The sequence below is a fragment of the Anomaloglossus baeobatrachus genome, chromosome 6 (genome assembly GCF_048569485.1).
Source record: "Anomaloglossus baeobatrachus isolate aAnoBae1 chromosome 6, aAnoBae1.hap1, whole genome shotgun sequence".
Taxonomy (NCBI): domain Eukaryota; kingdom Metazoa; phylum Chordata; class Amphibia; order Anura; family Aromobatidae; genus Anomaloglossus; species Anomaloglossus baeobatrachus.
The window spans coordinates 237535026-237607114 of NC_134358.1; the positions used below are offsets into that span (position 1 = coordinate 237535026).

The 72089-nt window shown below is 47.1% G+C and overlaps 1 protein-coding gene across 1 annotated transcript; it reads right to left on the reverse strand.

Moving 5' to 3' along the window:
• Positions 1-26256: 26256 nt before the first annotated feature.
• On the reverse strand, positions 26257-47125 carry SMIM13 (small integral membrane protein 13). The gene is made up of 3 exons (XM_075314758.1): positions 47036-47125; positions 39686-39775; positions 26257-31304 (listed from the first exon to the last, which is right to left on the reverse strand). Exons 2-3 carry the CDS (start codon positions 39759-39761, stop codon positions 31096-31098), a joined length of 285 nt encoding a protein of 94 aa, XP_075170873.1. The 5' UTR covers positions 39762-39775; positions 47036-47125; the 3' UTR covers positions 26257-31095.
• Positions 47126-72089: the final 24964 nt, after the last annotated feature.

Sequence of the window (72089 nt, forward strand, 5' to 3'; positions counted from 1 at the left end):
TGTGACTTCCACCTGAAGTGCTGAAAAACTGTTTTCAGACTGAACCCCTGAAGAAGCTATAAACCATAATGAGGCAGACAGTCATTTTGGGCTATATCTTTATAGGCAGGCTCAAATACTTTTGTGGCTGCCTTAAAAATACAGGGCAGAAACAGGGATTCACCTTCAATGGCGGCAGACCACGTGGCCATTATGGGCGTGTGAGTCGGGGGGCCCAGTGCCAGCATCAACACCAGCCCCTTCCCACCCAGCATTGCATATTCAACTGTATTGGCATCGCAGCATGATGTAACTTCATCGCGCCCACTGTGCAGAGCAGTGAAGACAACTTCAGAACGCTCACTTCCGAGACTAGAGCAGCAGGGGAACGAGGAGAGATAACAATTATTTTTTTTAGATCTGTAAGTACACTGTGGCCACCATAATATTGTATGGAGGACTTTGGGGTGCATTATGCTACACGGAGGACTATAGGGTGGATTATACAATATGGAGGACTATGGAGAGTGCATGATACTGTTTAGAGGACTATGGTGTGCATTGTACTATATGAAGAACTATAGAGGTGTATTATACTGCATGGAGGACTATAGGGTGCATGATACTATATTGAGGACTATGGGGGGTGCATTATATTATATTGAGGACTGTGGGGTGTGCATTATACTATATGGAGGATTATAGGGTGCAATACACTATATACAAGACTACGGGGGCGGGGGGCATTATACATTACGAATGACTATGGGGTGCATTATACTATATTTAGGCTTTTGGGATGGCAAGTGCATTATACTATAAATAGGACCATAGGGGGTGCATTAAACTGTATGGAGGACTATGGGGTGCAGTATACTATATGGAGAACTATGGGGTGCATAATACTATATGGAAAGCTATTTGGTACCCAGAATACTATATGGAAGGTAATGTGGGGGCCATAATAATATTTGGAGGGCTTTGTGTGAACCTTTATACTATCTGGAGATCTATGTGGGGGCCAATTATACTTTGTGCAAGTAGTTATACAGTGTGAAGGTTTGTGTGGGGTCCATCATACTGTGTGGAGGACATTATACTGTATGTAGGCCCACTATACTGCATGGAGGTCTGCACCGTTGAGGGATTGTAATGTGACGAGGAGTTGCGAGGGTTACCTTAGGGTCATTGTACTTTGCGTGTAGAAGGTACTGTGGAGGAATATACTGTGAGGGTATCATACATTATTTGTTAAGCTCTTTTGTTGGCAACATACTTTATGGCTACAATTACAGGGGAATCTAGAGGCTTCCAAGGAAGGAAAATTACTTTGTAAAGGCTGCAAAGTTGTTGCTCTTCTGTGACCCCACTGAATATTATTAATATTATTATAATTTATTTTTATTTAGGTAAAGGGGCAATTGGAATTTCTTCTATGGGGCCCAATAATTTCTATATACACCCCTGGTCGGAAATGTAATATGAGCATAGCCTTAAGGCCCTGTTACCCGCTACGATTTATCTGACGATATGTTGTCGGAGTCACGGTTTTTGTGACACACGTCCATCGTCGTTAGCGACGTTGTAGTATGTGACACCTACGAGCGACTCCAAACGATCTTAAAAATAGCGAAAATCGTTGATCGTTGACACATCATTCAGTTTCAAAATATTGTTCGTCATTTAGAACGCAACAGACATATTGCTACATTTGACACCCTGCCAACAGCGAACAACATCGTTAGTGCGTCCGTCATCAGCGACGCAGGCGTGTCTTTACAAGCAATGCTCCATGCCTCCTCCGCTCTGATTGGTGGTACCAACTGCGTTCTGATTTGGCAGGTATGGTTGATAAGGCGGACACAATTATACACCTCTGTCATTGCCGGAATCGTTGGGAGGATTGCTGTGTGATGGGGTCCACACAACCGCCTTGGACAAATAATATATCGCTGAACAATGTTGCGTCGTTTGTAAGATGGGTACGTGTGACCGCTACAAAATGACCTATGAGCAATCTCAGCAAATCGTAGCAACGATCTGGGCATGTTACATTGATAACGAGATCGCTAGTGATATCGTTGCGTGTAAAGCGGCCTTTAGATATCAATATGTACCAATAAAATCTTACATGCTGTAGTACACAAATACTAACAGTGTGTAATAAACACACTGCCAGGATTCAGCTTCTCTTTCTGTTTCTCTCAGTGAAGCAGGCATGGCAGCATCTGACACTGTTCACATTGCAGAATTTGACTCTCTACACTATGCGTCCTTTGGTGCTTCTGAGTTGCAGGCTCGGGCATCGAGCAGCTGTATTCTCATTAGTGATCTGGCTTGCAGGAGTTAATTTCTGCTAGACCGCTGGTTACCTCTTGGATCACATTGTGAGAGACCTATCACAGTCATTCCCCGCCTTTTTAAGATGGTGGAGCCTGTCTTACCATTCTTACTAAAGCCGTTGATGCAGAAGAAAGCAAAAAATCTGGACATGTTCAGCTAATTTGTGCCACAGGGGAAAAATTCCTTCTTGACCCTGAGAAAGGGCAATCAGTTCAAAAACCCTGGACCAAGGCTATACTACAACTAACTGAAATATAAGCAAATACATAAAATTGGCAACCGATTAATCCACATGATTATTCACAATTCATATTATATCCTAATCATTTTTATAACAATAGATTTGTGGATATCAAAGGACAGTCTGAGGACAATCGTGATTGTACAAGAAAAGAAAAGAGAAAAAGACGATCAAAGTCCTACTGAGTGCAAACATTATTTTTTATTGATAAGGTCAGGAGGATGGACACCACAATTTGTAATTTAATAAATAGTACAGTTATATCATATCAGATACCTTATGTGACATTCCTAAACTGGGCAACAGAAGAACTGGAATTAGGCTGGTGGCAGTATAGGACTTGTTTAGGCCTGTTGTTTGAAGACCAGAAAAAGCATTCACTCTTGCCCCAGACTAGGACAGATTTTGTACCCCATCACCTTTCAGATCATGGCATCTTGTTTAACCCCTTAACGACCGCGGGCCATAAAATTACGTCCTAGCGGTCATAATGTTACTGCCCACGGTCTGCTGGCGGCAGCATGCCGCGATCGGCACACATCTCAGCTGATTTTCACAGCTGAGATGTGTGCCTGCTAGGCACGAGCAGAATCGTTATCTGCTCGTGCCATTTCACCCCTTAAATGGCGCTGTCAATATGTGACAGCGCCATTATAAGCGCGATCGCAGTAAACTTTTACTTACCGCCCGATACCGGAAGTCACGTGACGCGATCACGTGACTTCCGTTAGTTGTCATGGTACCACAGGGTCATGTGATGACTCCTGTACTACACATGAATTGCTTTCACTTTTGCTGTGCCAGCGGCACAGCAAAAGAGAAAGAGAGCGTATCTGCTGTTTACAGCTGTATAGCTGTGATCAGCAAATAGTGCAGAGCGATCGGAATGCTGATCGCAATAGCCCCCTAGGGGGACTAGTAAAATAAAAAAAAAAAAAGTTATAAAAAAAGTTTTAAAAAATTCGCCCCATTGAAAATTAAAGGGTTAAAAAAATAAAAAATATACACACATTTGGTATCGCCGCATTCAGAAACGCCCGATCTATCAAAATATAAAATCAAGTAATCTGATCAGTATACGGCGTAGTGGCAAAAAAAATTCCAAACGCCAAAACGACGTTTTTTTGTCGCCACAACTTTTGCGCAAAATGCTATAAGAGGCGATCAAAACGTAGCATCTGCACAAAAATGGTACCGTCAGCTCGAGACGCAAAAAATAAGCCATCACTGAGCTATAGATCCCGAAAAATGAGAACGCTACGGGTCACGGAATATGGCGTAAAATGTGCGCCACTTTTTTTGGTCAAACTTCCGATTTTTTTTTAACCCCTTATATAAAAGTAAACCTATACATGTTTGGTGTCTACAAACTTGCACTGACCTGAGGCATCACACCCACACATCAGTTTTACCAGATAGTGAACACAGTGAATAAAGTATCTCAAAAACAATAAAGCTATCGCACTTTTTTTTGCAATTTTTCTGCATTTGGAATTTTTTTGCCGTTTTCCAGTACACTATATGGTAAAACGTATGGTTTCATTTAAAAGTACAGCTCGTTCCGCAAAAAATGAGCCCTCACATGACCATATTGACTGAAAAATAAAAAAGGTACGTCTCTCAGAAAAAGAATGGCGAAAAAAAAAAAACGGAAAGCGAAAAATCGACCGGTCGTGAAGGGGTTAAAGAGCCCATAGAAACCATCAACTTGTATGTAAACCAATCAAGGTCCAGGTTCTATAGGTGGAATGCCCGGATGCCAGAATTAAACATACTGCTCATCATGCAGATGGATAAGGATTCTTTATACATGTGACATCATATCACATATCAACTTTCCGTACAGGAAAACAGAGAAATGTAACAGAATGCCATAAAATAGATTCAAGATTTTGATCTTCATAATCAGTGTGTAATGAAACATAAGGCATCTAATATAATATACCGATAATCTTAGAATCTAACACTAAACTATATCATGGCTTTTTCTAGATGCTTTAGTCTTCTTTTCTGGATACAGATATACTACCTGCAGTGCTTTTTTTGCGGTGGTACACGTCGGTACGGCGTACCGTAAAATCTGAAGAACGCCTCTGCCTCTGTCCACATGGCTAATTTGTAAACTATACAAATTAGCCATGTGGAGCGAAGGCACAAGCCAGAGGCGTCTCCAGGGGGCGCTGTCGGGCTGCCTGATAAGGGGTGATGCATGGGGACAGAGAGGATGTGGAGCGAACTGGAAAGAAATTTTGAGGACACAGAATAAAGAGTGACATGGTATGAGGAGCAATTGGGCAGGATGGGGAGTGAGGTGGAAAAGTATATGGACACACAGGAGGTAGTGAGGAGACAGAAAGGGATGAGAAGAATGTGAGGGGCACAGAATAAAGACTGGGTAATGGAGGGGCTGGTATGGAGAGGGGGCAGAATGGGAGGACAGTGTGAGGTTATAGGAAGGAGGGGGGGTGCAGTATAAGGGGACACAGTGTAAAGGACATTGTAAACAGTAAGCTCAGTTTGGAAAGAGGGAATATGGAGGGCATGTACCATAAGAGGGACAGTGTGGGTCATATTTTGTGCAGAGAATACTGGGGCCATTATTTATTCTGGGGCACAGTGTAGGGCAGATATTTTTAAGTAGAAGTATTATAATCATTCTGCTATTTTAGGGGCATCGTGTCGGGATGTGTTACAGAAGACAGGAGAAGATGGAAATCTGCAGAGACGAGATGTGAATGTGAAAAGTCATCATGGTGTCAGGACAAGATGAAGAGTAGAAAGAAATGACTAGAGACAACATCATCTATAAGGTACCTGAATGTAAATGTTTATTTGTGATACTGACTATGTCATATCATTAGGCCTTGGTCCCACTTGCGCATTGCTTCTGATGCGAGCGCAATGGGACCCCCACTGATGAGCTGATTATGGTGCAGGTGTCCAGAAATGCTTATTTCTGGATCTGCTCCGTCCTCTGATGGTGTCCGCGGCCGGGTACTGCACATCCGCCTCATTAATTTTAATAGGAGACTGCTGCCACTATCAGAAGACGGAGCAGATCCAGAACTGAGCACTTCCAGCCACCTGCCACCACCGGCACCTAGAGTAGGGAATTGGCGGGGTTGCCAGGTGCCGGACCCTGACCAGTCAGACATTGGTGACCTATCCTAAGGAAAGGTCATTAATGTTAAAGTAGTGGACAATCTCTTGTGCCGTCTGACAAATTAAGGGTTACTATGTTTTTATTTCTGTTGTTAGGAGCATTAAAGGGGTTGTCCACATTTGTGATGAATCTGCAGTCACACTATGTGTCACTCTGTGACTGCAGCCTTCTGAATTCTCATAGTGTGCACACTGCACGCTGTCAGGATTCTCTGGTGCCGGCGGTGGGAGTGGGAGGTTATGAAGCTGCAAGTATGCGATTTACATAGATGTGGTCACGTGCTGAACAGACATGCTCAATGAAAATGAATTGACTGAGGCTGGACACATCAAATCAGAATGTGGCCAGAAGTGTACAAATCTCATACTTGTGCTCATATGATCGTCCACTCTCTCCACTGGCACCGGCACACTGCGCCGCAGCCCCGCTACTCAATGTCGGCTGGCAGCGCGCCTCACAGAACCCCCCCCCCCTTGCTCCTCGCCTCAGAAATGCGTACCAGCAAATATTTTTTTTACAAAAAAAGCACTGACTACCTGGAAAGAAAAAATAGTAAGTGTCAGGCAAAGGCCTAGGGATCTGACTACTAATGTAAAAATGGAAGATGGACTTCAATTGGTTGTGTTTGTATGTGATCTGAGGTTCTTTAAAAGGACAAAGCCAGTTTTGTACTTAATGCCCAGGCCATTTTTTGTAATTTTGACCAGTGTCACTTTATAAGATTATAACTCTGGAACACTTCAATGGATCCCGATAATTCTCAGAATGTTTTTTCGTGACATATTGGGCTTCATGTTAGAGGTAAATTTAGGATGATATTTTTTTATTTTATTTGTGAAAAAATCTGAAATTTGACAAAAAAAATTTAAATTTTGCAATTTTCAAACTTTTAATTTTTATGTCCATAAACCAGAGAGTTATGTCACACAAAATAGTTAATAAATAACATTTCCCACTTGTCTACTTTACATTAGCGCAATTTTTGAAACAACATTTTTTGGGGTTAGGAAGTTAGAAGGGTTCAAAGTTCATCAGCAATTTGACATTTTTTCAACAAAATTTAGAAAACCATTTTTTTAGGGACCACATCACATTTGAAGTGACTTTGAGAGGCCCAGGTGACAGAAAATACCCAAAAGTGACACCATTCTAAAATCTGCACCCCACAAGGTACTCAAAGTCACATCAAAGACGTTTATTAACCCTTCACGTGCTTCACAGGAACTAAAGTAATGTGGAATGAAAAAAAGTAAAAATTAACATTTTATCCTAAAAATGTTGCTTTAGCACTAATTTTCTTACTTTTTCAAGAGGTAACACCAAAAATTGGACCTCACACTTTGTTACCCACTTTCTTATGAGCGCGCCGATACCCCACATGTGGTCAGAAACCTTTGTTTGGGCAAATGGGAGGGCTTCGAACGAAAGGAGCAATATTTGAATTTTGGAAAGCAAATTTGGCTGAAACAGTTTGCGGGCACCATGTTGCATTTACAGATCCCCTAAGGTACCTAAACAGCAGAAACCCTCCTCAAGTGACCCCATTTTGGAAACTAGACCCCTTAAGGCTTCTATCTAGGGGTAGAGTGAGCACTTTGGACCCACAGGTACTTTACAGATTTTAATAACGTTCCGTTGTCATATTGAAAATTGACTTTTTTTCTCAAAAATGTTGCTTTAGCATCAATTTTCTCACTTTTTCAAGAGGTAATTCTAAAAATTTGACCCAAATGTTTGTTACCCACTTTTTTATGAGCGCGGTGATACCTCACATGTGGTCTGAAACCTTTGTTTGGACAACTGGAACGGCTTGGAATGGAAGGAGCAATATTTGAATTTTGGAAAGGAAATTTGGCTGAAAAAGATTGCGGGCACCATGTCGCATTTGGAGCACCCCTAAGGTACATAAACAGCAAAAAACCACCACAAGTAACCCCATATTGGAAACTAGGCCTCTCAAGGAATTTATCTAGATGTTTGGTGAGTACCCTGAACCCCCAGGTGCTTCACAGAAGTTTATAACGTTGAGCCATGAAAATAAAAAAATAAAATTTTACCACAAAATTGTTACTTGAACCAGGTAGCTTTTTTTTCACAAGGTTAACAGAAAAAAAATTACCATGAAATTTATTGTGCAATTTCTCCTGAGTTTGCTGATATCTTATATGTGGTGGAAATCAACTATTTGGGCACACGGCAGGGCTCGGAAGGGAAGGAGTGCAATTTGACTGCAAAATTGGCTGGAATCAATAGCGGACGCCATGTTGCATTAGGAGAGCCCCTGAGGTGCCTAAACAGTAGAGGTCCCCCACAACTGACCCCATTCTAGAAAATAGACCCCTCAAGTAATTGATCTAGATGTTTGGTGAGTACCCTGAACCCCCAGGTGCTTCACAGAAGTTTATAATGTTGAGCTGTGAAAATAAAAAAAATACATTTTTACCACAAAATTGTTACTTCAACCAGATAGCTTTTTTTTTTAACAAGAGTAAATGGAAAAAAATCAGCATACATTTTTTTGTGCAATTTCTCCTGAGTATGCTGATGCCTTATGTGTGGTGGAAATCAACTATTTGGGTGCACAGCAGGGCTCGTAAGGGAAAAAGTGCCATTTGACTGAACAATTGGCTGGAATATTTAGTGGACGCTATGTCGCATTTGGAAAGCCCCTAAGGTGCCTAAACAGTGGAGGTCCCCCACAAGTGACCCCATTCTGGAAACAAGACACCTCAAGGCTTTTATCTAGGTGTATATTGAGCATTTTGAATCCACGAATACTTCACAGAATTTGATAAGCTTAGGTTGCCATATTGAAAATTTTCATTTTTCTCCACAAAAATGTTGATTTAGCATCACATTTCTCACTTTTTCAAGAGGCAACAACAAAACATGGACCCCACAGGTTGTTATCCAATTTCTTGTGAGCGCAGGGATACCTCACATGTGGCCAAAAAACCTCTGTTTGGATAAAAGGGAGGGCTTGGAACGGAAGGAGCACCATTTGAATTTTGGAAAAGTTGAAATAAATTGTGCGCCCCATGTCACATTAGCAGGGTCTCTTGGGTACCTATACATCAGAAATTCCCCACAAGTGACCCCATTTTGGAAACTGGACCCCTCAAGGATTTTATTCAGGAGTATAGTATGCATTTTGAATCCACAGGTACTTCACAAAAATGTTGCTGTAGCAACAATATTCTCACTATTAGGCTATGTGGCCATGATCCAGCAACACGGCGTCTAGTACACCGTGTCAGCCTTCCTGCAGAGATGTGAGTGTTGTCCATGGGAGAACGCAGCTGCCCATGCCCATGATTTGGGTTCAGGCTGCTGTGGACTTTAGCTCTATTCTACCTGCAGAGAACACTACTGTCTTCGCAGCATAAATTGACATGCTGAGGCTCGGGAAGCTGCACCACAGGTCGGTTTATGCTGTAGAGAAAAGAAGGACAACGGGTACGGGATTTCTAAAAATCTTTCCACTGTGCTTCTACTGCACAACGCAGCGTTATGGATGCAGGGAAAACACTCTGCGCCCAAAACGCTGCAAACCCTGATTGTGGGCACATAGCCTAAAATGCTACAATGGATGAATGGATAGATGTCAAACATATATAATGTCCCACCCCCCTGCATATTCTAAGCTGGCACCCTTTAGTGCCTTTCATGTGGCACTAAAGGGGGCCTAGCCTTGTATTTAGCCCAAAAAGAAAAAAAAAATAATTAAAATAAATGACGTGGGGTCCCCCCTATTTTTGATAGCCAGCTAAGGTAAAGCAGACTGCTGTAGCCTGCAAACCACAGCTGACAGCTTTTTCTTGGCTGGTGATCAATTTGGAGGGCTCCCCAAGCTGGTTTTTTTTTAATTATTTATAAATAAATAGTTAAAAAAAACAAACGTGGGGTCCCCCCAAATTGGATCACCAGCCAAGGTGAAGATGACAGCTGGGGTCTGGTATTCTCAGGGTGGGAAGAGCCATGGTTATTGGACTCTTCCTAGCCTAAAAATAGCAGGCCGCAGCCGCCCCAGAAGTGGCGCATCCATTAGATGTGCCAATCCTGGCGCTTCGCCCCAACTCATCCCGTTGCCCTGGTGCGGTGGCAAACAGGATAATAAATGGGGTTGATACCAGATGTGTAATGTCACCTGGCATCCAGCCCAGCAATTAGTGATGTCACGGCGTCTATTTGATACCAAACATAACTAATTGACAGTAATAAAAAAAAATTGAAAAAAAAAAATGTATTTGAAAAAACACTCCCCAAAACATTCCCTCTTTCACCAATTTATTGAAAAGAAAAAAAAATTGGGTCCCCTGTAATCCATTTTGGAGGTCCCACGACGATTCTGGACCTTCTAGATTATGGGGGCACGTTCAGGGAATGTATCCCCCATTTTCTAGGAGTGCAGACCCTCCATTTGAGGAGAGTGGGTGCAAAGAATCTGCACCCACACTCCGCGGGTCACAGCTGCAGTATCCGTGCAGCAGCCAGCATCTCTGAACACAGGAAGCTGAGCTGTGAGCTGTCACATGCGACAGAAACCAGAGGAAAAGGGTAAATGCGGCCGGCACGCTGCTGTGTGCGCCGGTGTGCGCGCAGCCATCTTGGATTTTTGGGAGGGGGGGAGTCTGGGGGGACACTTTGGCGACACCAGGGGACTGGAGGGGAGTGGGGAGGAGATATATCTCCCATCTGACATGTTTGTTTATGTTAGTAGTTTTTCGTTTGTGAACCCACCCCACTCACACCTATTGCCAATCCACATGATACGCATATATAGCCTGGGTCTCATCTTCCCATACACGGTAAGTTTTTTAACTGCATGAGAGGACACACACAAGCTAGGGACCCCAACGTAGAGAAATACTTTGGCGTAGTGATGGGGCTCTATTGCATTGATCAATTCAGAAGCTAAATTTCTCTTTATTCATATATTTATGGCAGTAATGCAGGTTCCATTTTTCACATTTCATTCTTACATATAGCTATTGAATTTTTCATGTCAGTATTCACACAGCAGTTTCTGCTATTACATGTATTCCCCTTGCGTAGTCACTGGTGTGCATACCTTATCTCCATATAGTGATGCTTTTTTAGCTTTTTGCACCCAGTTCAGACATAGAATGGAGTTCCAAACGTTATTCCTTATTTGTATACACAATAGAGGCTCCTGTTGTGAGCTGTATACACAATAGAGGCTGCTGCTGGCTATATACACAATAGAGGCTGCTGCTGGCTGTATTCAGAATAAAAGCTGCTGCTCTCTATATACATAATAGAGGCTGCTGTTGTCTAGATATATAATAGAGGCTACTAAATTTATATACAATAGAGGCTCCTGCTGTGAGCTGTATACACAATAGAGGCTGATGCTGGCTATATACACAATAGAGACTGCTGCTGGCTGTATACAGAATAGAGGCTGCTGCTGGTTGTATGCACAATAGAGGCTGTTGCTGTGTTCTGTATACACAATAGAGGCTGTTGCAGCTATCTGTATACAAAAGAGGCTGCTGCTGCTGGGTGTATACATAATAGAGACTGTTGCTGTGGGCTGTATACATTATAGAGGCTGCTGCAGACTGTATATTGAATAGAGGCTGCTATCTGTATATAAAATGAAGGCTAGAGAAAGCAGCACGTGAAACGTGTGTTGGGGACCCTGAGACCCCAGGTTGTCTTTTTGCTAACCATCCTGTTTCCTATTCCAAGATTTCTCTGACATTGCTTTATTAATGGCTTTATGTTTTTGTGCCCTCATGATGTTGCTTCTCATATCCTGCAGCTATTCTTTTGCATACAATAATAATATTTATTTATTTATATTGGGTTATTAATTCCATAGCGCATTGGCAACACTTTCCCCATTGGGGCTCACAATCTATAGTCCCTATCTGTATCTTTTTGTAGTGTGGGAGGAAACTTACCTTCACATTTTTAGATGTTTCCTTGTGTAAAGACCACACTCACTTCTTATTTTATGTTTAATCTCTTTTTATTAAAGCTTTTCATGAGAATACAGAAGATAAATCACAGTATGAATAATCAACTGATAACACCTTAAATCGAATATATGGTTACATTCAGAAACCAAATACAAAGTTAATGAAATGACATATAGTGAATGATTCCCTGAGAAGGTAATAGGTCTCTGCAAGTACAGGATAAATCAACTGTGGCTTTATTGTTTGAGTGGTCTAAAAGAAACCAGAAGAAGAGATAGAGCAAGGAGCCTAAGGAGAGAGATAGAGAAGCAGCTATCTAAAGAGGATGGAACGAGAGGAAAGGAGAGAGAGAGCAAAGAAATAGGGGAAAGAAAACGATCAGGGTGTTCTGAAGAGAAATTGCTCTATGCTGATTTCAGTGCTTGCGTGGGGGAGCAGACAAAGGGTCCAGCCTAGGATTTGCTTTCATCCCTCCTCTCCCAATGAACAAGATGGTGGGATAATTAATGTCACAGTCTCGAATAAAGACCTGAAGGAGGGGGAGTCCAAGAACAACATCCAAGGGCTCCAGACTCGAACAAATTTTTCCGTTGAGCCATTTAATTCTGCGGTCAGATCTTCCATTTTACAAATGTTAGTCATCTCTGTGAACCAGTCTGTCATACTCGGGACTCCCGGGGATCTCCAGTGCCTGGGGATTAGAGTTCATGCTGCTGCAAGGCAGAAGCGGAGTAGGTTTGATTTCTGCGCTTTAATGGACCCGGGTAGGATCGACAATAGGGCAACCTCTGGGGACGCAAGTAAATTGTCGCCGCTTATCTTGTTGTAAACTGAGAAGACTGAGAACAAAAATTTCCTGATAGCTTTGCAGCTCCCCATATATGTAACATAGTGCCCCTTTCTTTACCACAATGCCACCACCTGTCTGATACAGACGGGAAGATGGAATGAAGGGTGTCTGGGCATCGGTACCACTGCGACAAGATTTTGTAGTTTTTTTCCTGTGAGGTACAAGCAATAGAAAATTTGAGGGTAAATATAAAGGCTTTTCTCCAATCCTCCTCTGATACAGTCAGATTTAAATCTCTTTGCCACTTCTCGAGGAATTGAAGCCCCTGGCTATTACTCCTTCGGGGTAAGGAGTTTATAAATTAATGAGAGGGTATGTCCGGGGAGATCTTGATGGAGAAAACGTTTTTCAAAAGGCGTGGGCATAGATGAGTAAGCCTTGTTTCTGTGTTGGTCTTTTAAAAAGGACTGGAGTTGTTGATATTCTAGCCATGTGGATGAGGTTCTTTGCTCTAGGGTAATCAAGTCAGAGAGAGGGAGGAGCTCTGAGCAGCTGAATATATAAAAAAATTGGGCATCTTGACTCCTCCTCAAACTAAGATATTTCTCAACATTCTAACCCGGAGGGAAATCCGGGTTAGCGAACAAGGGTGAGATGGGGCCCCGGCCCCGTGACATTACCCCCCCTTCCGAGTCCCAAAACCTTAAGGCCACCCTCATTAGTTCTGCTTCCAACTTTATAAACCCCCTGTGATCTGGTCTGATCCAGGGAAGGAACCTCAATGGAAACTCCGAGCACTCCTGCTCCAGGCTTACCCATTGTTTGGATGAGCTATGGAATTGCCAATCTAAAAGGCGCGTTAAAACTGTTGCTCTGTGGTAAAGTTTGAAATTAGGCAATCCCACACCTTCGTCTTCTTTAGCTCTGTAAAGTGTGTTAATTCCAATTCTGGGTCTACCACCCCCCCATACAAATTTGTTAAGAGCCGACAGAAGTTTAGAGAAAAAAACGTTGGGGAAATTATGGGGACTGTCTGGAAGAGGTATAGGAAGCGCGGTAAGATGTCCATTTTTAAGACATTGATTCGCCCAAACCAGGAGAGCTTCTTTTATCATAACTTTTTAAATCTTTAAGGGTCTTGTCTAAGAGAGGTAAATAATTGAGTTGAAATAGTTTGGACCTATCAGCTGGAACCGCAACCCCTAAGTAGGTTAGTGCCGAGGCCTGCCATTTGAAGGGAAAGTTTTCTTTCAAGTGTGATACTTCTCTGGTGGGCAGATTGACATTGAGAGCTTCCGTTTTAGTGTTGTTTACTTTAAAATTACTGAGGTGACCGAATTTCTCGAACTCTTTAATTAGGGAAGGGAAGGAGATACGGGGCTGGGTGACATAAAGGAGATCATCCGCGAATAAAGCTGTCTTACATTGCCCTCCTCCGCCAGAAATCCCATGGATGCTTGGATTGTTTCTAATGGCTGTTGCTAGATGCTCCATTATTAGGACGTAAATGAGAGGAGATAGGGGGCAGCCCTGTTGGGTACCATTTTTGATTGTAAATGGGGAGGAGAGGAACCCATTGACGCTGACCCTAGCCGTTAGGGACCTATATAAGGCTAAGACTCTCTCAATAAACCGGTTCCCCAGCCCCACCTGGCGCAAAGAGGCCGACATGAAATTCCAGCTGAACCGGTCAAAGGCCTTTTCAGCGCCAATAGATAGTAGGCACATAGGGTGAGCCTTGGCCTTCGCCCAAGCCAGCAAAAGAAAAGTCTTGTTGGTGTTGTCCCTAGCCTCTCGGCCCGCCGCAAAGCCTACTTGGTCCGTGTGAATTACCCCTGGAAGCAAGGGAGCTAATCTGTTGGCTAAGGCCTTAGAGAAGAGTTTAACATCAGCGTTGATCAAGGAGATGGGACGATAGTTGGCCACCTTTGAGTGGTTCTTTCCCGGTTTCGGTAAGACACTTATGTATGCCTCAAGGGACTGAGTTGCAAAGGGGGAATCTTCGGATACTCTGTTAAAAACCTTAGAAAGGGGACCAGCTGAGTTCCAAAGGTTTTATAAAACGTGGAAGGGAAGCCGTCAGGGCCCGGACTTTTGCTACGGGGGATTCTTTAATAATTGATAAAATTTCGTCTGCAGAGAAGTCAGAGTCTAGGGTTTCTGCAGAGTCTGAGGGGATGGTTGGGAGGGCGTTCTGAAGGATATAGTCATTAATTTTCATAGCCAGGGAGTCGGGGGGCATGTCACTGAACTGGCCTTTGATGTTATATAGGTCTTGATAAAAGGCACAAAAGGCTTCTATTATTTTAACTGGGTCCTGGAAGAAGCCACCAGAATTATTTCTAACCCTGGGGACTTGGTTCGGTACATTTCTTGGGTGTAAGTATCTAGCTAGGGCCCAACCACATTTATCTGAGTGCTCATAGAGATATCACCTAAAGCAGGCTTTACACACTGCGATATCGGTACCGATATCGCTAGTGTGGGTACCCGCCCCCATCTGTTGCGCGACATGGGCAAATCGCTGCCCGTGCCGCACAACATCGCCCAGACCCGTCACACATACTTACCTGCCTGGCGATGTCGCTGTGACCGGCGAACCGCCTCCTTTCTAAGGGGGCGGTCCGTGCGGTGTCACAGCGACGTCACTGAGCGGCCGCCCAATAGCAGCGGAGGGGCGGAGCTGAGCGGGACGTAACATCCCGCCCACCTCCTTCCTTCTGCATAGCGGCCGGGAGGCAGGTAAGGAGAGCTTCCTCGTTCCTGCGGTGTCACATGGAGCGATGTGTGCTGCCGCAGGAACGAGGAACAACCTCGTTACTGCTGCAGTAACTATTTTTGAGAATGGACCCCCATGTCACCGATGATCGATTTTGCACGTTTTTGCAACGATGCAAAATCGCTCATCGGTGTCACACGCAACGGCATCGCTAATGCGGCCGGATGTGCGTCACCAATTCCGTGACCCCAACGAGTTCGCATTAACGATGTCATAGCGTGTAAAGCCCCCTTGAGGGAGACAAAGATTGCTTGTGGGCGTGGTCTAAGGCGGGCTTTACACGTCACGACATCGCTACGGATATATCGTCAGGGTCACGTCGTTAGTGACGCACATCTGGCGCCGGTAGCGACATCGCAATGTGTAAATCCTAGGTGCAACAATGAACGAGCGCAAAAGCGTAAAAAATCGCTGATCTGTGTCACGTCGTTCATTTCCATAATGTCGTTACTGCTGCAGATTCGATGTTGTTTGTGTGTGAAACTGCTGGAACGACAAACATCTCCTTACCTGCGTCCACTGGCAATGCGGAAGGAAGAAGGTGGGCGGGATGTTATGTCCCGCTCATCTCCGCCCCTCCGCTTCTATTGGCCGGCCGCTTAGTGACATCGCGGTGATGTCGCTATGACGCCGAACGCACCTCCCCCTTGAAGGAGGGATTGTTCGGCGGTCACAGCGACGTCGCCGACCAGGTATGTGCGTGTGAAGCTGCCGTAGCGATAATTTTCACTACGGCAGCAAGCACCAGATATCGCATGTACGACGGGGGCGGGTGCTATCGCAATTGCTAGTAGTGTCGCAGTGTGTAAAGCCTGCCTAAGTCTTCTACACGCTGTAACAGTGAGGTGATTAATGGCTGTCTCTCCCTTTTAAGCCTAGACCCGTGTTTGATCAGAAGCCCCCTGAGGACGCATTTAAGAGCCTACCACTGAACTGGCAAGGGGATCTGATCTGAGGTGTGGACCTCTAAGAATTCGGAGATTGTGTCCTTAATATCTGTGCAACATGTAGAATCTCTAAGTAGATTATCGTTGAGACGCCACGTCCAAGGGCGCTGGGAGCTGTTTGGTGGGGTAAGGTGAACAAAACCGGGGCATGGTCGGACCAAGTCATTTGGCCGATAGAGGCCTGGGCCTGCCAGGTAAGTGCGAATTGGCTAATCAGGAGCATATCAATACGACTGTATGAAGAGTGTGAAGGGGAGTAGTACGAGTAGTCCCTATCAGTAGGATGAAGAACTCGCCATACATCTACTAGCTGTAGCTGTTGGAGGTTTCATTTTAGAGCTTTGATTCGTTTTAAGGACAGGAAGTGGCGTCCTGAGGATGTATCAAGTCCCGGGTCAAGGGTAAGATTAAAGTCTCCCCCCGCAATCAGGACTCCCTCAGAGAAGTCTGCAAGAAGATTCAGGAAGTTGGAGGCAAGCCAAGGACGGGTTTTTGTTGGGCAGGTACCAGTTCGCTATGGTATATATGGTGGAACCCATGCTGATCTTCAGGAAGATATATCTGCCCTCTGGATCTGCTCTCACGTCTAGAACCGAGTGTATCAGAGATTTGTGTAAGGCAATGGAGAACCCCCTAGATCTGGCGTCCGGGTTTGGGCTGTAGAACCAAGAGATAAAATTTCTGTCTCTTAATGTAGTGGGTCTCCTGCAGCAACAAGATGTGAATTTTTTTCTTATGCATTTCTTGAAGAATCTGTGACCTTTTTTGTGGGGTATTAAAACCCTGTGCATTAAGAGATCCAATGTTAACCTGAGCCATTGTCTGCTATCCCAATGGAGCTCGAGCGAAGAGTGGAGGAAGGATAAAGAAAATTAGATAGCCGGGAGATAATGAAAGGAGAAGCGAAAGAGAAAAGAAGAGAAGGAGAGAGGAAGAGAATGGAAAAAAGGAAGGGGCGAAAGGAGAGAAAAAGAAGCGAAGCGAAGTTGTAAACGTAGGATCAAAAGGTGATCCACCTAGATTCAGATGTTTCAAGTGGGAAAATTAGTTAAGGCGCCTCTCACAAAGAAATGCCTATTCCAAGTTGGAGGTGAGCATTTCACGGGGAGGCTCCCCAAGCTGCCCCAGTCAAAAAAGAGGGTGATCCTGGGAAGGGATAAACAGCCCCAAAATTTAAAACATCAATTAATGTCTATAGTATCTTAACCAAGCAAAAACCTTTTTTTTTTTCAACAACTTTAAACAAGTCATGTCAATATTAAACGCTCTATGGATATATGAGAAGGATAACATCTCAGAAGGTAATGGGGACAAGTGAAGAGGGATAAGGAGCATGGGGGGGAGAGGGTGGGGAGAGAGAAGAAAAGAGGTTTCTCTTTTTCTTTCCTTTTCTCCTCCCTTCCTCTCCCCCTGTATATGTAGGAGCAAGAGAGGGGGGAGAGGGGGAAGACAAAGGTGGATGCTTGTGGAGGACAAGGGAGTGTGAGGAAAGGAGGGTAGTTGTAGGGGGGGAAGGAGGGAAGGGGGAAAAGACCCGAAAGAAAGGACCATGCACATATTTGTATATCATATGAGCATAATGTCTTACTGGTACCTCAGAGCTCCCCAGGACTCAACACATCACTGGATTAAGTCCCGTTATTGTCGCTGTGAGTGACTGATGCCTTCATTCTTCCATCTCTCTGTGGAGGAGAGCAGCCCTCCTTCCGGAATCTTATCTCGTGTCTGCCACCCTCCGGAAAGCGCCATGGTAGGCTTTGTATAGGCCTCATTGGGATGGAGGGCCAATCCAGGATCTCGACCCTGGGCAGGTGAAAGGCCTCAGTGAGGGACCCTATGTCTTGGTGCGAATGGACCATGAGTAGGTGACCCCCATGTCTCACTTGTAGGCGAAATGGAAATCCCCAGCTGTATAGGATATTGTGAGATTTGAGAAGGTCCAACAACGGTTTTAAGGCCCTTCTTCTCTGTAGAGTGAGGCGAGAAACATCTGGCATAATTTGGAGCGAGGTCTTGTTGTATGATGCAGGTGTCCCCTCTCTTAGTTTCAACAGGATCACCTCTTTCTGTAAGTAGTGATGAACACATCAAATTACATCGCATGGACGGTCCGAGTCTGGAGGTCGGGGCCCCAAGGCCCTGTGGGCTCTATCTAGCTCCAGCTCGCTGTCCTGGAATACCCCCAAAATTTTATTAAAGATATGTTGGAGGACATTAGGGAAGTCTTTAGGGCTGATCTCTTCTGGCAGGCCCCGTGCCCTGAGATTATTACGACGGTCTCGGTTTTCTGCCTCATCTGTGGCTTCAATTAGGTAGTGCATTTGTTGAGAATGAGTCTCTAATACAGCTTGTTGGGATCGGAATTTGGTATCCTTAGACTGAAGTTTGTTTTCATGAACATGAACTTGTGTTTCAATTGTCTGGACATTGGAGCGGGGGGGTGATAGTTCCGTTTTGTATGCGTTTTCCAGCCTGGCTATATAGGCTTCCATATCTTCTCTGGATGGAATGGTGCTGATTCTGGTCCACAACTTCAACTCTGCCAGGACCCCCGTGTCTGGCGTGGCCAGGACTGGTGAAGCTGTTGGGTCAACACAGCAGGACGAGCCCCCTGTCATGTTAGATTTGTATGAGGCATCCCCAAAGGAAGGCTGATCTGCCAGAGGGGTCTCATATGTGGAACAAGGTGGGCCCATGGGGCTAGCCCCACGGTCAGGGGGGCCCCATGGTGATGTTGAGGGAAGGAGCTCAGTCTGGGAGCCTGGTGATGGGCTATGTGGCTCAGAAACTGCAGAGGTTGTTATATAAGGAGTCTCGGGGAGCCCCTCCACTTGCCCCTCGTTATGATGGAGGACAGGACTTTCCCCTGCATGACTCCGACATACCGATCAGGAGCAGGAGCTCCAGCTGCAAGTGAGCCCGCACTCCCCACCTGTTCCTGGAGCAGTCCCAGTCGGATGGATCCTCTAATAACGACTCCCGGGCCCCGTGCTGCAGGTGAGTCGGTGTGGGTGAGGAGAGAGGCCCGCTCCCTTGAGACGTCGGTAGTCGCTTCATCTCGCGCCACCACTGCTGCGTAGCTGGAAGTGCCGGCGGCCATCTTCTCTGCAGGCCTGGGAACAGGGGCTGCAGCTTTCCCGCCAAAGAAGCACTGAATAGCACCAGATGGTGCAGGAGTGACGCGGGTAATCTGCTTCTTGTTGTTCCTCCTTCTGCTGGTGCTCATAATCCGGTGTTTGGGGCTGAATATTGTGTTGTAAGTTGGCTGGTAGCTGAGGCAGCCAAGGAGATATGCGTCTTCACAGCCCCATGACCAGGCCATGCCCCCCTAACGTCTTATTTTGATGAACATCTTCAATTCTTGACTTATCACTATTTCTTGCAAAATTGTGCTGTTCTGGCATGCGTTTATGCAGATATATAACAAATGTTTTTTCTCCTTTTCTGGATTGATAGTTTTTTAGAAATCTTTGAAACATATCGCCATCTTGTGGACACTGAAGGACACCAACGTTCCATTTCACTTTATCATTTATTTTGACATAAGGGATTGTCCATGCAACTTTTTGACAAATTTTATGCTTTTCTTCCAGGTTATCCTGGCAATCTTTTTGGTGTTACACTATGTTTTGGAGCTATTTCCCTGCATATAAATTACTTATCTATTTTTCTAGCATGAGTTCATGCAGATATAATAAATGTTTTTCTCTTTTTTGAATAATTCTTATAAGCATATTGTCATCCAGTGGACACCGTACAATATCAATGCCCTACCTTTAATATATTAATAGTTTGGATACAGTGATTGCATAGTGTATACAATTTTTGATACTAATGTCTTTTTTGCTTCTTGACAACCTTTTGGTTAAGTGACCTCCTCTTCTTTAATTAAATTTTAATAAACTGCAATAAAGAATTTTCTTTTACATAAAATTGCTTGTTTTGGCCCCTATACTCACATCTTCTATAGATTTATCTACTTATGAGTAGAGCCGCTATTTATTTAGGCCCTCTATAAGATATCTACATATAGTATATAAAGACACACTGAAATACAGGATATAGTGTGGACCTGTATATACTGTGTATGAGCCGGGAATAGGAGCCAGAAGACAGACACACAGAGTCAAAGATGCTACTCACCAACCGCTGGCAGCTACGCAAAGCTCAAATTTTGGCGCACTCTGAGGTGCCTTCTGATTTGTACTGCAACTGCACGTGGTAGCCTATTTAGCACATGCGCAGTACAAGCTTCACAAATCTCAGAGGGAAGACCGCCAGCGTCTGACGTCACTGAAGATGTCAAACTCAGCTGGCCCCCTCTGCGTCGTGCAACCACGGCGGGAGTGGGGCCTGGTGAAGAGGTGGCAAGAGGAGCTCAGGGGTGGAGTGGGGCCCGGTTAAGACATGGGGAGTGGGGTGGGGCCCAGGGGCTTAATATAATAAAGCATAAAGTACTTACCCCACAGCCCAGGACCCCCTCTTTCTCGAGCCCCATAAAGCAGTAAGGGATTTAGTGCCCTAGTGGTGGCCATGTGTACATTCAATATATACATATCAAAAATTGTCTATAAAGGATAATGCTATGCAAAAAAAGAGCTGTGGTATACACATGAGCAAGAAAATCATTGGAAGGCAATGGGTTTGTTGATAAACATGCATTCACGTGAGATGAGAGCATCGCCATGTCTCAAACAGGTAGATGCATGATAGCAGCAGAGCACTATGAAGACAAGGTAAACAGAAATGAGATGAACATACCTAGGTAAATGGGGATACAATGCAAATATATATTCATAGAATGACTAGAAAAACTGGATTGCCTAAGTGGGATCGATGTTTCAAACAGAAGAAAAAGTAACCAACATCAGACCAGAGTACCATAGTATGATGAACAGAGAAAGGACACTTGTCAGAAAAATCGAGAGGGAGAAGCGAGAATGAAAAAGAAAGGGGAGGAAAAGAGGGAGAGAAAACAAGCATGTGTCGTATTAGATAGTATATGTAAATTTCTGATTTCAACTGTACCTCCTAGGCTTTTTTTTTTAACAAGGAAAAAGACAAGAAACAACGTGAACATGGACAGATGTCACACACTACCCAGGAGCAGTTAAGGTGCCAGATTAGGAGGAATCATTTCTCCAGAATTATCTCCTCTGGAGGCTGTGGATTTGTCCATTTTCCTGGCACAATCCACCTTCCCGCCACTGTTTCTGATGCAGTTAACTCTTCCTGCTGGAGGCTCTGGCTCGCTCGGGGCACACTCTGTGGTGCAGTCATACGGCCGGGTCACAATGGGATGCCTTTCCAGGAATCAATCAGAAGTGGATTCACCGCTTCCAGCACTGCTGTTGTCACTGGCACACTCATCATCAGGTTGGACCTGCTTACCGACATATCCAACGCATGCACAGACCCAGGACAACGTGATGGCTGGCCGACACACAACATGTTGCCGCCTGTGCCTGCACGCCAGCCACTCCCCTGTGGAACTGCTGTGGCACTTCCAAGACATCCACTCCACCTGCAGCAGACGCAATGCTGCTACTCAGGCACCCAACACAGGCCTGGATAAGCACAAAATCTCGTTGGCTTCTTTCCTCTGGACAACTCCAGTCTGTAGGTTCCCCCTCCTCAAGGACAGGAAACCAACGATGCGTCTTCACCCTTTTATTCTGTAGGCTTTCTGTCCATTAAGGGTGGATCCACTTTCTCCAAGGTACTGTCCTGGATGATATGATAAGACCTTTTCTCTATTTCACTAGCAAGTTGATTATACAGTGTGTCCACCCATATCCTGTTCACCGCCATTAACTTGAGAATGACAGCACCTATAGGCATAGAAGTGATGTCTAGGTATAGTAAAGTAGCCATGCGCTACGCAATGAAATCACCTATATCGCCACCTGGCAGAAAACAACGGAGTTAGCATTTTTATCTCGAAAACGGAAAGAAATAGAGAAAAAAAGTGAAGTACAAACTTGTAGGGCATCATCAATTAAATACAAATCGACACCTTGAACTTGCTCCAGTTTAAGGGGTGCTTCACACACAGCGAGCTCGCTGCCGAGATCGCTGCTGAGTCACGCTTTTTGTGAGGCAGCAGTGACCTCATTAGCGATCTCGCTGTGTGTGACACTGAGCAGCGATCTGGCCCCTGCTGCAAGATCGCTGCTCGTTACACACAGCCCTGGTTCATTTCCTTCAAAGGCACTCTCCCGCTGTGACACACAGATCGCTGTGTGTGACAGCGAGAGAGCGACAAATGAAGCGAGCAGGGGAGCAGGAGCCGGCGTCTGGCAGCTGCGGTAAGCTGTAACCAAGATAAACATCGGGTAACCAAGGTGGTTACCCGATATTTGCCTTAGTTACCAGCCTCCGCCACTCTCACGCTGCCTGTGCTGCCGGCTCCGGCTCTCTGCACATGTAGCTGCTGTACACATCGGGTTAATTAACCCGATGTGTACTGTAGCTAGGAGAGCAAGGAGCCAGCGCTCAGTGTGCGCAGCTCCCTGCACTCACAGCTAAGCGGTGTGCGCTGGTAACTAATGTAAACATCGGGTAACCATACCCAATGTTTACCTTAGTTACCAGTGTCCGCAGCTTCCAGACGCCGGCTCCGTGCAAGCGCAGCGTTGCTTGCACGTCGCTGCTGGCTGGTAACTGGTGAGATCTGCCTGTTTGACAGCTCACCAGCGACCATGTAGCGATGCAGCAGCGATCCTGACCAGGTCAGATCGCTGGTCGGATCGCTGCTGCATCGCTAAAGTGTGAAGGTAGCCTAAGGCTATGTGCGCACGTTGCGTAATTCCATGCAGTTACGCTGCGCTTTGTAGCGCAGCGTAACTGCATGCGTCCTGCGTCCCCTGCATAATCTATGAAGATTATGCAGGAGCTGTGCGCACGTGGCATATTAAAGCACAACGCTTCGGCTGCTGCCCGAAGCGCGCGTTCTAAGAAGTGACATGTCACTTCTTTTGTGCGTATTGGTTGTAATGTCGGTCGGTCGGTCTGTCTGTCTCTGTGTCTCCCTGTCAGTCGGTCTATCCCTCTCCCCCCGTCTCTCATACTCACCGATCAGCTACACGGTTGTCACTGCTCCGGCGGCTTCTCCTGCTTTTGAAAATGCCGGCCGCCGATTATTCAATCTCGTATTCCCTGCTTTCCCCGCCCACCGGTGCCTATGATTGGTTGCAGTCAGACACACCCCCATGCTGAGTGACAGCTGTCTCTCTGCAACCAATCACAGCCGCCAGTGGGCGGGTCTATGTAATGCAGTAAAATAATTTAAAAAAAAAAAAAACCACAGCGTGCGTGCCCCCCCCCCCCCCCCCCCCCCATTTTGATACCAGCCAGGGTAAAGCCACACAGCTGAAGCCTGGTATTCTCAGGATGGGGTGCCCCCTAGCCTAAAAATATCAGCCAACAGCCGTCCGGAATTGCCGCATGGATTAGATGCGACAGTCCCGGGACTGTACCCAGCTCATCCAGAACTGCCCTGGTGTGGTGGCAATCTGGGTAATAAGGCGTTAGTGGCAGCTATGGGCTGCTGCCATTAAGTCCTAGTTAATCGTTACAGGCGTCTAGGAGACACCCCCAATGATTAACCTGGTGAAAGTAAATAAAACACATACACCCGAAAAATCCTTTATTTGAAATAAAAGACAAAAACCACCCTCTTTTACCACTTTATTAAAATCCCCAAATACCCCTCCAGGTCCGGCATAATCCACGAGGTCCCTCGACACATCCAGCTCTGCTACATGAAGCTGACCGGAGCGGCAGTACAACACCGCCGCTCCTGTCCGCTCCATGCAGCAACTAAAGGGAGTCGCGCTGGCAGCGGGAACGTCACTGAGGTAATGCCTGTGTGTGTGCGGGGATGATGAGGGCTGTAGGGTCGGGATGTGTGCGGGGATGATGAGGGCTGTAGTGGCGGAGATGTGGGCAGGGACGTCACTCAGGTTACCCGCGGCCACAGGTCTCGGGTGGAGGACTCGAGCTGGCCGCAGGTAACCTGAGTGACGGCACCGGTGATCACATGGCTCACTTCAGTCACTCAGATTTGCGGTCACAGGTGAGTCCTTCACCTGTGACCGCAAATCAAGCCGCGGCACACAAACAGCTGCGCGATCACAATGAAGTCGGGTGAAGTTCATTCTGATCGCGCGGCTATCTCCCGCAGCCAGCCATGTGCTCTTTTTGACATTACGGTCCCAGTCGGCTCTGCTGCAAGTCTATAGGGATGCAGCAGAGCCGAGTGGGACCGCACTGTCAGTGCGCTCTGGATGCTTTCCCATTTGAGACTAACTGCTGGTATGTGTTACTGTCTTTCCCATATGTTCAATGCCGACATGAAACCTAAATCCTTTATGTATATGTTTTCTGTATATATGTTGATATTGTATCATAATGTAAAATATTGATTATTGTTTCTTCACCTCTCTCTAGTGTAATTTGGCGTGAAGAAGGCCTACATTTGGGCCAAAACATCCCCTTTCACTCAGTCTGTCTACTAATAAAATATAAAAAAATATTTTTGGCAAAAAAAACAAATATGTTGATATTTTTTCCTATCCTATTTCTATGAGAGTGCAGTGTCTTGTATATACTGTAGTCTGGACCTTGGTCCCCTCACTAGCACCTCAATCCCTCTACTCTGGCAGAGTGCACACCATATACTCTAAACTCATTCTCAAGTTAATGGCGGTGGACAGGATATGGGTGGACACACTGTATACGGCATTCATACAGTAGTCTATGAACAAGGTAGCTGCCTTCATAGCCTGCCATGTAAATATCCAGTCCAGTATGGAAGTGATGATGAGGAACTGGGGATGAAATCAGAATGCTACACTAAGCATTACCCAGTGGATGGGTGTTTTTTTTTTTTTTTTTTAATAAAAGGAACATCACTACAGTTACGGTATTAGAAAAACAAATTCAAACTGGAATCTATGCAAATTGGATACAAATGAAATCATTGCATAAAATTGGGAGAAGAAAAACCTCACAGACCACTGACTGGTCATACAAGATTAAGAATTCCTGTACAGAAGAGTAAAGGGTGCTTTACACGCTGCAACATCGCTAGCGATCTCGTTAGCGATGTGACACGCCAGATCGCAGATGCAATCACGCCAGATCGCAGATGCAATCTGCTGAGATCACACATAGGTCGTTTTTATAGCACCGGTCACATCTGCGATCTGGCGTGTCACATCGCTAACGAGAATGCTAGCGATGTCGCAGCGTTAAAGCATCCTTAACCCTGTCAAATGAAAGAATGTAAATATATGTCAGCAAAATGTAGAGTCTGCTCAAGAACTAAGCTCACTCCACACGTGATGGATGGCATCTGTCTCTAAAGCCCCCCTTCACGTCAGTGATTCCAGTACATATGACAGTTTTCATACGTACCAAAATCATGCACATACGCAGAACCATTAAAATCAAATGGGTCTGCGCACACATCAGTGTTTTCACAAGGACAGTGTCCGTATGGAGCATACACGTATCCGTGTGTTTCACTCAGAGACAAGTCAGTTTTTCTCCGGCAGCACAGATTTCACACATCCGTGTGACACATACAGGAGAAAACATGTGTCTTTGAAATAAACCACTTGCATCAGGGCCCGCTCACTATATAGTCACTGCACAGAGGATCCAAAGCAGCAACACCGGGGACAGGTGAGTAAAAAAGTTCCTGATCTCCATGTGCTATCACGGGAAGGACACAGGTGACAAAATCACGGTACACATGGGACCATACGCACCTTCAACGAGTCCATGAAAAACACATGTGTTTTCCACAGACGTGATAGAGGCCTTACAGCCACAATCGGAGCTTCACTCTGGCTGGTGCTGTCAATCACCTTGTTTGCCGCTCCCCTCCCCCCCCCCCCCCCCCAAAAAAAAAAAACACAAGTTCTCACCTATCAGCTTTAGAGGCGAGAAGTGTTACATTGGTTTGGGCCCTACCACTGAGACCCATGTTTTACTGAACAGTTGTATAAAATATGAGCAAAGAAAAGCACCACACAAAAAAGGGGGGAAAGAAGAAGAAGAGGGTGCAAGTTACTTTTAATGAATGCAACATAAATAAATTTGAAGTTTCAGTAAAACACACAAGGCTTCAATTACTGTCTTTTCTATAAGGTACATTACCTTTAATAATGGTTTATAACACTGAAGAGGCATATTCTAAAACAAGACATTCCTCAGCGAGCCTTAATAAAATGCCCTATGAGACAACAAAGACCCACATGGTGTAAACATGACGCAGCAGGTAAAAGTGTGCATAATTCTGCTGCCAGATGCCATTACTTGTGATGAAGGATCTACCGGCATCATTTCTTTAGGATAATTATACTCAACTAAAGAAATAGCAGCCGTCACATCCAGGCAAAAAGCACACATCACACTGTCCGCACGTATGTGCAATCACTTAACGTACAACTTCATTTCTTCAACGCTAGTGGTACAGAGTATAAAGTGCGTTTGGTGAGGCACAGACAAACAAGTAATTGACGAGATTATACAAGATTATTAACGTGACACCATGAGAACATAGTATAAACTGTATTCCTAAGGCAAAGTTCCTGTACCCTAACAGGGTGTTTAGCTTACCCCACTTAAAAGAATACATCCAAGTCTAAAATTCCCTTATACAAGATCTTGTCTAAAAACCTACGTATAATAATTTTTATATTATTCTCATTATAGTTAAAGGAACGCCATCATCAGAAAATGACATTGAACAAAATCAGGTTTTTGTGTTACATGAATTAAAAAAAAAAAAAAGTGTTTTAGATAAATATAAAAAAAAAAAAAACGTTTCCCATTTTTGTACTATTTTATCCGGCACTTGTATATAACTCCACACATACTGGAGTTTGCTTAGCAGTTTAGGCAAGATTAGGCTATGTTCACATGCCTTTTTTTTGTAGCAATTATGCAAATTAAAAATCGGCTTTATACAGTGCAAACAAAAGCTATGAGATTTCTGAAAACTCTTACAATCCCGACAATTAAAGAACTGCAGCATTTCGATTCTTAAAGCGTGCTTGCGACTTTTTTCCCCCCTCACCAATAAGTGGAATAAAAGCAAACCACACAAAATCCACATGAAAACATAGCCGAACAATGACAATTAACACCTCTGCACACAGTGGCTAAAGGTGGTGTCACACAAAGCGACAACGACACCGCTGCTAAGTCACCATTTTCTGTGACGTAGCAGCGACATCCCGTCGCTGTCGCTGTGTGTGACATCCAGCAACGACCTGGCCCATGCTGTGAGCTCGCCAGTAGTTGCTGAATGTCCTGCTTCATTTTTTGGATGTTGCTCTCCCGCTGTGAAGCACACATCGCTGTGTGTGACAGCAAGAGAGTGACGAACTGAAGAGAGCAGGGAGCCGGCTTCTGGCAGCCTGCGGTAAGCTGTAACCAAGGTAAACATCGGGTAACCAAGCGAAGTGCTTCGCTTGTTACCCGATATTTACCTTGGTTACCAGCAGCCGCCGCTCTCACGCTGCCAGTGCCGGCTCCCTGCACTCCTAGCAAGACTACACATCGGGTAAATAAGCAAGGGTTTGCTTATTAACCTGATGTGTGCTGTGGCTAGGAGTGCAGGGAACCAGCACTAAGTGGTGTGCGCTGGTAACCAAGGTAAATATCGGGTAACCAGCGAAGCATTTTGCTTGGTTACCCGATATTTACCTTAGTTACCAAGCGCAGCATCACTTCCACGCGTCGCTGGTGGCTGGTGAGATCTACCTGTTTGACAGCTCACCAGGGACCATGTAACGATGCAGCAGCGATCCTGATAAGGGAGGTAGTCGTGATCGCTGCTGCGTCGCTACGTATGACCCTAGCTTTATGCAGGATCCACCATTTACAATAGATGTCACAGCTGACCCTGCTCCTCTTCCCTTCACTACAACCTTTGCACAGGCTGATTAAACACTTCAATACAAAAGAAAAAAGGTCAGTCTGACTAGAAGGCCGGCGTCACCCTTGCAATTGAAAAATAAGTCCGATTCTCATGCCTGAGAGTAGGATGAGCTCTGTCTGAGTGTTGATCCACGTGCAATGAGAGTCTGTGATTTTTCTCCTAATAGTCCGTGAGCAATCCGTATGTGATCCGTTTTTTTTCTCAGCAGCTATTAGTCATTACAGTCATGTACAGGAGCATGTACAGTGTTCTGTGCTACATGATAGAATTGTGTTTAGAAAAACGGATGTCACAAGGATGGTCCGTGTGACATCAGTTTTTCTCTCACACCCATAGACTTTCATTAGAGAGACTCGCACGAGAAACTCTAGAAATCGCAGCATGCTGTGTTTTTTTCCGCAGTCTGAATTGGCCAAAAAAAAAAAAAAATATACACAATCGGAGTTCCCTTGTTGATTAACATTGGTCCGAGTGCAATGCGAGATTCTCACATTGCACTCGTGCGAGTCAATCGCAAGCGTGACGTCGGCCTAATGGCTATGCATGAGTTTCCTGAAAAAGAAGAAAAAAAATATATGTTAGTCTAAAATACCCCTGCAGCCAATGTGAAAAGTTCAATTTCTTTGCCTTTAAATGGCATATGTAAGAAAAAAGAAACATAAAAGAACAAACAAAACCTGATTTAATCAATAGGTCATGTTATGATGATGGCTTCCATTTAATTAAAAAACCACCAAACAAAAATAAAAATCAATTTGGATAAGAAGTCTGTTGCCACTGATCTAGTGAGTTGGAAAAATGCAATGGAGGCTAAATAATGAACATTTAATAGAGGTGAACCCTATCAACTTATTGTTGATAACCACTGTAATTTAGACCTCACAGCAATTAGTGTTGGATCTTAACCGCAAAGTGTTTAATTCACCTGCATCGCAACCACAGGGAAAGCAAAGCATTATACAGTCCCTATTAAATCCAATGGTCAGCATCTGTAATGCATGTCAGTCAGGTCTTCCCGAGCTAAAGACCCTCATGTCATCCACGCTCCGCTCCGACTAAGGCCGGTTTCGCACCTGTATTTCGCATTCTTATGCACAGACCAGGCCTGGGTCTCCTGAGAATTTATGATTTTTTTTTGACCCCTTCATCGTTCCAAAACAAATTCCCCAAGAAAAAAAACAAAACAAAAAAAACAAAAAACAAAAACTATGATGCTCTCAAACTAGAGATAACCAATGGTTGGGCCTCTCTAGAAGGATATGGCCACCATATTTATACAAAGAACCTCAATAGAGCCATTGGCAAAGTTCTTTAGGGGCTGTGTATTACAGTTACATTTGCATACAGATATATATATATATATATATATATATATATATATATATATCTTTTTTTTTTAGATGATCTGAGATTATAAAATGGTAAATTGAGCATTTTTCAAACAGGCAAATGCATTCAGTACCTATTCTCCACCTATAGTATGCTGACGTCTAAAGAAAAATCAATGATATTCCGGAAACTGATTTTAAAACAAAAACATACATTTTAAAAAAAACGCTTCACTGACTCTCTAGTACACAGAACTATTTGCATTGAGGTTTTTCTGATTAATCAGCAATTGATTATCTCTACCAATTCATCCCTCACCTAGGCCTTTTACGTACAGTACATACGCATGTCAGCATGATTATACACTTGTTAGTATAGATAGTAATGTTAGCTTATTATATATTGGACCTTTATCTGCCACGTCAACAAAAATACTACATCCGAACTTACTACTTCATAAAGCAACATCTGATCTTCCCATATTTTGGGAAACCATTGCTTAAAATTAATTTTCTCTGTAAATACATGCACAATCCGCCAAGTGTATCTGTAATATTACAGGTACGTGAACCATTACAGTACTTAAAAAGTCAAACAAATCCATAAACCGTAGACCTCTATGGTTACTGAAAGTATGGCCTGAGGGTAAGGGACTTGCCTTTACGTGACCATGAGTTGATATGACGATTTATAAAGCGTTCATATCGCCAATATGCATGTCTAACTAGGAGATATGACCGCTCTGAAATCTGCATGGAAAAAGGGTAACATTATGTAATGTAAACATAAGAATGGAAAAATTACAATTTCATTGTCACTGGTGGATGAAAATTTCACAGTAAAAAGGAATTATATTGCATCAGTACCACCGACAAACAAGCCACCATTTGTCTTGACAATGGCCATGTGAATGCCCATTATGATGCCACATCCAGTGTGAAATTAGAGGAAAAAAGTCCAGGATCAAGAAGTAGCAAGAATACTTCTTGAGGCTGATCGGGGGTGACAATGGTATGCTGTGTCAAACAGAATAATAGAGGGGTTTGTTCCATATTTAGCAGGTGACGTTTTGCAGCTATGACGTTGATAATCCTGATGTTCCCACAGTGCTTTGCTCTTGCTGGGGAAAAAGAAAAAAAAAAAAGCAAGACAAATGATATCAGAACAAGGCAGAAATAGCAGCGAGGCAAACCGTAAACCAGTATGGTGGAGGCTGCCGTCCGTCACGACATCATGGCTCTCGAAGCGATCAATGATTTCATTACAAGGCGTCTTAGGCTGGTGTTTGGTAATCCAGAAGGTACTAATTGAGGCGTATACTGACCGCTCTGACATACTAAATTATCCAGCATTTGTAGGTACAGAGCAGATAACGCTCAACCAGCCAAGTTCATATCGAAGCTAGTTAAGAGAATGGCTGCAGTTTTACAAAGTAGGTTATGATTCCATGGCTAAGGTCATGCGATGAATGATTTCTACCCATTGACAACTCTTCGGTATGTATTTCTAACACAGAGGTTTGATGATCAATGCGATATAAGCTTGGATTTATTACCAAAGTCCTAGTGTTGCCTCCTACAGTGCATATGCCAACGTCAGATTCCCAATGATCAAAGATCGTTAAGTTGCTTCGTCTGTTGGGACTTTCCTCTGTCGCGCAGTCTTTGGTCTGGTTCTTTGTGGAGTGGATGAAGGTTCTGACTCTGCTACTGATGATGAGGACGACGATGATGACGACTCGCTATCTCCTTGTAGTGATCCACTGTCACAAACAAGTTCTCTGAGAAACTTGAATTTAGACAAGAACAGATGCCACACGACGTACCAGCCTAAAGAACAAGAGAAAAAAAGGTTACAAAACACATATTGGAAGTAACATAACTATCCCAACATGGCAAAGACGTTTCAAAGGTAAAAACGAGCACGATGTGGATAGTCAAAAACTTCATATTTATTAAAGGGCAACAGATGCCACCGCTTATGATATCTGTTTAAAAGGGAATCTGACAGCAAATTCATGCTGCCCAACTCACAGGCGGCAAGACTTAGACACCTACTGAGTTATTGATGCCAAGTCTGTTCTACTCTGAAATGCCAAGGGCTGTGAGTTTTAGATGATTGGACCAAGGCAGAAGCAGGTCTACAGCGGCTTCTCCTGCCCTGTAACCCTAGACTAAAAGGTCTCTTCCACTGTCTGTTTAGGAAGAGGCATTTCAGGCCTATGGTAGCAGAGCAGGGAGAAGCCACTGGGACCTGCCCGAGGGCCAGTCATCCAAGTTCTGGCCTGACTTTCCAAAATAGATCCTCTCTAAAACATTGAAGCATGTCAGAGTAAGACACACATAGCCAACACAATACAGCTGGAGTCTAAGGCCCCGTGCACACACTGAGTATTTGACCTTAGTATTTGTAATCCAAAATCAGAAAGGGTTTTTTTTAAAAAAAAAAAAAAAAAAAAAAAAAAAAAAAAAAAAAAAAGCAGCAGAGGTGGTACATGTGTTACTATTCTTCTTCTCTGATGTTCCACTCCTGGTTTTCGCTTACACATACGAAGATAAAAAAAAAAAAAAAAAAAAATTGAAGGGTGCTGGCAGAGATAGTGAGACCCTTTAGTGTGAATTGGGGTGTCTGTCCAATGGGGTTCACTTATATAAATGCTGGACAACTCGCCTGATGTAAATCATATGGGCACCATCAATAAGCAAGACACCGCATCACAGACTGGTGCCCTATGCAAGCCTAATCTGCACACGTTCAACACTAGAAGTCCCAGGAATTTCGAGCTCCATAGGGTTCCAATGGTAGAAATGTTAAATGACCCCTCTCTGGGACTGCTAGTGTTAATACTAGGCAGCCACCTCCATGAATTAGTAGGTGTCTGAGTGGTTGTTTTGTCAGTATCTTGAACCTGTGCTGCTCCTGCCCTTATCCTGGGGGTGGTCTGTTGTATTCTGCCAGTGCATTTGTAAGGCCATTTCTTTTTATGTACGATTTTTCTAATGAATGTCCTATGTGAGCTGTTTTTGAATTTAGTGTAGAGACAATAAAAACCAGCGACTGAAATATAAAGTGACTGAGCTGAAAAAAAAAAAAGAAAAAAAAAAAAGTTATATAATATTAGATAGATCTATCACACCACAAACCCCAATTATTTTATTTTTTTTTTTTAAACCCCTTCCTGACCAGGCAAATTTTGTGCTTTATTTTTTCCCTCCCCTTCGTCCAAGAACCATAACTTTTTTTTATTTTCTGTTGACGTATGAGGTCTTGTCCTGTTTTAAAAAAAACAAAAGAAAAAAAAACAAACAAAACAAGTTTTACCTCTTAATGACACCAGTCATTTTGTGATGTACTGAAATATGTGTGTGTGTGTGTGTGTGTGTGTGTGTGTGTGTGTGTGTGTGTGTGTAAGTGTGGCAAACTACCATTTTTTTCTTCTTTATGGGATTGTTTTGACAGCATTCATTATATAGTAAAACTTACCTTGAATTACTAGGTGAATATAAGAACAGTGATACCAAACATGTTTCTATGGTAAGAACCTTTGTTTTGCTTGTGTCGCCATTTTGCTAGACCCATATGAGGCCTCCTGATGAACCAGTATCAAGGATGGGGAAAAATGTCGAGGTGGCGGGGAACTGGTAGCTATATGGGGGGGGGGGGGGGGGTGTCTTCTCTCGTTAAACTATCAGGAGCAGAGCAAAACACTGGGATAATTATATAGGGGTGATCTACCATAAGCTGCATTTACTGCTACAGGATTACTGCATTAACGTGATCACCTAATATTTATCTGTGATCCTTACTTCTTTATCTACCTTAAAAAGGGGTGGTTCACCCATTTTTTTATTTTCTCTATGAGTGTACTTTACCATTATAGGCGTTTTCGGCATTGGCTTCTATTTGCAGTTCTGGCTCTGAGCGGCGCTATCCTGCACACTCAGTGCCGTTCACATGACCCCCTGGTGCTGTGGCTGCTAGTATCCTCTTACGTCCCGTCAAGTTCCAGGCTCTCAAACATGACGGTTACGTCAGAGGATGCTGGGGCCACTCACATTGATTGACAGGGCTGTGACAGGGCTGTGGGTGGCGACTATTGCACGTCACAGCCCAGCATCGAGGGGAGGATCCGGATGATGGTACGGGACGTCAGTGTGGAGCGGTGAAGTGGGCTGAGTGTCAGGCAGATTGGTGGGGCGCCAGTGTAGTCCGGGGGGGGGGGGGGGGCGGGGGTTGGTGTTTCTTCAGCTGAAATCCCCCCTGTGACGCAAGTATGTAATCACACTATCTGCCCGCTGTGCTCAGCGGTCAGGAGAGCCTGCGGTGTCGGCAGTGTGGTCATGTGCTCCTACCAGCAGCACAGGTGACCGGATGCTGCATGGGACCAATTTTCTCCACTGTCACCTGCACAACAAGTCCCAGAGTGGAGACAGTTTGTGACATGCTCTGCTCTCACACAGTGTGCTATATGTCACTATCTTGCTCCACTCTGGGACTTGTTGTGCAGGTGACCGGATGATAAATGTCACTAACTTGCTCCACTCTGGTAACTTCTGCTGCATAGTAACAACTTTCTCCACTCTCACCTGCACAACAAGTCCCAGAGTGGAGAGAGTGACATGCTCTGCTCCAACAGTGTGCTATATGTCACTATCTTGCTCCACTCTGGGAGTTGTTGTGCAAGTAAAAGTGGAGAAAGTGGGTCCTATGCAGCAGAAGTCAGAGTGGAGCAAGTTAGTGACATGCAGCACACACTGTCAGAGCAGAGAATGTCACCACTCTGCTCTGTCACCTGTCCTGCTGCATGGGACCAACTGTCTGCAGTCTGTCACCTGCACAATAGTACAGAAATCTCTCGATCGTGGAGGGGTGAGCGAGAGTAATAAACAGAGTCCCTAATGTGTGTGCATTTATTTCTAATAAAGTATTTTTCTCTGTGATTTTTTTTTTTTTTTTTAAACCATTTCATGAAATTTATGAAATAAAAAAAAAAAAAAAAAAAAAAAAAAAATAGCGCTTCCCTATATTTTTGGTTCCAAGCTGGGTACAAAAAGGCAGCTGGGTGTTGGGAGCATCCCGTACCTGCCTTCTGTACCTGGCTAGCGTACAAAAAAAAAAAAAAAAAAAAAAAAAAAAAAATATTGTGAAGCCCACGTCTTTTTTAAAAAAAAAAAAAATGTTTAGGCAAAAACCTTTAATAAGAAAAATTAATAAAATCGACATGGGCTTTGCCCATCGAGCACCAGAGCATTTTACTGCTCACTCCTGACCACAGCGCCAGCAGAACAAGTAATCAGATGACTCCAGTGTCGGCTGATTACTTGTTCTGTGTCCCCCTGTATCCATCGCAGCGTGTGTGGGCTGTGAGGTCACCCAAGTTCAGTCCAGAACTGGAGTCAGTTGATCTGAACTCAGCTGAACTCCAGCCCGCACATGTTGCGATGGATGCAGGGGGACACAGAACAAGTAAGGCCTAAGCCACATGGCAAGAAACACGGTGCGAGTGGAGTGCGATAAAAACACCGCATTCCATTCGGACCAATATTAGCCTGTGTATCAGCGCACATGAGCAATTTTCTCGGCCCTAATCGGACCGAGAAAACAATCGCAGCATGCTACAACTGTAATGCAAGACTCTCTCTTTTACCCATTCAAGTGTATGGGGTGAGAAAAACCACACTGCACTTGCGGTACATCGGTGTACCGCGAGTGCAGAGTGAGAATCGCAATAGCCGACTACGGAGGAGAGAGGGAGAGAAATCCCTCCCACCCCTCCTCAGTGCCGGCCCGCCTGCCCCTCCACAGCGCTGGCCCGGCCCTCCTGAGTGCTGGACCGCCCCCGCAGCTGAGGCCCACTCGCACAGTCGGACCTCAGTCGCAGGGACACACGCATGACACTCAGCTCTGCTGTACTGCCAGCGTGAGCCGAGTGTCATGCGAAGGGATCGCAGTAATCCCAGTGTGGCCCTAGCCTCATCGGCCGACACTGGAGTCATCTGACTTGAGCTCAGCTGAACTGACCACACAGCCTGCACACTATCACACGTGATCGGCAGCAGGCAGTGACTGCTGTTAACCTGCAGCCATTGCAGCGCGTGCGGGCTGTGAGATCAGGAGTCAGCTGACTCCAGTGCCGACCGATAAATTCTGTGTCCTGCTGCAGAAGGATCCGGTAAAATAACAGTTGCATGCACTGCACATTTAATCCACAGGATCCGGTCATAAAAAACAAAAAAAAACCGCTGATGTGAAAGTAGCCTGCAAAAATGCATGCCACACGGATGATAGGGACGACACACAGACTAGGCAAGAGGGGAAAAAAAAAAAAAAAAAAAAAGCAATCTCATGACCCCATCTTTTTTTTTTTCACATGTTGCGCTGGCTAATAATCATAATTTCTGTACACACAGACGAACTATGTGAGAACAAGCAGACGCTTCTTCCCCTGGTTGTGCCGAGCTGGGAGCTTCGGCTGTCTCTGCTGTGATTGCTCTCAGTGCATCCACACTGGAAAGAGGTAGGGAGGAGTCTTTGGGTGGAGAGGAGAGCTGAGTGGGTGTGTTAGATACAGTGGGTGTGTTAGATACAGCCCTAGAGCCACAAAGAATTATGGGAGTTGTAGGAACTGAACCCAGGAAGTCAGAAGAGAGATTAACCCCATCAGAGCTGGAGCCAGCAATGAGGATGTGCTGCTAGAGCACGATAAAAGGTAATATTGCTGAAAAAAAACATAATAGATGTGTGGAGAGGCACATATTAGCAAGATTTATCAGAAAAAAAAAAAAATCATCAGTTTTGGTAACTGGACAACTTCTTTAAGTTGCAAGTACCTTAAGGCTATGTGCGCACTATGACGTTTTTGCACTTCTCAAAAACGCTGCGTTTTTGGCCGCGTAAATGCACAAAACGCTCCCGTGGCATAGACGCATGCGTTTTTGATCACTGCGTTTTGTTGCGCTTTACCAATGCATTGCATGGGTGAAAACCGCAGTAAAGAATTGACACGTCCATTTTTTTTTAGCTCAAAAATAAAAAAAAAAAAAAGCTGTGTGCGGACAGGAAAAATGAAAAAAGTCAGACTTTGCTGGGGATGCAGTTTTGAGCCCAAAACCGTACCCCAAAAACGTGCAAAAACGCTCAGTACGCGCATAGCCTTATACGGAAAATGTATTAACACTAATATCACTTGATGCTTTATCTGTAAACAGTTAATATGTGATCATCTATTCAGAGCAAAAACATTACAAGGTTGGCATCAAACAATCATACGAAGTTGAACAATCGTATTGCTGGGTAATTTTTAAAAGAAAAGGCTATGGCTCTTAGAAGAAAGGAAGAAAAAAAAAAAAAAACACTTAGAGGTGGTAAAGTGAAAATTGGCTGTGACAGGAAGAGGTTAAAGTGAACTTGTCAGGTGCAATATGCACCGAGAACCACGAGCAGTTCTGAGTACATATTGCTAATCCTGCCTAACCGTCCCTGTATCTGGTAGCATAGATAGAGATTTTTAGAAAAAGTATTTCCAAAGATCTTTTATTGTATGGTAATGAGCGAGGGGACTAGTCCCCTGGGCATTAGTTCCCCTTGCTACTCGGCTTTATTAGCATGTATGTACGTCCCTGTGGGTGTGCCAACATGCTAATGAATACACAGCGTCAGAGGATCTCACTCACCTCTACGCCGCCATCACGTCCAACAGTGGATTTCGGCTCAGTGCGCATGACACCAGAGTTTGGGTCATGTGCACTGAGCCGAAATCCATCGTCCGACGTGATGCCGGGGGAGAGGTGAGCGAGATCATCCTCTGACGCTGCACATTCATTAGCATGTTAGTACGTCCCTGTGGGAATACTAACATGCAAACTGGCCAGGCAAACTAACGCCCAGGGGACTAGTCCATCGCTCATTAGCATACGATAAAAGATCATTAGAAATACTTTCTCTACAGATCTCTTTTATCTATGCTAGTGTATACAGGGACGGTTAGGCAGGGATTAGCAATATGCACCCAGAACTGCTCGTGAGTCTGGGTGCATATTGGACCCGACAGGTTCCCTTTAACCCTTTCACGACCGGCCGATTTTTCGCTTTCCGTTTTTTTTTTCGCCATTCTTTTTCTGAGAGACGTAACTTTTTTATTTTTCAGTCAATATGGTCATGTGAGGGCTCATTTTTTGCGGAACGAGCTGTACTTTTAAATGAAACCATCAGTTTTACCATATTGTGTACTAGAAAATGGCAAAAAAATTCCAAATGCTGAAAAATTGCAAAAAAAGTGCGATAGCACTATAGTTTTTGAGATATTTTATTCACTGTGTTCACTATATGGTAAAACTGATGTGTGGGTGTGATGCCTCAGGTCAGTGCGAGTTCGTAGACATCAAACATGTATAGGTTTACTTTTATATAAGGGGTTAAAAAAAAATCGGAAGTTTGTCCGAAAAAAGTGGCGCACGTTTTACGCCATATTCCGTGACCCGTAGCGTTCTCATTTTTCGGGATCTTAGGCTCAATGACGGCTTATTTTTTGCGTCTCGAGCTGACGTTTTTACCGGTACCATTTTTGCGCAGATGCTACGTTTTGATCGCCTCTTATTGCATTTTGCGCAAAAGTTGTGGCGACAAAAAAACGTCGTTTTGGCGTTTGGAATTTTTTTGCCGCTACGCCGTTTACTGATCAGATTAATTGATTTTATATTTTGATAGATCGGGCGTTTCTGAACGCGGCGATACCAAATGTGTGTATATTTTTTATTTTTTTAACCCTTTAATTTTCAATGGGGCGAATGGGGGGTGATTTGAACTTTTAGGTTTTTTTGTTTTTTTTTAATTTTTTAAAACTTATTTTTTTACTTTTTTTTTTTATTTTACTAGTCCCCCTAGGGGGCTATTGCGATCAGCATTCCGATCGCTCTGCAGTATCTGCTGATCACAGCTGGAAGGCTGTAAACAGCAGATACGCTGCCTTTCTCTTTTGCTGTGCCCCGGGCACAGCGAAAGTGAAACCAATTCATGTGTAGTACAGGAGTCATCACATGACCCTGTACTACCATGACAACTATCGGGAGTCACGTGATCGCGTCACGTGACTTCCGGTTTCGGCGGTAAGTAAAACTTTACCGCGATTGCGCTTATAATGGCGCTGTCATGTATTGACAGCGCCATTATAAGGGGTTAATCGGCACGAGCAGATAACGATTCTGCTCGTGCCTAGCAGGCACACATCTCAGCTGTGAAAATCAGCTGAGATGTGCGCCGATCGCGGCATGCTGCCGCCGGAGGACCGCGGGCAGTAAGATTATGTCATTTAGGACGTAATTTTACGGCCCGCGGTCGTTAAGGGGTTAATACTGTCTTGTCCGAGGCTAGAGAATAGAGGCCAGAGAATAGAGATATTAAAATTTTAATTTTTTTTGAAGATTGGATATTTTGTATAATTACTAGTGCCTCTGCTATAGTCTAAAAATGGCATCTGATTAATGAAAAACTCACAATGCATCCATTAAACGAATCCTATATGAGATCTTACTGTTCGGCATCCTTAAAAGATGATGTTTAATGTATTTCATGTCCAAAAATTAAACTTGTTGCAAGTGCTCGACCGTGCTGCGGATTGTGTTGGAGCTGCCGTTACATGGTATTCTTCTGGAATGATGGGAAACATATAGCTACAGCAAGGTTGTCGTGTAATCATGGTGACTGATCGCATCAAACCCCTTTCTAATTTGGAATAAAGGCATTTATGACATACGTTGTATACTGCACACCATCAGCTTTTCAGGAACGATTATATACAGTAACTAGCTGTAGTACCCGGGAATTGCCCGGGATAGTAACTGTCTCTCTCCCAGTCTGTGTCGCTGTCTGTCTCTTTCCCAGTCTCCCCTCTGACATATTACCTCACACATAGCCTTCTTATGCTAACACTGTCCTTTGATCCTATAGCAACCAATCACAGCTGCTATTAATAAACTGTAGTTCCAGGCTCCATTCACTTTAATGGAGGCATGTTTTTTTGGAGAGTAACTGTAAAGTGCGGGGTTAAATATTCCTGTCAAAACAGTCTACGACGTTCCCTGGGTCACATGAGGCGTCTGTGCAAAATGTTATGATTGTAAATGCGACGGTGCGGATTCCTTTAGCGGACACACACACACACACACACACACACACACACTATATATTAGAGAAAGAAATACGTCATACTCACCACACAGCATAAATAGCAGAACACAGATTAAAGTGGCCACGAAGACCAGAAACGTTAAACCAACACTTTGCCACATCTTCTAATTAGTTCCTAAAATACAAAATCAGAAATACATTGGTTTACCAAAGCAGAATCTTGTTGGAAATTGTCTTTATAGTATAGGAGTGTATAATATCACATACACAGTAAACATCTAGAGAGATCGCTGAACACAGAGCTTTTCATATATTATATTGGTATACAAGAGTACGGGATTGAAAAGCACCAGGTAAGTGCTCCTATAAACAGTTCTACTTTTTAATATGTGAGGCCATATGGCATATTTTAAATAAATATACTTTAGAGTAGGACTGCCCCAAAGTGATTTGCCGTGACGTGGCGGGGCAGCTCAAGAAATTGCAATTTTTTGCCAAAAATCTCAAGTTTTAAAATACCGTAGTACAGATTGGAATTTTTAGTGCAGTGCACATCTTATAATACATGCCATTTTTTTGAGTTGAGCTGGCTTTTTTCTTCATTATATTGGTATGATGGCAAAGCCACAGGAGAGTATGGAGCACATGTGTGATACATCTGAGTACAGCGCAGAATTACAAGCCGATCGGCCATGTGTCCCAGCATGGTGCTTCCAGAAGATCTTTTGACCTCAGCATTTTCTTTACCTCATAGACCCTCCACAAAAAAAAAAAAAAAACAAACAAAAAACATGTGCCCCCCTTTGTAAAATATAGGTATACAGAAGTACACAAGTATAGAATTGTATAACCGAGATCCATAGTACGGCCGGTTTGATAAGGCCTAAACTTAGGTGAAAGCTGCCATGTTTCCATGTTTAGATTGTCACAAAAGGTTACATCTTTAACGAACAGTGGCAAAGTGATGCCAACTACCACATTGCCTTTTTAAAACGTGTCCCATCAAAAAACGGTCAACACATTGATGGCATCAGAGCGCTGACCAATACTCTGACCTCCATGGACCCATTCATCTGAATGGGCAACTTTGATACATAAAAACAGGGCAGATCCCTATTATTTTTACCCCCCTTCATTGGTCTGCACAAAACCCCCTAAACAAATACCCATACCACATGCTGTGGCTGATCGTTTTGGATGCATGCATCCACTGTGATACCGGATGGCAACAAGATTTTTAAACCAAACCTTGCGACCACTGGGCAGTTTCAAAAGGATGCAGTCAGCCAGTGGCCAAAACCGGACCACTGGCTTTTCCAGTCCAGCCCACTGAGCTAGCCGACGGGCTGAAAACAGTGGTCCACCATACCCTCCGATGCCGGGCTTCATCCCGATATCACCACATGGTGAATAAATTGGTGGAGGATGGAATCACTGGCACCAATCACAGTGTGCGACAGACAGCAGACACGATGCCGTCACTTCATCACATATGCTGTTGCGGAAAATCAGTGCATCAGAAACCAGAGACTAGCACCAGGTAAACAGGAGCAAGGTACCGTATTTTTCAGACTATAAGACGCACTGGACCATAAGACGCACCCTGGTTTTAGAGGAGGAAAATAAAATTTTAAGCAAAAACTGTGGTCATGACACACTGTAATGGGGCGAGGATCTGCTGCTGACACTGTTATGGGGGTAATGTCCCCAAATTCTCTACTAAAAAGGTACCCCATCCTGGTAATGATCCTCCTGCCTTGTATATGTACCCCATCCTGGTATATGCCCTTATCCTGCTATATGGCCTGTATCCTGTATCACCAAAAAAAAATAAAAAAAAAAAAAAAAAAAGAGTTTATACTCCCCTTTCCTCACTCCATGCAGCACTGCTTCTCCCCGTCTGTGGCGGCAGCACCGCTGATCTGTGTGGAGCAGTCATGGTCACTTCCCTGCAGCACCGCTCGTCCTCCTGTCAGCCGGTCAGCTGACCTGCGTGATTAGCAGCGCGCACAGCGATGACGTCATCGCTGTGCTCACCGCTCTCTACACAGATCAGCTGACCGGCAGACAGGAGGCCATCGCGAAGCTGCAGGGAACGGTGAGTATGCCGTACTGATTCACTGCACCCCGCGCTGATGATGATGCGCGGGGAGCAGTGAATACAGCTGCACATGATCACTCCAGACTGTAGTTGCCAGGGGTGATCACAGCCAGCTGTTTACTATGCGTGCACGCCACGCCCATCACCGTGGCGTGAGTGCGTCTTATGGTCCGAAAAATACGGTATGTTACTTTTATGGCATTTTTCCTATGTGTGTGAGTAGTGCGCCTATACATAGGAGAGTTATGTGGGAGGCTCACACTGATCGCTGGGTTGGGATCGCTGGTGGGATCGCTAGAAAGTCTCAGTGTGTAAAGGGGCCTTAAGTCTATGAGGGCCAGAACAAGGCTCTCAGACTAATATCAAGTTGCGCCCTCAGGCGTGCTCCATGAAAGGTCACAAATCGCCGGACACCAACCAATGCGGCACTGGAAAATGAAACACGGCGGCAGGCAAGTATAAGATAGGGGGCAGGATACTTGCACTTAAAAATCACCGAAGATGTGCTTTAAACGATAACCAGACATCAGATTTTTACATTCTAAACCAAAACTAGCACCTTAAGCAGTGCCTGTACTGCATGCTACAAAAAGGTGCATGTTGTCCCCTGACTCCCACTGTAGACCCAACAAATTAGGGGAGATCAGGAGACAGCATACACCTTTAGGCTATGTGCGCACGTCGCGTAAAAACATGCAGTTACGCTGCGCTTTGTAGCGCAGCGTAACTGCATGCGTCCTGCGTCCCCTGCACAGTCTATGGAGATTGTGCAGGGGCCGTGCGCACGTGGCGTTTAAGAGCGCAGCGCTTCGGCTACTGCCGAAGCGCTGCGCAAAAAGAAGTGACATGTCACTTCTTTCCTGCGCTTTGCCGGCAGCTCCTGCACGGTCTATGGCAGGAGCTGCAGGCAGAGCGCATGGAATCGGCGCTCACTACGGACATTTCTGCAGCGATCTAAAGCGCACATGTGCTCTTCAGATCGCTGCAGAAATTTCTGCAGGGCTTGTACGCAACGTGCGCACATAGCCTTATAGAGTGCAGCACAAGCGCTGCTTAAAAGGTGCTAGTTTTGGTTTAGATTGTAAAAACCTGGTGATAGGTTCCCTTTAAGGATATTTATAATTCACTAATAGCAAGTTGAAATCCTAAAAGCAATGAGGACACAAAAACTAGGCCAAAAAAGAAAGTTCTGAAGGAATATGCATGAAAAACCAGACACTTTAGGTCTGCAACAATGTAATCTGCACGATTCCATTGTAGCTATGGCAGTATTATTAGTGTCGTTGTCCTGCTGGAAGGTGAACCTATAATCCAGTCTCAAGTCTTTTGCTGCCACTAAAGGCCCCGTCACACTAAGCAACATCGCTGCTAACGAACAACTTTTGTGACGTTGCTAGCGATGTTGCTGTGTGTGACATCCAGCAACAACCCGGCCCCTGCTGTGAGGTCGTTGGTTGTTGCTGAATGTCCTGGGCCATTTTTTAGTTGTTGCTCTCCTGCTGTGAAGCACAGATCGCTCTGTGTGACAGCAACAACTAAATGTGCAGGCAGCAGGAGCCGGCTTCTGCGGAGGCTGGTAACCAATGTAAACATCGGGTAACCAAGAAGCCCTGTCCTTGGTTACCCGATATTTACCTTTGTTACCAGCCTCCTCCACTCTCACTGTCAGTGCCGGCTCCTGCTCTGTGCACATGTAGCTGCAGCACACATCGGGTTAATTAACCCGATGTGTGCTGTAACTAGGAGAGCAAGGAGCCAGCGCTAAGCATTGTGCGCTGCTCCCTGCTCTGTGCACATGTAGCTGCAGCACACATCGGGTTAATTAACCCGATGTGTGCTGTAACTAGGAGAGCAGGGGGCCAGCGCTCAGTGTGCGCTGCTCCCTGCTCTCTGCACGTGTAGCTCCGTGCGCTGGTAACCAAGGTAAATATCGGGTTGGTTACCCGATATTTACCTTAGTTACCAAGCGCAGCATCTTCCACGCTGCGCTGGGGGCTTGTCACTGGTTGCTGGTGAGCTCACCAGCAACTTGTGTAGCCACGCTCCAGCGATCCCTGCCAGGTCAGGTTGCTGGTGGGATCGCTGGAGCGTCGCAGTGTGACATCTCACCAGCAACCTCCTAGCAACTTACCAGCGATCCCTATCGTTGTTGGGATCGCTGGTAAGTTGCTTAGTGTGACTGGACCTTAAGGCTACTTTCACACTTGCGTTGAACGGCATCCGTTGCGTTGTGTTACGGATGCAACGGACGCATTGCATATAATGGCACAACGGATGCAATGAATCGTACAAAACAACGGAAAGCTTTATTTTTTTTAATTTTTTTTTCTTCTTTACAGTTTTACCGGCAGCAGACTATTGTGAACGATCAGCGCTCTCACATGCCGGCGGCCGGGCGCTCAGCGCTCTCACATGCCGGCGGCCGGGCGCTCAGCGCTCTCACATGCCGGCGGCCGGGCGCTCAGCGCTCTCACATGCCGCCGGCCGGGCGCTCAGCTGAACGTTTGGCCACCGAGAGACAAAATAAAGTTTGTGATTTAAAAAAAAAAAAAGAACAGCATGTGCAGTGAAATCCTATGGATCGCGCTGCTCAAAATACCGTTACATGCTGCGTTCCTTCCACCCGACGCAGCGTCAAAATAACGACGCTGCATAGTCCAGCGGATGCAACGCTGACACTTGCTTTACAGTGCGTTGTCCATACAAGTCTTAGTGGACTGCGCTATTCTCCATAGTGACGGACTGCGCTGAACGCAAGTGTAAAAGTACCCTAACACGTTTTAGTCTAGGATTGCCCTGTATTTAGCTCCATCCCTCTAACCAGCTTCCCTGTCCTTGCTGAAGAAAAGCATCCCTACAGCACAATACTGTCACCACCATGTTTGATTGTGGAGATGATATTTTCAGGATGACGTGCAGTGTTAGTTTTCCATTGCATATAGATTTTGCATTGAGCCCAAAAAGTTCTACTTTGGTCATATCTGACTAGAAAATTTTCTGCCACATACAATATGTATCCCCTACATGACATGTGAAGAAGTTGGTGTGGTCAGATAAAACCACAGTAGAACTTTTTGGGCTAAATGCAAAAAGCTATGTATGGTGGAAAACTAACACTGCGCATCTCCCTGAAAACACCATCCCCACAATTAAACATGGTGGTGGCAGCATCATGCTGTGCGGATGCTTTTCTTTAGCAGGATCAGGAAAGTTAGTCAGAGGGATAGGGAAGATGCATGGAGCTAAATACAGGGCAATCCTGGAGGAAAACCTGTTAGAGGCTGCAATAGACTTGAAACTGGGACATAGGTTCACTTTCCAGCCTGACAATAACCCTAACCATACTGCCACAGATACAATGGATAGATTAGATTTATCTGCTGGTGGGCAGTCTGCAGAGGTGTCCTAGCACGGGGTGTCTCGGCGGCAGGTGCATTGAGCTGACTGCTGACCTATTTAAAATCACCCGCGGTTGATGACATGGACTTCAAGAAAATGGCCGTGGAGGCAGTGCGTGCGCAGATAGGACTTCGCAGCCATTTTCTTGAAGTCCATCGCATCAATTTGTGCACGCGCTGCCTCCATGACCATTTTCTTGAAGTTCGTTGCGTCAACCATGGGTGGTTCAATTGAGCCGGCAGTCAGCTCAATGCACCTGCTGCCGAGACACCCTCACAGTCGGCCCGCAGCTCAATGCACCAGCTGCCGAGACACCCTCACAGTCGGCCCGCAGCTCAATGCGCCTGCCGCCAAGACACCCTTGCAGCCCACCAACAGATCAATGCCGCAACACCCCTGAGCGCTTCTTGTGAGCCTGTCTCCTATGACCCCGCTCGACCACCGCCGCCCTGGTAAGTCATATCCGTTTTGTAAGACATACCCCCATTTTATCCCGTTTTGGAGGAAAAAAAGTGCGTCTTACAAAGTGAAAAATACGGTGTATACACACACACACTCACTATCTGTAGGATACAGCTATACTGAATATACCATCTGTTGGATTATGACGCATTGTCAATAAATGGCTAAACGCTAATAAATCTGCGCTAGAACAATGCCCCCTGGCATTGTACTAATCAGTGGATGATCAGTACAGGTCAAAGTCTGATTACAAGAACTGTTTGCTTTAGGTAGTGGGATGTATACAGCCTTGTGCTACAAACCCTGGTATAGAAGGAAACAGACATCTGGAGAGGAGATAAGACTCAGAGCAAGCAGATGTCATATATATATATATATATATATATATATATATATATATATATATATATATATATATATATATATATATATATATATATATATATATATATATATGTACTGTGCCTTTAAATGCCTGAACAGAGCAGCATTTCCCAGTGATGGTCACTAGGAGTACCCACATTTCAGATCCCCTTTTCATTTTGAAATGTGACCGAGTTACTATGTGAAAGGTCAGATTCACTTTGTGCCCTTTATAGATGGCGCCCAGCACTGGCAGAGAGGAGATAGCGCAGTGATCCCTACATTTGTAGGTGACTGGAGCCACTCACTAGTCCTTACAATCTAATCACATTTGTGTTTAAAGAACCACAATGTTTGCAGGTTGCCTAGCAACCCCAAACCTGGGCCTCCAAGCCATTCTTCAGAGAACCTGCCCCCTATATGGGGGTATCACAGCTCTCAGCCGCAGGAATACCAGAATATAAGCGGATGTAGCAGAGCTGAGGGCGGTGAAATGGCACCGGGTTATATATATTTGTTATTTTTCCCAATATATTTAACTTTTGCACTAAAAGAATTTGCAAAAACAGTTAAAGACACAAATAAAAGATTACTTTATACTTTGTGCAAAAATTCATGAACTGTATAATAACGAATTTGACCCCCAAAAAATGGAAACATACAAAAGACAAAAGGGGGGACGCAGAATGGGGGCTACAGAGGTCAAACCGAACTATTCAGCTCTGCTGCATCTGTCACACGCCCCTCACCACCATGGGCACCATGCCCTTCAGTGACTCCGCTTTCCCATCATGCTCCATCTGCTTCTATAGAGCATGTGAATACCGCAGCCCTGTGCTGCCCTCTGCTGGCAGAGTGTGGCACTGCAGCCGTCAGCCTCATTGTTTATGCCTTGTGCTCCATAGGGAGTGGGGTTTTCCCTGCCCGGAGAGCCGCAGCCCCAGTATTCCAGGCTTCTCGGCATACGTGCCGCTCCGCACAGCTCACATACACCCCTGCTTGTCCTTGGCCGCCTGCAGTCACGGATAGCCGTCCGTCCCGGCCACCAGCCGCTATCTCACCGGCCACAGGGCCCGCACCCCTAACCGCTGCTGAATGTGCCCGTTTTACCTGTGCTCCGCCTGCCCCGGGGAACCGCAGACAATGCAATGGACGCTCGTCCCAGGGCCGCTGATGACTGGCACCTCATAGCCCCGCCCCCGCACCTAATTATTGGTCAAGGAATCACTGCCGGCCTATCAAGAAGCGGTATTCTTCCGGCAGCCGTGACGCAAGTATAGCCACGCCCACTTGCTGTCTGTTTAGCCTTGGAAGCCAGAGAATGTACTGCGGCAGCTGCACTGGGAGGCGCCTGCGCAGTGTGAGCGGAGGCTGTGGCCAGGAGATGGCGCTCTGGAGCACGGAGAATATACTCCTGGGAGCGAGGACTAATGCTGCGTTACTACGATGAGTTGACCCTGCAGAATTTCTGCACCATCTCCGCAATTTCGTTTACTTGCGTTTTATTCTTCATTGCGTTTGTATCGCATTTTTGACTCTGCGTTTTTTTTTGGTCACTGTTTTGTGTGTCATGATTTAACCCCTTCACATCCGAGGACGTAACGACACGTCCTAAATCATGAAGGGGTGATCACCACCACTAGAACGGTGAGCCAGTGGTGATCCCGCACATGCCTGCTGATTTGTACAGCAGAAATGTGTGCCTCGCAGGCGCAGGTGGATCCGCGAACCTTCTACGCCCTTCTTAACCCCTTAAATTGTGCTGTCAAAATGTCAGAAGGCAATTTAAAGTGCCGCAGCAAGGAACGTGCTTTTCCCCGCCGCCATCAGAGGCCCCAAGCGATAGCTAGGGATGTCGTGCGCGATAGCACCTGCCCCGTCGCTCGTGCAACATTTGGTGATCGCTGCCGTAGCGAACATTATCGCTACGGCAGCGTCACACGCACATACCTGGTCAGCGACGTCGCTGTGACCGCCGAACAATCCCTCCTTCAAGGGGGAGGTGCGTTCGGCATCATAGCGACGTCACTAAGCGGCCAGCCAATAGCAAAGGAGGGGCGGAGATGAGCGGCCGGAACATGCCGCCCACCTCCTTCCTTCCGCATTGCCGGTGGACGCAGGTAAGGAGATGTTCGTTGTTCCTGCGGTGTCACACATAGCGATGTGTGCTTCCGCAGGAACGACAAACAACATCGTACCTACAGCAGCAACGATATTAAGGAAATGAACGACATGTCAACGAGCAACGATTTTTCATGTTTTTGTGCTCGTTGATCGTCGCTCATTTGTGTTACACGCTGCGATGTCGCTACCGGCGCCGGATGTGCGTCACTAACGACGTGACCCTGACGATATATCGGTAGCGATGTCGCAGCGTGTAAAGCACCCTTTAGAGCAATGCTGCTATGATCAGGAGACATGAATGAACAATCAAACTGCTGATCCTTATAGTCCCCTAGTGGGACTAGTAAAATAGAAAAATAAAGATATAAAAAATGAAAAAAATAAAATTAAAAAAACCCTAAAAGTTCAAATCAGCCCCATTGAAAATTAAAGGGTTAAAAAAAATTAAAAATATGCACACATTTGGTATCCAGCGTTCAGGAATGCCCGATCTATCAAAATATAAAACAATTAATCTGATCAGTAAACAGCGTAGCGGGAAAAAATTTCAAATGCCAAAATTACATTTTTTGCCATCACACATTTTGTGTAAAATGCAATAACAGGGGATCAAAACGTAACATATGTGCAAAAATGGAATGCAAAAAACATCAACTTGAGACTCAAAAAATAAGCTGTCACGGAGCCCCATATCCCGAAAAATGAGAACGCTACGGGTCACGGAAAATTGTGCAAAAAGTGCGCCACTTATTTGAGCCACGCTTCTGAATTTTTTTTAACCCCTTAGATAAAAGTAAATGTGGCAACCCTGAGGCTTCAGTCGCCACAGGGTACTGCACCTGACTTAAAGTGCAGTGCTCAACACAGGTCCGGAGGAGGTCGGTGCCGGTCTCACTTACACAACTCATACACACAAACAGGTTGCTCTTCCTTTACCATGGACAGGCTAGGTTTGGGTCACAAGAGGTCGCCAGCGTGATTGGGTCTTTAGGATACCACCACACCTGGGATACCCAATCCACTAGTGGCGGGAACCTGGGACGGGAGGAGCAACCACCAGGGGAAGTTAGGAGCCAACACAACAGTTATAGAGTTCTCCAGCCGGAGAGGAAGGGAGCAGTCGAGTTTCACCAGTGGCTCTGGTGGGACACAGGAGTGAATATGGTCGCCGAGGGGAGAGCTTGATTGCTTCCTTGGGACTGGCGCTGTCAGGGTGCAGAATCCTAGGGTGGATTATACTCCAGGTTGTCCACCAAAATCTGCAGGTTTGGGGGATTGCATGTCCCTCCGGCCCCCATAGTTCACGGAGCACAGTGCCAGAAAGTATTCGGGGTTGTGTTCCACGGCAGGCACCACATCGGACCCGCGGCACCTGCATACGGGCAGGGAGTAGACACACTTTTCAAGAACCAGGGGTTCCCAAGAGCTTCAAACCACGGGAATCCACACCAATCACAGGAGGAAGGTTCCACCGTCCAATTCACCGGCTCTGACCTCTAAAGGATCCGGGTTCGACGGTGCCCATCACAGCGGGTGACCGGTACTTTCCAGGCAAGCGGCATAAACTGTGAGTAAAACACCTGGAACCCGCAGAGACTGTGTCCGCCTGTTATTCCCGGCGCCGCCGCCCCAACACGTCTTGGCGCCCGCCATCACTACTTCCTTCATCATCCTCCCCAGGGCCCGCTCCACCTGTGGGGAGCAGAAACACCTCGGCTGCTACTACCATCCGCCCCGAAGGACAGCGACAGCAGCGGCTAATTTCCTGGCCGCATAATGCAGGTGGTGTCACAAAATCAACCTCCACCATCATCCTTATTTCCTCCTATTCCTCTGTGTACACCTCGGGGTCACGAAACCAGGCAGGGCCACCCGTGACATCCCCCTCAGGGATCCTCACCGACCCAGTGACAAGTATTTTCCCCCGACCCCCTGGGGTGCTACATAAACCTATATATGTTTAGTGTCTACGAACTCGTACCAACCTGAGGCATCACAGTGACACATCAGTTTTACCATATAGTGAACATGGTGTATAAAATATCCCAAAAACAACCATGCAATTGCATTTTTTTTTGCAAATTTTCCGCACTTGGAATTTTTTTGCCGTTGTCCAGTACACCATATGGTAAAACTTATGGTTTCATTTAAAAGTACAACTTGTCTTGCAAAAAACAAGCCCTCATATGGCAATATTGACAAAAAATAAAAAAGTTACGGCTTTCGGAAGAAGGGGAGCAAAAAAGAAAAACGGTAAATCACCCAGTCATGAAGGAGTTAAATAAAGCTGTTTTGCTTTTGAAAATTCCTGGTATGGACATCATTAGGCACGGATTACATGTGTTTTTTATGTGTTTCCGCCTTGTAAATGCACCAAAAGTGCATGTGTTTATTTTACCTGCAAATATTCCTCATCTAATGCAAGTCTATGGGGAAATTCCACACAGAAGACGCAGCGTTCCCGCAAGAGAAATTGACATGCTGCGGATTAGAAAAGGCTCTGAAGGTGAGATTACACAGCGTAAAATAGAAGCAATGTGGATATGAGATTTTGCCAAAGTGAAAATACACAGCATCAAAAGCACGAGTAACACTGATGGTGGGCACGGACCCTAATGCCTGATCCGACATTCACATCCGCTGATAGCAATTGCTGCTGAGTCTGCAAAACACCACAAGTACCTTACTATTGTGGTTTCTTGGAAATATTAGGCTAAGTGCAGTGACACGCCCCCTGCGCACTTCTAGCCTCATTTGCATATTGTTTACACATCAGCCCTGTACAAAAAATTCTTTTGGTCTGTAGTGCCTTTGTCAAAGCCTCCACTTTCTTCTCCCGTAATTGAATTACTACTTCCCTGTGGCTGCAGGTGAGAGGCTCTGAGTGCAGCAACAGTCCCAGTTGAATTCACCCACCGAATCTTGCATCACATGCCTGTGTCGCGGGCGGAGGAGGGGACGCTGCGCTCTCCCACTGCTCGGGTCCGGCTGCCGCTGCTGCTGCGGCCTGCTGCTGCTCGGTGGCTCGAGCGATGGGCCGGATCCCGGGGACTCGAGCGGCGCTCCTCGCCCGTGAGTGAAAGGGGTTTGGTTTTTGGGATAGTTTATTGTCCGTGACGCCACCCACGGTTGTGGTGATTGTATGGACACCACCGCTGCTCTGTATGGGGATCCCGGGAGCGGTGACAGGGAGCAGCAAAGTTGTTAGTTCTCCCCTCCGTGGGTAGGGGGTGATTGTCCCGGGGCCCAGTGATGACGTGGGGGCTGCTGGATGGCAGGGCCGGTGCAGGGCTTGGTGGGGTGCAGGGACGCGGGGGCAGCGCTGTGCCTTACGGCACTGTGGTACTCACTCAGCCTGAGACGGTGACACAGTTCTCGGTAAAACACACGGCTGGAAAGACGGTTCCCACGGACGGCTGCTGTTGCTTTTCCCCGGTAGTTGACGGTGATGGTCCCTTTTCCTGCACCTAAGGGGCACTTTGCACACTGCGACATCCCAGGCCGATGCTGCGATGTCGAGTGCGATAGTGCCCGCCCCCGTCGCAGCAGCGATATGTGGTGATAGCTGGCGTAGCGAAAGTTATCGCTACGCCAGCTTCACACACACACTCATCTGCCGTGCGACGTCCCTGTGGCCGGCGACCCGCCTCCTTGTTAAGGGGGCGGGTCGTGCGGCATCACACGGTAGGCAGCCAATCAGAGCGGAGGGGCGGAGATGAGCAGGATGTAAACATCCTGCCCACCTCCTTCCTTCCGCATATCCTACGGAAGCCGCAGTGAGGCCGGTAGGAGATGTTCCTCGCTCCTGCGGCTTCACACACAGCGATGTGTGCTGCCGCAGGAGCGAGGAACAACATCGGACCATTGCGTCAGCGTAATTATGGATTACGCCGACGCTGTACCGATGATACGATTACGACGCTTTTGCGCTCGTTAATCGTATCATCCAGGCTTTACACACTGCGATGTCGCATGCGATGCCGGATGTGCGTCACTTTCAATTTGACCCCACCGACATCGCACCTGCGATGTCGCAGTGTGCAAAGTGCCCCTAAGTCTATGTTGGTAGCGATGGGTTCCCACCGATAACCCGCTCCCCGGCTTGGATATGTGCCGGAGGAGCCCCTCTTTGCCCGCAGGCGCTGGCCCTGAGAAACTGGTGCCTTGGCGGTGGCGGTGTCTCTCTCTAATGGTTGGACTGTTGCCTTCAATCGGGACTTGGTTGTTGGGAGACCCAGAGGTCCCCTTCACTGACGGATTTGGCAAATTCACGGCGACTCCTAGCCTTGTCGGGATCCGAAAGGCCCCTGCCAATGGTGCTGGCTTCTCTTCGTATACCGCTCCGCTACCGCCGGGCCACCACCCGTCCACGGTCCTTTCGGCAACCTCCGATCAGCCTCTCCTGCAGACAGTCACCGCCTTCTGCTAACCCTGCTGTTCTCAGTCCGGGGCACACACCCGGACCAACTTCAGGCTTTCAACTGTCACTTTCTCTTCCACCTTAACTCCTCTCTCTTGCTCCTCTACCACTTCACTCCTACTTCACACTCTCCTAAAACTGATCTCTAACTGTTCTCTCACTGTTCTGCCTGGTTTTCCCGCTTCCAGGGCTGTGAACTCCTCGGTGGGCGGAGCCAACCGCCTGGCCCACCCCCTGGTGTGGACATCAGCCCCTGGAGGAAGGCAACAAGGATTTTTGTGTAGCTTTGGTGTACCTATCCGGGGTGTAGGGTGTGGTGGTGTCATGACCTGTGACCCCTGGCTTGCCCAGGGCGTCACATTCCCCCTTAGCAAAATGCAGACCGTCCGCGGGCTGCCCGTCCAACACCGGTTTTATTTTTCTGAAAAGATATAAAAGGTAAACATATACAAACGGAATAACATCATCCCACAACGGGAGGCACTTTTCTTAAATGTTATGGAACATTAAACGGTTGCTGCTGCCGCTCTCTCCCACCCAAGTAACCTGGCCCTGATGCTGCCCCTAAGAAACAGGCAGCACCCCTTGACCCCAGTCCTGAACCAGTTACCCGAGCGGGATCTGTCCTTCCCCTCCAGAGGGTAGCCACCGGTTCCTGTGGTTGGCTGGGCCCCAGCCTGCTCCACTGCGGGCCCTCCCTCCAACCTGCCTCTCCGGAGGCGGTAACGGTTAGCTGCAACAAAACATTTTTATTTACAAGCCACTAATGTTTGTGGTTGCCCTGCAAGTTCTCGGGCCTGTTCATAGGAGTTCCTATGCATAAACTGTGGATGGTCCCCACGGGGACAACAATGCCGGCAACGGCCGGTTCCAAATCACGGTGCTGACAATCAGGTTACTCCATCAGTTGATCACTTTCATTTTTCTCTTTCAAAACTTTTAAACACACATACAGGTGGTCCCAACGGGTACAATTTGCAGCGGTGGACCGCTGCCTTTTGCGGCTCAACAGTCCATTCCCACTCGTGGGGCTCTAGTGCCACCTTCACATGGTGCAACGCTCGGGACCCCGATGGTAGCTCACTGCAGGCGATCTTCCTCCATATACATGCGGGCATGCACATCCGCTCTATACCCCTCTCGGGCATCGATCTCCCTGCGCAGCTGCCGTTGCCGCCGCTCCCAGCCGGGAGCACTTTCTGTTTGCTCCGGTTCAGCGTGTGCGGGGGACGGACCCAGCCAGAGTCCCTTCGTGTCGGCTACGACCGGCACCTTCAGTAATGAGGGACCCCGCTGTGACATGGCCTGCTCTGCCTCCTGGCAGCTGCATCCCCGCCGTGCCTCCGGTGCATCTTTGCGGACGGGCTCAGCCTTCGGCTTCTTCCATTGAAGTGGATCAAGGCGGTCACGAGCTTCTGCTGCAGGTCGGTCCGCCGGGGCGGATTGGCAGGGTACCGCTACCGGTGGTGGTGGTGGTAGCGGGCCTAGTGGCGGGGCAGCAGCAGCCAACACGGGTAGCGGGGGAGGTAGCAGGGCGAGCGGGTATGGACCGGGTCCCTCAGCCGCGATGACCGACCCACTAGGGGTACAGGGGCGTGGGTCACTTACCCTCCCTTCCAAGACTCCCTCCACCTCGCGTCTCCGTATGGCCGCCACGACTTCCGCCATGTCGGCCTCCCACTCCTCCAGGAGGAGCTGCATGCGGACCTGCAGACGGCTGCTTAGCTGGACGGTCCGGACTTCCACCCGCGCTGCAGTGCCAGGCGCGGGGACCACGGTGTTGCTGGTCGGACTCAGCATCTTTAGCAGCGGCCTCTTCCAGGAACCAGTAAATGGCCGCAGGATCCTGGCGTCCCTGCTTCCATAGCCGCGCTCACATGCGGCCAGTCGCCAACCGCCTGGCCCACCCCCTGGTGTGGACATCAGCCCCTGGAGGAAGGCAACAGGGATTTTTGTGTAGCTTTGGTGTACCTATACGGGGTGTAGGGTATGGTGGTGTCATGACCTGTGACCCCTGGCTTGCCCAGGGCGTCACACCTGCACGGCAGGTTCCAATCTCGTTCTGTGCCTGACGGCCGCTATTGGTGTTAGCGTTGGTGTCTAACGATTATGACGAACCCGTCCTTCACTGGGGTGCAGGAGCTGCAGGAGGCATTCTCTGGTCCCATTCCACGCTGGTATTCCTATGGTTTGACATCACCTCTGCCTGACCGATCTGTGACATTTGTCTTCGCGTTCACCGGAGTTGTGTAAGGGTGCACAACCACTCAGGTGAGCTGCTTTTATCCTTTTTAGCAATTTTATTAAGCAGATTCACACAGGAGTGCTCTTCTCTGTTTTTTTTCTGTACATTATCTACTCTACAAAAAGGATATAATTTTTACTGGGAGCCTATACAGCACTGGTGCCTAACCTATCTGACCCATTCAGCTCTGAGAGAAGGTCGTGAGCCACATTTAGCTTCTGCTCTTCACAGTAGTGAAACCCAGAGCCCCCATTACTAGTATGACAACAGCCAAGGCTCTTCCACAGAAATCCCACTGGGGCAGTATACCAAGATCAAGGGTTTCCTAACTCCCCCCCTACAGATCTGTTCTTCTATTTTGGAATGCTGTATATAAGAGCCCAGGCCTCTATGTCAAACGTAAAAAACACTTTTATTATACTCACCTAAGGGGCGGTCCAGTCCAATGGGTCTCACTGCTCTCCGGTCCGGTGCCTCCTCTCTGTGGCGATCGCCATCCTCCTACTTCTGAGGCCCGTGTGCATAACGCAACCTATGTCACACATACTAGCTGGCATTGAGGTCCTGCACAGGTGCACTTTCATCTGCCCTGCTAAGACCAGATCAAAGAATTGTAGTAAGAATGCATGGGCGGTCTTTAACTTTTCCTTGCGCCTGCGCATTACAGTACTTTGATCTGCCCTCACGCGTCATCCACACTGGGCTGGGAAGAAGGAGAACGGAGATCACAGCAGAAAGGAGGCGCTGGACTGGAGAGAGGAGGCGCTGGACAGAGAGCAGGGCACTCATCGAACCAGACCGCCCACTAGGTGAGTATTGTAAAAGTGTTTTTTACATTATACAGCTCAGCCTGGGCTTTTGTGGCGCCCTGGACTAGCCAGGTCGTCACAGGTACTGCAACACACACCCCCACCCCAAGACAGGCACATCAGCCAGACACAAAATCCTTGTTGCCTCCCTCCAGGGGCTGATGTCCACACCAGGTGGAGTGAAGCCAGGCGGTTGGCCCCACCCACTGAGGAGTTCACAGTCCTGGAGGCGGGAAAAGGAAGAGAGTGCAGTTAGGAAGGTGAAGGAGTGAGGAGTGGAGTAGAAGTGAGGAGCAAACTGACCATGTCCGGGTGTGTGGCCCGGGCACTAAGAGCAAGGTTGTCAGACGGTGGTGGCCGTCTGCAGGAGAGGCGAATCAACGCGGAACCGTAGGACCGGGGACGGGCGGTGGCCCGCCGGTGCCGAACTGGGGAGCGAAGTGAAGCCAGCACACACAGGCAGGGCCTGCGGACCCCGACCAGGCTTGGAGTCGCCATTAGAGGTCAAATCCATCAGTGACCGGAACCCCAGGGGTTTCCTAACAGCCAAGACCCGATTGAAGGCAACCGTCCGACCAGCAACAGGAAATACAGTTACCGCCACAGCTAGAGTTCCAAGGGCCAGAGCCTGCGGGCAAAAGGGCTCCTCCGGCACATATACACGCTGGGGAGCGGGTTACCGGTGGGAATCCATCGGGACCGAACATACACAAAGGTGCAGGGAAAGGCAACCACCACCAACCGTCCGGGAGAAGGCACAGCAGCCGGCTGCGGGACCCGTCCATCCAGCCGTTTGGTTCACCAGAGACTTTGCGTACATTTGTGGCTGAGTGAGTACTACCGTGCTGTCCGGCACCGCGCTGCGCAGTCCAGGCGACCCTGCACCTTGCCAAGCCTGCCTCCCCGTCACCTCACCGGGCCCAGGGACCACCAACCCCTACCCACGGAGGGGGGAAACAACATCCCAGCTGCTCCCTACCATCGCTCCCGAGATCCCCGTCACCAGCAGCGGTGGTGCCCAACCTCACCACAACCCGTGGGTGTCATCACGGACCAAATCCCCAAGCCAAACTACCCCCTTTCACTCACAGGCGAGGAGCGCCGCTCGAGTCCCCGAATCCGGCCCACCGCTCGGGCCACCGAGCAGCCATCGCAGCAGCGCCGGACCTGAGCGTTAGTGAGCACAGCGCAGCGGCGTCCTCCCCGCCCGCGACACTTTTACATACAGTATTCTGGAATGCTGTATATAACAGCTCAGTGGTGCTGGCCGCAGCTCATAGTTGCCAAATCTGGTGACAGGTTCCCTTTTATAATTCACCAAAAATTAATTCTAATATTCTTGGCAAACTCCCCCACAAAGACTCCTGCTTGGAGTGAAAAGTTGCATCCCGTGCAATGTGTTAACATGGAGAAATTTATTTATAATACAAACTGTAGTGTTGAAGAATAGCCCTCCATAGTAAGATTTACTAAATTTATTATGGGTTCCATGTTTTATAGTAAATTATGTGTATTTTGGGCTGTCTGTAAGCCACAAACTGGAATCTCATAGCTGGCACAGATTTCCACTATACCTTGTGCCGATTTCTTTGTAAGTCTGTGGGGCCATGGTTGGCCGCTAAGTTCCACCAATTGTTTTTTAAAAAAAAAAGTGAAATCGATGCAAAATTGAAAAAGTCACAAAAAGATTGTGCAAATGTGGTTTGTGTAAAAATGTGCGAATATTTGTTGCCAGTAAACTGGCTTCCCGCATAGATGCTGCTAGCCAGGCTCTTTCTGTTGATTATAATTAGCTGTCTAAGGTGCTGGGAATAACACATTCACTCAATCAGCGTCTTGTTAAGTTTACAGTCTTGCAGCTCTCATTACAGAACCTACATAATTATAATCCTTTGATTATACCTGTTTGAAATCTGAGGGGAAATCAATTTGTTTCTCTGTTCTGTAGAGAGTAACCAACGTTATTCCCCATGGAGAATAAAACTAATGGACACAGTTGTTTATATTGAAGTCATCCAGTTTCCAAAAATGTATTTTCTCGGCAGAAATAATGGATACATCTAAAAACAGTGGTTTCTTGTAATGCAGCTTTTACACTCTGCACTTCTGCACGCGGTAATGCAGCCGCAAGGACGAATAACCTCTTTGCATTGGCAGTAACACCTCCATATTACCACAAACCTATTCATGGCCCTAGGTGGGCATGGCTGCTGGATGCATGCAGTAGGCACACCATTTGATGCCTAAGGTGTCTGTCGCAGGCAGAGGAGGGGACGCTGCGCTCTCCCACTGCTCGGGTCCGGCTGCGCTGCTGCTGCGGCTGCTGCTGCTCGGTGGTGGCTCGAGCGGTGGGCCGGATCCCGGGGACTCGAGCGGCGCTCCTCGCCCGTGAGTGAAAAGGGGATTTTGATTGTGGGGGTTTTGATTATTGTCCGTGACGCCACCCACGGTTGTGGTGATTTTGGTGACACCACCGCTGCTCTGGACGGGGATCCCGGGAGCGGTGACAGGGAGCAGCTTTGTTGTTAGTTCTCCCCTCCGTGAGTAGGGGGTTGATTGTCCCGGGGCCCGGTGATGGGGTAGGGATGAATGGCAGGCGGGTTACAGGGCCTGGTGAGGTGCAGGGTCGCGGGGGCAGCCCTGTGCCGCACGGCACGGTGGTACTCACTCAGCCAATGATGAGGACACAGTTCTCGGTAAAACACACGGCTGGATGGACGGGTCCCACAGACGGCTGCGGTGTTGTTGCTCCCGGCAGGTTGATGGTGACTGCCTTTCCCTGCACCTAGATACGGTAGATGGTTCCAATGGGTTCCCACCGGTAACCCGCTCCCCGGCTTGGATATGGGCCGGAGGTGCCCCTTTTGCCTGCAGGCGCTGGCCCTGAGAAACGGTTGCCTTGGCGGTGGCGGTGTCTCCCTCACTTGGTTGGACTGTTGCCTTCTGTCGGGACTTGGCTGTTGGGAAACCCAGGAGGTTCCCTTCACTAACGAATTTGGCAAATTCACGGCGACTCCTAGCCTTGCCAGGGTCCGTAAGCCCCTGCCAGATGGTGCTGGCTTCTCTTCGCGTACCGGTCCGGTACCGCCGGGCCACCGCCCGTCCACGGTCCTTACGGTATACTCCAATCGGCCACTCCTGCAGACGGTCACCACCGTCTGCCAACCTTGCTGATCTGTCCGGGCCACACACCCGGACCAACTTCAGGCTGTTTAGCTGTCACTTTTCTCCTCTCTCCTACTTTCCCTCCTTCCACTTTCACTCTCCAAACTAATCTCTCCACTCCTCAAACTGATCTGCCTGGTTTTCCCGCCTCCAGGACTGTGAACTCCTCGGTGGGCGGGACCAACCGCCTGGCCCACCCCCTGGTGAGATCATCAGCCCCTGGAGGAAGGCAGCAAGGGTTTTGTGTTCTGACTTCGGTGTGCCTGCTGGGAGTGTGGGGTGTGTTGGTGTTGTTCTCTGTGGCCCCTGGCTTGTCCAGGGCGCCACATGTCATTCACATGCAACTTTTTTTCACGTGTACAAGAAAAAAACATAGTGATTTTTTTCGGTCCAGGATTCATCCTAGAGTTATCGGAGTTTGGTCCAAGTGTCATCAGTTTTTCTCTTACGTGAAAAAAACCTCTCTTCTTTTCCTCACTAGCAGCCCATGAAAATCGGACCACACTCGCATGGTATTGGACTGTTGTCTAATTTTCTCACAGATTCATAGACTAAAGCCCGCTTTACACGCTGCAATATATCTTACGATCTGTCGGCGGGGTCACGACGTAAGTGACGCACATCCGGCATTGTAAGTTACATTGCAGTGTGTGACAGGTATGTGCGATTGCGATTGAACGTTAAAACGTTCATCGCATGCACATTGTTCATTTCTCTAGAATTGAACTTCAGATTGTTCAACGTTCCCGGGGTAGCGCACATCGCAGTGTGTGACACCCCGGGAACGATGAACAGATTTTACCTGCGTCCTGTGGCTACCGGCCCACAATGCGGAAGGAAGGAGGTGGGCGGGATGTTTACGTCCCGCTCAGCTCCGCCCCTCCGCTTCTATTGGCCGGCTGCCGCGTGACGTCGATGTGACGCCGAACGTCCCTCCCACTCCAGGAAGTGGACGTTCGCCGCCCCCATCGAGGTCGTATGGAAGGTAAGTACGTGTGACGGGGGCTAATTGTTTGTGCGGCACGTTCAACAAATTGAACGTGCTGCACAGACGATGGGGGCGTTGCAAATCGCATACAATATCGTATGCGAAATTGCAACGTGTAAAGCAGGCTTTACATATTTGATCCAAGTCTTGGATCAATATTATATGTCTTTGTGACTTTGCATCGGCTGCATGGACCTGTGAACAGCCCTACTCACTATTATATGTGTGAGTGCTTTCCGTGGAAAACATAGATAGCACTTGTATGTAAATAACTATACAGTAGAACATTGGTTAAAGAGAACAATCTGTTCTGGGAGTGTGCTTGTAAACCGAGTTACTCGTCTAGCAAAGCAAAATTTTCCATAGGAAATAATGCAAGCTCAGACAATTCATTCCACAACTTGTTCAATGTCCCATCCTGGTCCCCTATTGTGCCATTCCACACATGCACAAACACACACAAACACGCATGAACACACATATATTATGTTCACTTTTCCTTCCATTCCATTGCCGGCCTCCTGGCTCTTGTAGTTCGCCGGTACAAGATGTGTATCAGGTAACCATCGCGACCGATGCCGGAGCTTCTGCTGCCAGAGCGTTGATGTCAAAGGCAGGAGCCACTTCCTCTGATTGCTCAGCGCGCTGCCTTTGAGAAGCAGCTGACAGCGGAAGTTCCTCCATCATTGAGATGGTTACCCGATACACATCCTGTAGCGGCGAACTACAAGAACCAGGAGACCGACGAGGGAACGGAAGGTAAGGTGAGTATAATATGTGTGTGTGTTTGTGTGTGTTTGTGTGTGTTTGTGCGGATTGCAAGAGTAGGTCAGAGCATGGCGAAAGTACGGAACCGGAAGTGTGTGCAGTGAGTATTTGCTCGTACAGCAAAGCTTGCTCGTAAAGTGAGTTACAAATTTACAGCAAGCTTTGCTCGTATAGCGAAATACTTGCAAACCGGGTTACTCGTAAACCGAGATTCCACTGTATAAGGCCTAATTAGACATATGTGAAGCCCCAGGGGTGTTGTGTCGGTGCATTACCTTCAGGGACTCCACGTAGCTGGTGCTGGTCACAGGTAGGGAATCTTCGGTTTTGATCGTGACGCCACTCTCAGTATTGCGGTCAGTGGGGACCGCCACTGCAGGTTGAGGGTCGCCTGGGGCTGATGGTGTGTGCAGTTAGTTGGAATAGCCTCCTGAGAGTGAGGCAAGCCCCAGGGCCCGGTGTAGGTGCGTAGTACCACAAGGCGCAGAATAACTCCACACAGGCAGAATGTCTTTCAGGGTTTTTACTCACTTCAGGTGGCAGGGTGAGTAACCCGGGCGTAGCTGGGATGAACCAGATGGGAACCAGGTATCCTTCAGGCTGACTTTATGAGGGTGACTACTGACTCGCCTTCCTTAGCCCTTGGTGGTTTGGGGTGACCCCGACTTTGAGTCCCTATGGGGGTCACCCAGGGAAGATGCGGCAGCCTCTCTCCCCCTGTTGTTTGCTGTTTGCTTGTTCCCCGGACCAGGCCACTCCAGCTGCTTGCCTCCTGTGACCTATGGGCCCTCACTGCGGTTACGTGGCTGCGGCTTTTGTGGTGTTGTGGTGTGGGCTTTGAGAGCCCCACACCGGCAGGTTTAGCAGAAGAAAGCTGGATCTATCTTCGCTTCGGGATCTGCCGCCCGGTTGGGCCTGGTGCTCTCTAGCAGTCTCCTTACTTCCCACTCCGTGCTTTCTCTCTAGCTGAAGCTGGCTTTCAGGCAGCACTCCTAGTTGACCGTTCTCCCCCGTCAGTAGCCACTGCGCGGGCGCTGTTAGACAGCATCAACCCCACAGGTCTGCTCCTCACTGAGCCCTCTGGAGTTCTCCTCTAACTGACTCACTGCTCCTCCTCTCCTGTTCTTGCCTACGCCACCTAGCAACCAGACTCTCCACCACACCCCTTGAGAGGAGATGGAGGCTTTTGACCCCCTGCCACTATTCCAGTGGAGGTATAGGCTTTGCCCCCTCCTGGGATCCCCAGGGGTCCTCTCATGGGTACATGTGTGAGACCTGATCACTATGCGCCTGTGTTCCACACCCCAGTCAGCCTTCTGGATTACCTGTATTGTACTGTCCCCAGCATGGGTGCAGTACTCAGTGGTGCCTGACCAGGTCAGGGGCGCCACATTCCCCCTTAGTTATCACCAGCACGTCCTCGGGCTGCAAGACAACATTTTAAAATGCATAAAACATTAAAACATGTAAAACATTTTTAAAAGCACCAGGTACCATACATCACCACCCTCCACCCACAAGTCCGTTAACCCACCCAAAACCCTTTCACGTTGGCCGCGGCTTCAGCCACTTCTGGCAGGATGTAGAGGCGGCTTACATGGGCTGGTGGTTTCAGGGTATACCTGGCCTGGTGGATCCGCGCCTTCAGCCTCTTCTGGCAGGATGCAGAGGCGGCCTCCACAGTTGGTGCTGACCAGGTACCCTCTTTGTGGTGGTGAGCCAAGGCCCCATAAACAGGCGTGCTCTCTGGTTGCAGGTGAGCCAAGGCCCTATATACGGACGGGCTCCTCCTGGTTGCAGACGAGCCAAGCCCCTAAACAGGCTGACTCTGGTGGCGGTGGTGCCCTCTGGTGTAACTATTTACACTGCGAGAGTTTGTGGCTATAGCCAGTTCATAGCCTTAAGGTTTATTTCTCACAATAGTTTTTGTGGGCACATACTTGAACTTGAGAACGTTGCAAACCAAAACTTTTCAAAACTTTATCTGGTAACTTCTTTCTTTGCTTTACTCCTCTTTACCAGGGCTTGAGCCTGTATGGCGGTGGCACCTGCTGCTTTCCTGCTCTTTGTCGTCGTCTGTGGTCGTCTCATCCGTAGGTTCTTTTTCTCTGCTTTGTCTTCCTTCTCTTTCTTTAGGACTTTGTGTTACGTCCAGAGCATACAATCCTCTTTCGCCTTGATGCATAGTAAACTGGACTGAATCTCCCATCTTTAGATTTCTGCCAGGGTGTCCTCTAGGCAGATGAGCTCTCACATCTCTTCTGTTGACAAATATCCCTTCTTTGATACCAGGGGCTACAATAAAGCCGTATCCACTTCTCAGATTAAAATCCTCCACTACTCCTCTGAAAAGGGGTCCTCTGGCCTGGGCTTTGGACCTTCTCAGGGCTCGTTTTTCTTGCAGGTCTCTAGCCGTGACTTCTCTCTGTTCTGGAGACTGTGGTGCAGGGGAAAACTGGGTTCTACTGCGGCGCTGTGTCTTGCGGCCTGAACTCTGCGTGGTACAGCTTGCAAACTCCCAGGTGAGACTTTTAGGCAGATCTTCGTCAGCGGACGGTGTCAGGTCTTCCTCATCCCAACGGGAATAGGGCAACATCTCCGGCTCTGAGTATAGATCCACTGCTGGTGGCTCCGGAGTCAGCTCCTCAGCTTCCTGGCCTCCTCTCCCCCTTAGTTCTTCTTGGCACTCCTTTGGTGGCAGTGCTGGGGATGGGCTTTCTTCAGCTGGTCTGGGCGGTGGACTCTCTGGCGCGGCTGCAGGGGTTGCCTGAATCTCCTTGGGGGTATGCGGAGGGAGCAGATACCGATCCACCATCTCTTGTGGGAACTGGGCCTCTAGGTCAGCCTTCAGCTTCCAGTATTCGGGGTCCTCTCCTATCAGGGTCTTCCTAGCAGGGACCTCTCTGGACTGGGGAGCGGTGTCTGCTCTGGCCTTGCAGGCCGGGATAAACGGTGATGCAATCTCTTTGTGGGCCGCGCCCTGTATGGCGGCGGCCTGGTCTTGGCGGGCCGCGCCCTGCATGGCGGCGGCCTGGTCTTGGCGGGCCGCGCCCGGCATGGCGGCGGCCTGGTCTTGGCGGGCCGCGCCCGGCATGGCGGCGGCCTGGTCTTGGCGGGCCGCGCCCTGTTTGGCGGCGGCCTGGATTGGCGTTGCTGTCGCGATGGAATCGGTGCAGGCTGGGCTGGGCGTCGCTGCAGGGACCGGGTCTTGGTGGGCCGAGCAGGGCATCGCTGCGGCGGCCGGGGCTTGGCGGGCCGCGCCTGGCGTGGCTGCGGCCTGGTTCAGCACCTCACTTGCGGCGCGGACGAGCGTTGCTGCGGCGGTGGGGTCTCGGCGGGCCGGGCCTAGCAGGGCGGCGGCCTGGGTCAGCGTTACGCCTGCGACACGGATGAGGGTCGCGGTGGCAGCCGGTTCTTTGCGGGCCGGACTGGGCGTTGCTGCAGGGACCGGGTCTTGGTGGGCCGAGCAGGGCATCGCTGCGGCCGCTGGGGCTTGGAAGGCCGCACCTGGCGTGGCTGCGGCCTGCTTCAGCGTCGCCGCACCGGACGCCTCTTCGGGGACCGCGGGCGTGGCAGCAGGGGTCGGGGCACTTGCGCTGGCCGGGGCATCACTTGACTCACCCACCGGTGGCAGCATCGGGGTCTGCGTCATCGCCGTCCTGTCTGGCACTCGGCGCGCGGCTCTCCTTTCATAGGCCCGAACCGCCGCGGTCATCTCCAGCATTTCCATTCGTTCTTCCCGGATCTGCTCCACAACCCGGGTCTCCAGTCGGTCGCAGAACTGGGCCAGCTCCCGATACCACCAGGCAGCGGAGCCCGGTTCTGGATTTCTGCGGTCAGACGCCATTTCTTCTGCGCCCTCTTCTGCACGACTCTCCAGCTGTGGACTCGCCGTCGCCTCTAGTAGCAAGCTGTTCAGTTTCTGCTCTGCCTCTTTCAGCAGCTCCTCTCCCAGCAGCAGGCTTGTGGCTCCCTTTCCTTTCCGCCGTCTCTGGACGCTTCCACTCTCATAGCTGGCCAGGTCAGAACTCCGCAGAGGATCTCTGGGTAGCCACACCTCTTCGTGGGCGGTAACTTCTCCCAGCGCGGGCTGCTGTTGTTTTTCGGCGCGCTTTTCATGGTGGCAATATGGCGGCGCTTCCAATTTTTCAAGCGGACCGCCCAGGCACATGGTCACCTGTCTGAACAGGTCTAGTCCTTATCCTGTTCGTGACGCCAGATGTGAAGCCCCTCAGGTGTTGTGTCGGTGCATTACCTTCAGGGACTCCACGTAGCTGGTGCTGGTCACAGGTAGGGAATCTTCGGTTTTGATCGTGACGCCACTCTCAGTATTGCGGTCAGTGGGGACCGCCACTGCAGGTTGAGGGTCGCCTGGGGCTGATGGTGTGTGCAGTTAGTTGGAATAGCCTCCTGAGAGTGAGGCAAGCCCCAGGGCCCGGTGTAGGTGCGTAGTACCACAAGGCGCAGAATAACTCCACACAGGCAGAATGTCTTTCAGGGTTTTTACTCACTTCAGGTGGCAGGGTGAGTAACCCGGGCGTAGCTGGGATGAACCAGATGGGAACCAGGTATCCTTCAGGCTGACTTTATGAGGGTGACTACTGACTCGCCTTCCTTAGCCCTTGGTGGTTTGGGGTGACCCCGACTTTGAGTCCCTATGGGGGTCACCCAGGGAAGATGCGGCAGCCTCTCTCCCCCTGTTGTTTGCCGTTTGCTTGTTCCCCGGACCAGGCCACTCCAGCTGCTTGCCTCCTGTGACCTATGGGCCCTCACTGCGGTTACGTGGCTGCGGCTTTTGTGGTGTTGTGGTGTGGGCTTTGAGAGCCCCACACCGGCAGGTTTAGCAGAAGAAAGCTGGATCTATCTTCGCTTCGGGATCTGCCGCCCGGTTGGGCCTGGTGCTCTCTAGCAGTCTCCTTACTTCCCACTCCGTGCTTTCTCTCTAGCTGAAGCTGGCTTTCAGGCAGCACTCCTAGTTGACCGTTCTCCCCCGTCAGTAGCCACTGCGCGGGCGCTGTTAGACAGCATCAACCCCACAGGTCTGCTCCTCACTGAGCCCTCTGGAGTTCTCCTCTAACTGACTCACTGCTCCTCCTCTCCTGTTCTTGCCTACGCCACCTAGCAACCAGACTCTCCACCACACCCCTTGAGAGGAGATGGAGGCTTTTGACCCCCTGCCACTATTCCAGTGGAGGTATAGGCTTTGCCCCCTCCTGGGATCCCCAGGGGTCCTCTCATGGGTACATGTGTGAGACCTGATCACTATGCGCCTGTGTTCCACACCCCAGTCAGCCTTCTGGATTACCTGTATTGTACTGTCCCCAGCATGGGTGCAGTACTCAGTGGTGCCTGACCAGGTCAGGGGCGCCACACATAACATAGAAGTTACTAGATATAAGTTATTAAATTATCCAGGATGCAGAAAAAGGACAAAACACGTGTTCACTCTCTGCTGCTGCTGAAGACTTTCCACAGGAAAATCCACGACACACCAGTGGAGGTAAGTGTTTTTTATTCAACGTGTTTGAAAGCCATTACAAAATTCTTCAGGAAAGGAACCACAGACTATGTTTCCTTTCCTGAAGAAGAAGCTTGTAATGGCTTTGAAAGGTGTAGTATAAAAATCACTTGTTTCTACTGCTGTGTTCTATATTTTCCTTTGGAAAGTCTTCAGCAGCAGCACGGAGTGAACACGTCTTCTGTCCTATTTCTGCATTGTCCTTTGTACTCGTGCACCTGCAGCAGCTGCTCCAGTATTAAGCGCATGTGTTGTTGCGTCACACCACTTCAGAAGGTGACAGGAGCTCTTTCTCTTTTATTCAGTTTATACCAGATAAGAGCCTACTTTGCACCTTTCCTCCTTAGTGTTCTTTTATTATCCAAGATGAAAGTGCCACACAAATGTTGCTAGCTGTCTAAGGCTATGTGCGCACAGTGCGTTTTTCGCGGCGTTTTTCGGGTGCGTTTTTGGCCTCAAAACTGCATGACTTTGCTTCCCCAGCAAAGTCTATGAGTTTTCATTTTTGCTGTCCGCACACAACTGTTTTTTTAAGCTGCGTTTTTGAGCTTAAAAAAAAAAATGGACATGTCAATTCTTTCCTGCGTTTTTCTGCGTTTTCCGCCCATGCAATGCATTGGAAAAACGCAGCAAAACGCAGAGATCAAAAATGAAGCAAAACGCAGCCAAAAACGCACCAAATCGCGGTAAAAACACTTGCGTTTTTTTATGCGTTTTTCGACGCAGGTGCGTTTTTGTGCGTTTTTAGCGGCCAAAAACGCACAAAAACGCAGCGTAAAAAAAACGCAGCGTGCGCACATAGCCTAAGATGAAAGAAGCCTGTAAGTACATTAAAATTTCGGCATGTGCTGAGGGACTACAATTGTAAAGCACAGAATAGTTATTCAAAAGTACCACTGAGCGGAGGCGTAGCGTATAATGGTCAGATGTAGACAAAAAAATGTACATTTAAATAACATTATGAAAATGACTATATGCATTTAGTTTTAGAAGTATAAAACAGCACTGTATGCCAAACTTATCAAATATACACACATAGATATATACAGTGGGTACAGAAAGTATTCAGACCCCATTAAATTTTTCACTCTGTTTCATTGCAGCCATTAAATAAATTCAAAAAAGTTCATTTTTTTTCTCATTAATATACACTCTGCACCCCATCTTGACAGAAAAAAACAGAATAGTAGAAATTTTTGAAAATGTATTAAACAAGAAAAACTGAAATATCACATGGTCATAAGTATTCAGACCCGTTCTTCAGACACTCATATTTAAGTCACATGCTGTCCATTTCCTTATGATCCTCCTTGAGATATTTCTTCTCCTTCATTGGAGTCCAGCTGTGTTTAATTAAACTGATAGGTATGTGCCTTTCCAAATCAAGTCCTATCTATATAAAGCCCCCGTCACATTTAGTGACTTACCAGCGATCCCGAAAACAATTCGACCTGATAAGGATCGCTGGTAAGTCGCTTGGAGGTCGCTGGTGAGATGTCACACAGTCAGACCTTACCAACGACTGAGTAACAATACAGGTCGCAGTAGCGACCTGTATGAAGATCTCTGCTGTCATTGGGACCCTGTCACACAGTGTCAAACATAGTGATGTGTCCTGCTCAGCAGGACATCGCCTTTGAAGAAAATGGTCCAGGACATTCAGCAACGACCGGCGACCTCAAAGCAGGGGCCAGGTCGTTGCTGGATTTCACACACAGCGACATTGCTAGCAAGATCGCTGTTGCGTCACGAAAACCGTGACTCAGCAGCGATGTCGCTAGCGATGTCGCTTAGTGAGACGTGGCCTTAAGGCCTCACAGCTCACAGTGCATGTCAGACCAAATGAGAATCATGAGGTCAAAGGAACTGCCCAAGGAGCTCAGAGATAGAATTGTGGCAAGGCACAGATCTGGCCAAGGTTACAAAAGAATTCCTTCAGTACTCAAGGTTCCTAAAAGCACAGTGGCCTCTATGATCCTTAAATGGAAGAAGTTTGGGACCACCAGAACTCTTCCTAAACCTTACAGTCCAGCCAAACTAAGCAATCGTGGGAGAAGAGCCTTGGTGAGAGAGGTAAAGAAGAACTCCAAGATCACTGTGGCTGAGCTTCAGAGATGCAGTGGGCAGATTGGAAGAAAGTTCCACAAAGTCAACTATCACTGCAGCCCTCCATCAGTCAGGTCTTTATGGCAGAGTGGCCAGACGGAAGCCTCTCCTCAGTGCAAGACATATGGAAGCCCGCATAGAGTTTGCAAAAAAACACGTGAAGGACTCCCAGACTATGAGAAATAAGATTCTCTGGCCTCATGAAATAAAGATAGAACTTTTTGATGATAATTCTAAGTGGTATGTATGGAGAAAACCAGGTACTGGTCATCACCTGCCCAATACAATCCCAACAGTAAAACATGGTGGTGGCAGCATAATGCTATGGGAGTGTTTTTCAGCTGCAGGGACAGGACGACTGGTTGCAATTGAAGGAAAGATGAATGCGGCCAAATACAGAGATATCCTGGATTAAAACTTCTTCCAGAGTGCTCTGGACCTCATACTTGGCCGAAGATTAACCTTCCAACAAGACAGAGACCTTAAGCACACAGTTAAAATAACAAAGGAATGGCTTCAGAACAACTCTGTGACCATTCTTGACTGGACCAGCCAGAGCCCTGACCTAAACCCAACTGAGCATCTCTGGAAAGGCCTGAAAATGGCTGTCCACTAACGTTCACCAGCCAACCTGACGGAACTGGAGAGCATCTGCAAGGAGGAATGGCAGAGGATCCCCAAATCCTGGTGTGAAAAACTTGTTGCATCATTCCCAAAAAGACTCATGGTGTACTAGTTCAGAAGGATGCTTCTACTCAATACTGAGCAAAGGGTCTGAATACTTATGACCATGTGATATTTCAGTTTTTCTTGTTTAATAAATTTGCTAAAATTTCTACATTTCTGAGGTTTTTCTGTCAAGACGGGGTGCAGAGTGTACATTAATGAGAAAAAATTAACTTTTTTGAATTTACCAAATGGCTGCAATGAAACAAAGAGTGAAAAATTTAAAGGGGTCTGAATACTTTCCGTACCCACTGTACCTTAACACCTTTATGAACAGGAAGTTTTCGATTTTTGCACTCACCATTCAAATTACCAAATGATGTACAAACAGGAAAAAAATACGAAGTGTGGAAAAGTTAAGAAAAAAAGCACAATTCTGTGATTGTTTCTTGGGGGTTGTTTTTATGGCAGTCAACATGTGGTAAAAATTGCCTTGCAGTATGATTTCTCAGATCAGTTCAAGTACTGTGATACCAAACTTATAAAGTTTGTTTACATTTCAATTGTAAAAATAAAACAATTCTGAACCTTTTTTTAAAGAAAAAGTTTGGTTTGAGTCTCCAAAGCCATTTTCTTTACTTTCCGACAAATTAATGTGTGCACTATTTTGATGAATTTGGCATAAAAAACTGCCACTACTACTTGTAAAGGCTGCTTTACACGCTACAACATCGCTAGCAATTGCTAACGATGTTGAGCGCTAAAGCACCCGCCCCCATCGTACATGCGATATTGTGTGATCGCTGCCGTAGCGAACATTATCGCTACGGCAGCGTCACACGCACATACCTGCTCTGCGACGTCACTGTAACTGGCGAACCACCTCCTTTCTAAGGGGTCACAGCAGTGTCACCGAACCGCCGCCCAATAGAAGCGGAGGGGCGGAGATGAGCGGGACGTAACATCCCGCCCACCTCCTTCCTTCTTCATTGCGGCCGGCCGCAGGAAAGGTGAGGTTCCTCGTTCCTGCGGTGTCACACATAGCGATGTGTGCTGCTGCAGGAGCGCCGAACAACTTCGTACACCGAGCAGCAGCGATATTCGAGAATAGGGGGGCATGTCACCGATGAGCGATTTTGACCGTTTTTGCGACGATTCAAAATCGCTCATAGGTGTCACATGCAAAGACATCGCTAAAGCGACCGGATGTGTGTCACAAATTCCGTGACCCCAACGAGATCGCTTGAGCGATGTTGCAGCATGTAAAGCGGCCTTAAATGATGAATCGGGGCCAAAGAAAAAGCGCTAGAGAGCAGACAGGCGCTGTCTTCGTGTGTATCGCTACAGCCGTGGCTTTCATGGCCATACAGATATTGTTTATTAAAACATTGTAGGCAAAGAATTCACACCCTTTGGCTTTTTACCAATTTTGTTACATTACAACCTGTGTTTAAATATTTTGTAATCAAATTTGTGTGATGCATCAGCACCAAGTAGTCTAAGCAGGAGGACTGAAGTGAGAAAAATATAGTCAAAAATATAATTTATGGGATAAAATAAATAAAAATTGTCATCAATCCCAATCTCTGATGATCCTCCAGAGCTCCATCAAATCCATTATCATCAAATGGAAAGAACAGGGTACCACAACAAACCTGCCAAGAGAGGGCCGACCACCAAAACTCTCAGCCCAGGCAAGGAGGGCATTAATCAGAGAGGAAACACAACACATAGACTAAAGATAACCCTGAAAAAGCTGCAGAGTTCCCAAGCAGAGACTGGAGTATCTGTCCATATGACCACAATAAGCCGCACACTCCATAAAGTTGGCCTTTATGGAAGAATGGCTAGAAAAAAGCCTTTACATACAGCCAAAAATTGGAAGGCTTGTTTTGAGTTTGCCAAAAGACATATGACAGACTCTCCAAATGTATGGAGGAAGATGCTGTGGCTAGATAAGATCAAAATTTTACTTTTCGGTCACCAAGGTAAACTCTATGTCTGGCGCCAAACCAACACATCTCATCACCCCAAGAACACCATCCCCACAGTGAACCATAGTGGTGGCAGCGTCATGCTGTGGGGATGTATATCAGTAGCAAGGAAAGGACAAAATGTTCCTAGCCGAGGGGAGATGGATAGTGCAAAATAGAGGGATATTCTTGAGCAAAACCTATTTTGGTCTATTGGTTATATTTGACTGGGACGGAGGTTTACCTTCCAACAAAACAATCTCCCAAAGCATACTGCTAAATCAACACTAGATTGGATTAAGGAGAAATGAATAAATGTATTGGAGTGGACTAGTCAAAGTTCATACCTTAATCCAATTGAGAATCTGTGGTCAGACTTGAAGATTGCTGATCACCAGAGGAAACCATATAACTTTAAAGGGAATCTGTCACCAGGTTTTTGCCACCTGATCTGAGAGCAGAATAACATAGGGGCAGAGATCCTGATTCCAGCGGTGTTTCACTTACTGGGCTACTTAGTGTAGTTATGATAAAATCACTGTTTCATCAGCAGTAGATTATCACTAGAGGACTACTTGGTATGCTGCCAGGTAGTCCAGCATATTTATGAGCTCTGTATAACAGCTATATCTGCAGCAGAGAAAATGTTGATATCACAATCACAGCAAACAGCTCAGTAAGTGACACATCAATGGAATCAGGGTCTGTGTCTCTACATTATGCTGCTCTCAGATAAGGTAGCAAAAACCTTGTGACAGAGTCCCTTTAAAGAGTTGGAGCAGTTTTGCCTTGAGGAATGGGCAAAAATCCCAGTGGTAAGATGTGTTAAGTTCATAGAGACGTATCCAAACTGACTTGCAGCTGTAATTGCTGCAAATGGAGGCTCTACAAAGTACTGAGTTTAGCCAAGGGTGTGATTACTTTTGCATGGATCTGCAGATAGATAGGTAGATAGATAATACAGTGGTGTCGAAAAGTGTCCGCCCCCTTCCTGATTTCTTATTCTTTTTCATGTTTGCCACACTTAAATGTTTCAGATCACCAAACAAATTTAAAATTTAAATATTAGACAAAGATAACACAGGTAAATATAAAATTCAGCTTATAAATGAAAGTGTTTATTATTAAGGGAAAGAGAAATCCAAACCTATTGAGCCTTGTGTGAAAAAGTAATTGCCCCCCAATATAAATTAACTATGACTTATCATGTTTTTTGGAAGATGAGTTCAATTTCCCTAGCCACATCCAGGCCTGATTATTGCCAGACAAGAAATCACTTAAATAGAACCTGCCTGACAAAGTGAAGTAGACCAAAAGACCCTCAAAAACTAGACATCATATCGTGGTCCAAACAAACTCAGAAACAAGTAAGATACAAAGTA

Coding starts and splice junctions, on each gene's coding strand:
- SMIM13 (XM_075314758.1), bottom strand. CDS start 39,761: ATGTGGCAAAGTGTTGGTTTAACGTTTCTGGTCTTCGTGGCCACTTTA. Junction 31,305..39,685: donor TCTGCTATTTATGCTGTGTG/GTGAGTATGACG, acceptor CTTGTTCTTTAG/GCTGGTACGTCGTGTGGCAT.